General features: G+C 36.6%; 1 protein-coding gene across 3 annotated transcripts; it reads right to left on the bottom strand.

Annotated features, from left to right (window-relative positions):
- Nucleotides 1-13,344: 13,344 nt before the first annotated feature.
- SLC38A11 (solute carrier family 38 member 11) lies at nt 13,345-68,741 on the bottom strand. 3 transcript variants are annotated; one of them, XM_069471964.1, is made up of 12 exons: nt 68,673-68,711; nt 68,090-68,204; nt 66,161-66,235; nt 60,199-60,333; nt 58,845-58,910; nt 54,089-54,195; nt 51,812-51,891; nt 31,427-31,497; nt 30,574-30,735; nt 27,085-27,197; nt 24,108-24,239; nt 13,345-13,638 (listed from the first exon to the last, which is right to left on the bottom strand). In XM_069471964.1, the coding sequence occupies exons 1-12, from the start codon at nt 68,709-68,711 to the stop codon at nt 13,345-13,347; spliced, it is 1,389 nt and encodes a 462-aa protein (XP_069328065.1). The 3 variants fall into 3 exon arrangements, with proteins under 3 accessions (XP_069328065.1, XP_069328076.1, XP_069328071.1); XM_069471975.1 differs by lacking the exon at nt 66,161-66,235 and having other exon boundaries at nt 68,673-68,741; XM_069471970.1 differs by lacking the exons at nt 58,845-58,910; nt 68,090-68,204; nt 68,673-68,711 and having other exon boundaries at nt 66,161-66,221.
- Between the last annotated feature and the right edge of the window lie 3,348 nt (nt 68,742-72,089).

The raw sequence follows: 72,089 nt of genomic DNA, 5'->3' as shown, positions 1-72,089 counted from the left end.
CTTTGCCAGCAAAAGAGGAGGATGGAGACTTCTGTCTAAAATGCCATTGTCCCCCTAATAAGCAGAAATACAGAGCTTTTAAAGGACGGATTCTCAGCTTTAGGCAATTACTGTTCAACTACAGTTGATGATTCTGATCCTCCCATCTCTGCTGAAGACAATCCCCTGACCTCCACCCAGGACCTTTCTTTACCGGGTCTGGGCCCAAGCGCAAAACAAAAGACTTTAGCACAAAAGCAAAAGACTTACCCTGCCCCTCCCAACCACTGGCCTAAGGCAGGGATGCAGGTTTTAGTTCTCAAAAAACAGCGAAGGATGTTTTAAAGAGACAGAAAATATTTTTGCTCTTTTTTTCAGGCCATTGCTTTTGCTACACATGTAAGGAAATGGAAAAACATAGGTCTATTGACAGCTTCACTGTGAGTTTTTCTTTGGAAGAGAAGAGCATTTGTGTTGGAAAAAAATGCGAAGGTGCGGGCTAAAGGTTGTGTGTGTGTGTGTGTGTGTGTGTGTGTGTGTGTGTGTGGTGGGGGTGTCTCCTAGAGGCCCGGAGGTGCTGTGACCAGCTTGAGGAAGTTCAGAGGGAAATATTCGCTTGTTAATTTGGAGAAAGAGATAAAAAATGAGAGGAGTAGAAGAGGAGTTTGGGCAGTGAAGCCTGAAGACTGGCTAGAGGCCCTGCTCTGGGATGCAACCCTTCCTTGCAACTGCTCCAAACCTTCAAACAATGCATCAACCATAACACATTTATATACTGAGTGATGTAAGTGGACCTTTGTGGAAACTGCTCTAGTGTTAATGAAGTTCTCTATTTTAAATAATGAAGAGCAATCAACAGTATGTCAGATACTGTAGTATCATTTCATAGATGATATTTGAGAAAAGTAGTAGACTGTCAGAGAAGAGATTGTGTTTTGCATCTAGAGTATTGTGGAGTTTTACAGATACAGAGCAAAAGAACACTGGATTATGGCAGCAAAGAAAGTGTGAAAAAGAAAGTGAGAATTTGCAGAAATTAGGGAGTAGGCACTTACAAATGTGGAATGGGGTTTAAGATCAAGTTTAACCAGATCACCTGGGGTGCCAGGGGCCCACAACTGACATTTAGGTTACCCATATAAAATGATTTGTTGCTAGGAAACTTTCTACCTCCAGCTAACATTTTTTTAATTGCTTATTTTCTTTTTTAAAATGTCTACTTTGAAAGGTCAGGCTGTCTTCTAGAACAGGGAACATCTCCCACTGTGTTTGTACAATCAAGCAGCCCCTTCTACAAAGCCCCAGGGATTTCTAAAGCCCTATTTTTCTAAATGTTTAAACTTATTTTCCTTCCTTTGTCTATCTTACAGCTTTAAAGAAAAAACTAAATTCATTCTGAAATGCCTTGAGACATGGAGTACATAAAACCTAAGGTCATATCACTCAATTTCCAGTCTGTCTTACATCTTTCACATAGGGGAACAGTAGTTAAAAGGTGTAGTTTAGAAAAAATTTGGAAAGACTTTATAATAATGCAAAATTATTTAAGAAAAGTCAGAAATCACCCAAAGACTGCCTTTCTGGGATAAAATAATTTCTACTTTTTCTTAGAAGAAAATTTACCTTTTTCTCTCCCAGAAACTAAGAATAAAGGAACAATGCTGCTCTGTGATGGGACTTGACAATAAAAAGCCTGAATTCCTTTTTCTGGAACTGGCCTTGTCATCCTCCAGCAAAACAAAATTTTACAAGTGGTAAACACATAGCTGCTACTGTGCCTTGGAAATAAAAGTTTTCAAAGTCTTTCCGATTTCAAATTGCAAACTGAGATGTTGCCGAAGATATTTTTCTTGTATTGTTGCCTGCTTTTTTCCTAAACTACCTCTTCTTTTCAGTGCTATATCAAATTACTGAGCTGCCTGCTGAGGTTAAGCAAGGTAATAATTGTACTTAAACAATAGACACATTTTGGTTTAAGTTTTGACTCTTTGTTTCTTTCAAAATAATATTCAAAGCAGGGGCTAATATAGGTTTTCCTTCTGGTTTATAATTTAAATAAGTTAAATATATCTAAATTAGAAAAATTCGAGTCATTAAATGTTTATTGAACATCTTGCATGAGTAAGATATACAAGCATACACTGACCAAAATAAAACTAAATATGACATGGTCTTAGGTCTCCAGGAGCTTATAATTAAGAAAAATACAAGTCAATGTTTATTTAGCAATTGAAACAAGTGACAAGATATGTGCTGACTGATATGCAGTTGAGTTATTTTAAGAATATTCCAAGTAATTTCTCCGAAGGTTCTATGCAAAACAATAAACCCAATTTAATTATCTAAGACAGCCTGTTGGATGAATGACCACATCACATTAAAGTGCTACTTTATTGAATGACAATCATTATAGCTAAGAAAATCTAATAAAATCATTTGTATGTCTATTGGTAGAATTAACCATTTTCTCTTTTATACTATAAATCTCACATCAAATACCTAAGTGTTCATGACATTCCAAGGCACCATGCCATCAGCTATGAAGGATAAAAAGCTTTAAAACACAATCTCTGTCTCCAGGAACTTTTAGTCTGATTGGCCAGACAAGCTTCCCTCATATAACATAACTACAAGAAATAGAGAATTCCAAAGGAGGAAGAACTAACTTGCATTAGGGTTATCAGGGCTGGCACATACAAAAGACTAAAAGATTAACAGAATTTTATACTGGTCTAGGGTATTTAGATGAGAGAATGGCAAGAACTCAGGGGCAAAGGCAAAAGGTGCACGGAGCATTTTTAGAGTAAAGAAATACTTTTAGTTATGCTGGAATAAAGTTTCCTTCCTGCAGTCATGGGCAATAAGGCCCAAACAGTGTGTTGAGGCCATATTATGAAAGCTTTTGTAGGGAGCAAAGGCTCTTCCCCGCTAAAGTTCACTGAAAAATCACTGAATTGAGGCAGATAGATTAATAGGAGGAAAAAGATATACATTTATTTAATGTGTATACATGGGAACCCTCAGAATGAAGCTCAACTCTTCAGTGAGGTACAGATGTTTTTAAAGACTAGGGGCTTGAAAGCTGTAAAAGATGTTTTGAGAGGGAGAAAGGAAGAAGCTTGACTAGTTAGCAAAGGTGGTCTTGTTAGGTAGATGAAACCTTACAGTCAGCACCCCTCAGACAGAATAGATGGTAAAGTTTCTTTTTAGACATTTAAAGGTGTCAGACTCTCAGTTAATCTTTCCTAGATCAGGTAAGGATAGACCTGGCTATATTAATGAAAATTCTCTACAGATGTAAATTCTCCCCTATAAAAGATAGTTTTGCAGTGTTATTTCTCACTGTGAGACTAATGTCTGCCATCTCAAAATATGTCAAAGAAATATATTTTGGAGTAAAATATTTCTGATTTCCTTCACTTTGAATACAGGCTATGGGGTTTGTACTTTATCCTACAAATGAAAGAGTTTCATGGAAAGCAATTAATGTCATTAAAGCATCAATTTAATAAGATGATTCTCAAAGTGATGCAGAAATTATCTTGGAGGGAGAAGAGCCTGGAGGCATTGTAACAGAAGTAAGGGTCTGAAAACCGGCAAAATGTTTTACAAGTTGTCTCGTGAAAAACCCTCACCCCTTTTGAGGAATTAAAACCTGCATTCCTGCCTGAGGCCAGTAATCAGAGGGGCAGAAGAGTGTTCTTTGTTTTTTGTTTTAAACCACAGGAAATGGCTCAAGTGAATTGTCTGCCAAAGGGCATGAGGTCATCTTCTATGGAGATAAGGCCAACTAGGACCATCAACCATAGTTAAACAGCAATATCCTGAAGATGAAAACCCCCTTTAAAAACTCTATATTTCCACTTAAAAGGAGGACAGTGGTTCTTTAAGACAAGAGTCTGCCATCCTCCTCATTTGCCAGCAAATTAATAAACTTCTCTTTCCTTTTCTGCAAACCACTTGTCCTCATTCTTCATTCAGCCTCAGGGACAAGTACTGAACTTTTGGTAACAGAATTTGGCATCTGGGTAGGCCCATCGGTGCCCTGCTGGAAAGGCACCCCACAACTGCTGCTGTGGTTGGAAGAGGTGGGGAGCAGCCCCAGGTCAAGCCATGGTTCTTCGCCAGTAGGAGCAACATCTTTTCAGGGTGAGAGAGAAAGGGACTACCCCAGCAGCTGATGGAGCCTGTTTAGCTCCAGGGAACTCCCATCTCTCCCTCCCTGAATTAGACACAGCTCCATGAAACCTAAACCTTGCTGAGGAAAAGGAAACAGATTTGAGAAGAGTTGTGATGTCTCAGCCATTTTGGTAAATTCCTCAGCGTGCACACTAAGATCTGTGATTCTACTCATTTGGGGAAGGTTTTTGAACCTTCCAGCCCTGTGGCAGGGCATTTGTTTGTGGTACTGTTTTGGGGTGGAAGTCACCATTGAGCAGAACTAGGGAACCTAGGGAATTCATCCCCTCTTGAGTTAGAAGAATTTGGTTCTCACTTATATGGTTCTCATTTGTTTGTAGGCCTTGGCATTTGAGATTGTTTGCACTGGGAATTCCCTCTAGAGTCTAGTTGTCAACTTGGGTTTGTTGTTGTTTGTGAGTTTTGTCTTAACATGGAGGCTCCATTTCTGTTCCATCTAAAAGTCCCTTAGCGAGAATTTTGGCCGATTGGTTAATTTACAACTGTAAGTCTATATCTAAAAAGAGAGTGGTGTTATTATAATACTGCTTGGCCAATGTATGTGCTAGAGTGTGAGAATTGACTGTTGAATGGAACCTTTAATTTTTATACTATCTTATTTTGTCAAAGGTCAGGTTAGTAGGACAAGATTCCATATGTAAGATCTTTCATGCAGTTGTATAATAAAGAGGCTGCAAGGCCTCGGACAAAGTTAATGGTAAGGATAGTCAGACATCAGGTGATAAAATTGGGGAGGAATTAACCAGGTTGGATCTTCCAATCCAAACCTCATAGAACATGCTTCCCTGCTGCCAGCTCCACATTCACTGGGGAAGGTGCCATGGGCTTGGCCATACTTGAGCTCACACTCCTGGTGCCTCACTGTTCTGTCTGTCACAGTCCCCAGTGCAGTGGTCACAGAGTGCATTAACGAAGGCAGCTTTCCCCCACGGGACCTGAGACTGGCCTGGGAAGTGGTCTCATGCAGAGCCAGACCTGGGGCAACTTCTGTTGCCTGCAGCTGCTGTCACCATCTTGGTACTATGAGAAGGGCTGGGGAGGGCACCACTGGAACTAATTCTTCAGTCCCATGCCCACTGAGTTATGATTCAGGAGCAAGAATGGTCTCTCCTTCCAAGACCCAGTAGGGAACTTAATTTGGCTAGAGGGCACCCATACCTGGGGCAGGGAAATTTCCATTATGGCAATATCAGATAGGGGCTTGAATACGCAAGGACATCCAGCAGGGTACGATTGGACTTACACAAATTGGGATCCTAATGCGAATGCAGATGGTGTGAGAATAAATCATTACTGAAAGTGTGTTCTGGCATGCCTCCGGACGGGAGTGCCTAGACAGAAGAGTTTAAGCAATGTCCAAGAATTACAACAAAAAGGTAATGAAGATCCTTCTGAATTTTTGGAATGCCTCTATCAGGCATATCAGAAATATACAGATATGGATACAGAGGCCTTTGAAAATTTGTGCATAGTTAATATGACTTTTATAAGACAGAGTGCTTCAGATGTAAGGAGGAAGCTGCAGTGTATGGAAGGGGCAATTGGCAGGAATCCCTCACAGCTTGTTGATATTGCCTTTAAAGTATATAACACTAGAGAAGAACAGAGTCCAGGACTCAGATGACAAAGGAGGGGCCCTGGAGCTCCATACATCACTAGTGACTCGTACCCAATTATCCCCACAGGAGCCCTACGATTGACAATCGGGACTCTATTAGTGGACTTTTTAATTGACACAGGGGTGCCGCCACTGCCAAGCTGTATGGGCAGAAGCAGTCCAGAGGCCTCCCTGTGACTGCTGCCCTGCCCCCCCCCCCCCCCCCCCCCCGCACTAGCCATGCACAGCACTCCACAAGCCAGGCAGCGGGTGGAGGCCAGGCAGTGGCGAGGCAACTTTCAGTGAAGTGGCAGCTGAGGAACTTGTCACTGTGGGCCCAGGAGGCAGGCCCTGGAGAGCGGCTACCACCTCTCCCACTGCCACTGAATCTGGCAACCCCAACATCCTTGGTGGCCAGGCTGGGCCTGGGCTAGCAGCAGGAGTGGTGGGAGCTATTCCAGAAGTGACAGAAGCTCACCTCCAAGGGTGTTGCCAAGCTCTTGCTGGACAGCTTTCGAATACCAGGGCCTGGTGAAACACACAGGAGGCTGCCACTGTGGAGCAGTTCCTTTTGAAGTTTGGGGCTCAGCAGACTTGCACAACTTTGAGTACAATGACATCATTTGCAAGAAGAAGTAAGTTCTATTCCTTCGAGGTCTACCAAAAAGTGAGGAAGGCTGTATGGTCTGCTGGGATCCTGGGATATGTAGAAAAAATTTAAATTCCCCATACCAATGAGTATGGATTTGTGCACCACCTATGTGTCATTAATAATATTGTACAAGCGACTATGATGTCACAGTGGAATGGCAGGATCCTGAGACTAGGATGACCTCACAGCACTGCTGGACTGTGTTGCTTCAAGTGTCTAAAAAATCTCTCCTACCCTCTTTAGTGAGAGCTTAGCAAGGAACTTGCGGAACCTGCAATTGGACCAAGGGATTCTGTTATAAAGTATCACTCAAAAGGCATCGATTTGCAAACAGCGGGTTACTTACTTGGGATTCCAAATTAGCAAGAGAACCCGCAGCCTAATGTCAGACTGAGAGCAAGTCAGCTTGAATCTTGAGGTGCCCCAAAATAAAAGGCAGTTGTGTAGGTTCCTAGGAAAGGCAGGGTTCTGTTGCATCTAGATCCCAATCTTTGGACTAATAGCAAAGCCCTTCTCTGAGGGCCTTAAAGGGACAGATGTGGAGCCCCAGATCTGGACCACTGACTGTCAGAATTCCTTTGAAAAACTAAAGCAGAGTCTTATGACACCCCCTGCTTTGGGGTTGCCTGACTTGCAGAAAGAATTTAAACTATATGTTCATGAGAAAAGCAAGGAATGAGCCTTGGAGTTTTAGCACAGATGCTGGGAGACATCCCACTGCCAGTGGCATACTTGTCAAAGCCACTGGACAATATTACGAGAGGTTGGCCTCTTTGCCTCCGGGCAGTAGCAGCTACTTACGAGTTGTTATTAAAGACTGTGTCTACTCTCAATCCTTCCGTCCTGTTACTAGCCAGAGAGAATGAGCCTTTGCAGCATGATGGTTTAGAGGCTCTGGAGGCTGTCTATTCTAGCTGAAAGGATCTGTCAGATCAGCCAATGCCAGAGCCAGATTGGGATCTTTTTACCAACGGGAGCAGTTTTATGACCAATGGACAACGAAGGGCTGGATATGCGGTAGTCACGGAACACCAGGTACGGAAGTAATGGCACTGCTGCCTGATGCTGCAGCCCAGAAAGCTGAGGTGATTGCTCTAACCAGAGCTCTTGAGTTATCTGGAGGGGGAAAAAAGTAAACATTTCTAAATATGCTTTTATGGTTGTCCGTGCTCATGGTGCCATTTAGAAGGAAAGGGGGTGTTCCTGATGGCAGAGAATAAGGATATTAAGTATGTCACTTAAATAATAGCTGTTACAGGCCATGGCTGAGCTCAAGCAGGTGGCCATTATGCACTGTCCTGGTCACCAAAAAAGGGAGACATTTATGTTGCAAAAAAAAAAATCAGCCCACCAGCAAAGCTGCTAAGGAGGCCACTAAAGGTGATCTGTTCCTCCGGGTCTTGATACCTCAGCTAGATCAATAAAAAAAAAAAAAAAAAAAAAAAGAGCTAAAGACTAGAGCTTTGACACTTGGAATGGCACAGCTAAGTGGAAATAGAATTCTCATAGACTCATTCCTCTACCTGAAGCCTTGGTTCAGCCCCCTTATGAGGCACTTACATGAATGCAAACATTATGGGTGTGATGCCTTAGTGGATTTGGTGGGACCTCATTTAAGAGGACCCTGTTTGCAACAAATTATCCAACCAATAACTCGGAGCTGCCCTTTATGTGCTCAAGACAATCCAAAGACAGAAAAGTGACCTGCTGTACTGGGAACCCAACATGTGGGGACCCACCCTTTTGATGATTGGCAAATTGATTTCACTCAGATGCCTAAAACAACTGGAAACTTCAAATACTTGCTTGTATTAGTAGAGACATTTTCAGGCTTGGTAGAGGCTTATCCTACCCAAATGGAGAGAACATCTGAAGTTTCCAGAATCCTTCCGAAGGAACTCATTACGAGGTGTGGGCTCCCTTCTTCCATACAGAGTGATAATGGACCCTCCTTTATATCGGAGGAGCAAGTAAGGAAAGCTCTGCATCTAGAAGGAAAATTGCATGCATCCTGGAGACCTCATTCTATGGGAAAAAGAGGAAAATTAATCATACTTTAAAGAAAAACTATAGCAAAATTGATGTAGGAAACCCATCTAAAGTGGGATAAGGTGTTGCTGCTTGCCCTCCTTCAGATAAGGGTAGCCCCTAGAGGCAGGCTTAAGTTAAGCCCCTATGGAATAGTTTATGGGAGACCCTTCCTAGCACCCAGAGGTAAGTATGGTAATAGAACCATAAGTGAAGATAACAAAGTAAAGCAATATACCAAATACTAACCACTATGCATGAGGGAGGACAATGGTACTTTAAGAGTCTATTGTGCTCCTCATTTGCTGGCAAATTAATAATCTTCTCTCTCCTTTTCCTCAAACTGCTTGTCCTCATTCTTCATTGGGCCTCAGGGACAAGTACTGAACTTTTGGTAACAGCAGGATGATCACACGTTGGTCTGGGTGTGAGCTGGGAAGGATGGGCATCAGGAGAGAGTTGGGAATGAAGCACAGAGTAGATCTGGTTTTTGTTTGCTTGTTTTTGTTTGAATGGAGCAATTACATATTCCTATAAATGAATAATATAATAAAAATGCCAAAGCTAAATATATTGCTTATCTTCATTCTTGAGGAGTAAACATTAATAGAATAATAAAGCATCTTATAAAATACAGCCGCATGAATTCTTTATCTGCATGTTGTTCTCAAGAACATTGTTCATAATCCAGTCTTACTCACGTTCTCTATGCAATTTTCCAAGTAGGCCCTTCTTTTGAAAGTTTAATCCTTAGAAGACTTGGTGTACTTTTGAGGAACCGTTATATTTTCTCCCTTCTCATGTTGAGAGCTCTGAAGCTCAGGCGATTTTCCGTGAATGCCAGCAGGCTCCAATCCAGCCCTCAGCGTAACACACACCACAGCTGTGTTGACTTTAGGTGGTAATCTCTGTTTTCTCCTTTGTTCTGAATTCTCCTTCCCTCTCCCTCACCATTACTCTTCACTAATCTTACTGTTTTAGTTTCTTCTCTTCCCTCTGTAAGTGTCTCTAGATGATTTTTCAGTGTGACAAAGGGAACATCCATTTGATATGTGACAATTGCTCTCCCTCCTATGTCTCGAGCCTCAGTTTCTTCCCTGAGCTCCAGCATCATATTACTACATCTTGCTTGTATTTTGCCCCACCCTTCAAACAGATGGTCCCACTGAGCACTTTCTTATGTTCAAATTCCAAACTTATTCAAATATAGTCACTAAACCAACAGCATCAGCATCACCTGAGAACTTTTCAGAAATGCAAATTCTCAGATCCCACTCCAGAGTACTGAAACAGAAACTCTGGGGGTGAGGCCCCACAATCTGAGTTTTAACAAGCCGTGGAGGTGACTCTGACACAGCCTCAAGTTTAAGAACCATTGCCCTAAAGAATGACTGTGCTCTTTCTCTCCTGGTTTATGTGTCTCTGGTCCACCTGTCATATTTGCTCTATGATCCTGGAAAATTCTTTATCCACTTTTGAGAATAAGGATAAATGTTTAAAAGAGCTTATCTGATTGGTATATCTAATTAGTTATTTAATATTATCTTGCCACAGTCAGTACAGCATTTATAGGTACCCTATCTCATGGTCACTCTCTGGTCCGTGCTTGAGCCACTCTTGGATGACCTGACAACACCTGGTCCAATCAGTAGCCACCTCTACTCAAAAAACAGGCTATTACTCATTTTCTAAGCAGAGGCACAGCAGATAAACCAGAAAGAGGACTGTTCCTGTCCAATAAATGTATCTTTAATTAAGCAGATGTGTACATGACTTCAGCAGAGGGCTAGTTGGAATTTTCTTAGTTTGATGACTTAGATTTAGTCTCCTTTTAGGAAAGATAAGAGGCAACAATTATTGCCTGGCATCACTGGAAACAGTCCAAACCAAGGCAGTTTGCACGTTCTGATTTTTGAAGGTAGTTCAAGTTGGTATTGAGATTAAAGATTCCATAATAAGTGAAGTGGGCAAGGACCCAATTCATAAATTATACAAATGCCATTCAGTTTATATTCTTTTTTTTTTTTTTTGAGACAGAGTCTCACTCTGTTGCCCGGGCTAGAGTGAGTGCTGTGGCGTCAGCCTAGTTCACAGCAACCTCAAACTCCTAGGCTCAAGCAATCCTCCTGCCTCAGCCTCCCAAGTAGCTGGGACTACAGGCATGTGCCACCATGCCTGGCTAATTTTTTCTATATATATTTTAGTTGGCCAGATAATTTCTTTCTATTTTTAGTAGAGACGGGGTCTCGCTCTTGCTCAGGCTGGTCTTGAACTCCTGACCTCAAGCGATCCACCCACCTCGGCCTCCCAGAGTGCTAGGATTATAGGCATGAGCCACCCCACCTGGCCCAGTTTATATCCTTAAAGAAAATGTATTGATAGATGTTCCCATTTATGTATAAAGATAGTATTGCTGCCCACCACCATCTTTTTAAAATTTGGAAGCAGTTTATAAGTCTAAATGTAGTGACAGTTTCAAAACTTGTGTAAAATCTTCAAGTTGCTTTGTTAAGAGCAACAAGCAGCAGAGAAAGAAGGAATTTCAGTGGAAATATATTAAATTGAGACAGAACATAGACTAAGTGTGGGGGGGTAGTTCTTCCAGTTTTGCATGATGGCAAAGTAAACATACAAGTATTTTTGCAAAATAAATGTGAATTCCTAAGATTTCTTCAATTATAATTTGAAAGATGTGGCAATCCATGCAGCTATTAACAGGGTCAAATGCAGTCTTTATCTATGGCTGATTAAAAACAAACAAATAAACCAACAAAGATTCATCAGGTATTAATGCTGCACTCAGTTCCTACTGGGAGGTTTTCATCTCCTTGAAGAGTCAAGGTTAACACATCTGAAGCAATACCAAAGTACAAGATAAGAGTTGGTTAAGTGCTAAATTACGTTACCCTTGACGTGCTTCTTTTTGTACACTCTTGGAAATCTCATCTCTCATGACTTTATCTAAAAGCTATGTAGGTCAGTGTTTCTCAGTCTTGAGTAACGATGAACTGCTGCAAAAATTTCTCACGTTCCCTCAGTATGCAATGAAGCATTTTTATTATTATTTTACCTAAATGTGCCCATCTAAAAATAGTCACTAACTGCTTAACCTTATGACTCTTAACTATAAAAAACAAATTTACAAGTTAAATACAGAAAAGCTATACAATCAACAGAATGGAAATTAATTTAGTGGCACGGATGATCTTTTACTGAAAAAAAATCACCACTCCTATCCTGAGCGTGGTTCTGCCAGCAGGTTCCTTTGTGTTCAACGGGCCTTTCTCACTGTGAGTCACGCGATGACTCAGCTCTTACCACTTTATTCAAACTACCTATCCTTCATGCACTTCCTGTGGAATTTTTTTTGCCTGTAATTTGTATAAACACATTATATATGTATTAACTCTGCTTGCGATATTTTTCTCATTACTTGGCAACAATTAATATACTGTACTACAGATGGTCAGCCTGGTTGAAATACAAATGGAAAGGTGAGAAATATACTCTCGGGTGATACTTGATATAAAGAAGCTGTCCAGATGGCCCCAAATTTTCATTTGTTACTTTTTAAAGATTGCCGTAGACCTGAAGACATGAAATCCTCACTAAAAGGCATAAAGAAATCTTCATTAAAAACCGAGGGCATCTGTGGTGGGCACAGCTGTCTCCTGGATGCCCCCTAGGAGGAAGTGTGTGGGGCCCCGGCTATCAGCAGACAGCCTCCAGCTCTCAGTTCCTTCAGAGTTTGCCCAGCTGCAAAGAGCTGCTGAGCCCATGGGCTCATCCTTCCCCAGGTGTCCTCACCCAGTGACTGAGGGAGGCAGCAGTGTTAAAACCCGGGTAGTTCCTCCGAACAGGGAGAACTCTGATGGGTCACATATGCACCAGCCACCCAGTGGGGTTGGCCTAGGCTTTGTCAGCCTGCATGCAGTTCCACTTTCCCTCCCAGTCCTGCTTTCTCCCCTCTCTCCTATTACCACAAACTCCATCGCAGTGTCGGCTTCCAAAGAACCCCGTGAACAAGGGCTCCCCAAAATCTCTCTGAGGACCTCCCAGAGGAGTGAGAATGCCCCTTCTGTAGTCCTGATTCTTCTTGCAAGTTTCCAGCCTCCAAGTTCAGCTTCTGATTGTATATTCCTGATGGTACTTCAAATTCAACAGGTCCAAATCTGATGCATAACTGCCTTCTTAGGCTTTTGCCTTAGAACTGTGTGTGTGTGAGTTTTCTGCCTTATAAGGGCATTACTATTTTATTCCCAGAGCATCAAAAGTTGAGAGGTAACTTTGCCCACACGCCTTGCTCTGCACATCCAGTGTATTATCCATGCTTCTTCACATGGGGAGGTCTTTGCTCTTTTCTACAGGGATCTACTACACTCTAAACAAAGGATGCTACTGAAATTATAACGGAGAGCTTCTCTTTGCCCTTGGGATAGCTATTCTTTTTAATAGTTTTTGGTTTCCCTTGTCATTATTCCACAGATGTTAAATAAGTTTTTTTTTCTCCTAAAGGACACATCCACGAAATTGCAACCCACAATCACCTACTTGCTTTGGAGCAAAATATATTGGCTCAAATATTAAATAAAGGAGTAATGCTTTGGGGTCATGACAGCAAATGCTAAAGGCTCCACTTTTTCCTTCTTCAATTAGGATTAGTGTAGTGCAGTCATTAGAAAAAAACATTTATTTTGTCCTAGTTTAAGGTAAAATACATTCAATTTTCTTTTCTTACCTTTTATATTGCACTAAAGAGTAAAGAAAAGCAAGTCTTCATAAATGCCAAAATGATAATTTTATAATATAAATAGAGACTAAAACATGTGTAAATGTTATTATGTAGTGTAGAAGACAAAGAAAACATATATTTTCTAAAGCAGTCAACTCATCGAAAGATACTGATATTTAAAGTTGAAAGTTGCGTCGTCAGTTGAAAATGAGAATCTGAGGTATTTGTGAGGGAGAAATTGTCAGGAAAGCAGTAGAACATTTCCTGGCCATGGGTGCAGTCTTGAGGATTTATGATAGCCATGACGAATCCAAAAACCATCACCACAGCACCAATGGGAAGCATGACACAGGATATAATCTTATCTGAGTGTGTCCTCGGTTCTTCAGACAGTTTCAAATAACAAGCCGATGGAATGATAAAAATTAGGGGAGCTGCACAGAGCACACCCTGTGTGTTGAAAACAAGAAATAAGATAATGTTATCGGATGGAAGCATTCTTTGAACAGCTTTTTGAAACATTTACAAAATGTATTTTTCATTTTACATGTTAAACGTTGGATAAGGTCAGTTGAATCAAAGGAAAAGAAAAATAATTATAAGAAAGACTTGGGGCCGGGCGCGGTGGCTCACGCCTGTAATCCTAGCACTCTGGGAAGCCGAGGCGGGTGGATCGCTCGAGGTCAGGAGTTCAAGACCAGCCTGAACAAGAGTGAGACCCCGTCTTTACTAAAAATAGAAAGAAATTATATGGACAACTAAAATATATATATACAAAAAATTAGCCGGGCATGGTGGCGCATGCCTGTAGTCCTAGCTACTCGGGAGGCTGAGGCAGTAGGATCGCTTAAGCCCAGGAGTTTGAGGTTGCTGTGAGCTGGGCTGACGCCACGGCACTCACTCTAGCCTGGGCAACAGAGTGAGACTCTGTCTCAAAAAAAAAAAAAAAAAAAAAAGAAAGACTTGGAAATAGGTTTTTTTCCTTTTCCAATGGTATATTTATAAGTGAAAATAATAAAATAGTATAATAGTATATTGGACTTAAGAAAAGATGATCAGAAAATAATATAGAAAAATAAAGCAAATAGTAAGACTGACTTCTGGCTAACTCTTGAAATTTCCCATATTTTCAGTTACATCATATTTCCTTTACTCATTTAAAATTACTGTATATTTACTATGCCCTGCAAACTTGAGTGGCCTATTTGTCATTTAGGTACAATTGGGAACTTTTGGAAAATTGTGTGGGCACATACTGTCTTTCCCATTTCCTTGAGCTTGCATGGACGTAGTGCCTGTCTGTGTAAGGAACAAAACTATAACCCTAAGGGCACTGAACATGAAATAACACTTCTAAATCCTCTTTCAAACAAAACTAAACACATTAATTACCTAGAAAACTGACAGCAGAGATAAAGGATATAACTCATTCACCTTCCCCCACAGCTATGGATAAACTCTACCTAAGGGGGAATGTCAGATGGAAAATGAATGAGTACAAGAGTTGTCTGTTATGAAAATACCAAGAGTGATTGACTTCCAAGGAAGAGACTTACCTCTTTAATCTAATTCTCACTAGAAACATGGCAAATGATAAAACTGTTAAACTTTAATGCATTTTAGGTAATATATTATTCTAATTATGTTAAATGTCAATTATATTATATATTAAAAATATAACATATTAATAAAATACATTAAAATTTATGACAAATGTTATTCTCTTAAAACATAAAACATAAGATTTTTAAAAATAAATTGTATTGTGTATATTTGAGGTTTACCTGATGTCATACATATAGATAGTAAAATGGTTACTGTATTGAAGCAAATTAACATTTCTGTCATCTCACATAGTTACTTTTCTTGTAATGAGAGCAGCTAAAATCTACTTAACAAAAATCTCAAATACAATACAATTTTATTAATTATAGTCCTCATTTTGTACATTAGATTTCTAGACTCGTTCATCCTACATATCTACTACTTTGGATCCTTTGACCTGCATCTCTCCATTTCTTCCCTCTGCCCACCTCCTGTGGTAATCAGTTTTATTCTCTCTCTCTGTATATTTGACCTTTTAAAAAATATATTTCACATATAAGTGAGATTATGCAATATTTTTCTTTCTGTGTCAGGCTTATATCCTTAACATAATGTTCTCCAGGTCTATCCATGTTGTGGCAAATGGCAGAATCTCCTTTTTTAAGGCTGAATAATGATATATTATACACACACACACACACACACAAAACCCCACATTTTCTTTATCCATTCATCTAAAGATGAACCTTTGGTTTTTTCCATATCTTTACTACTGTGAATAATGCTGAAATGAACATCCAAATATCTTTATGAGGTGGTGATTTCACCTCCTTTGGGTATATATGCAGAATAGGAATTTCTGGGACATATAGTAGTTTGTTCGTTCGTTCGTTTGTTTTTTTTAAGGCAAGCATGAAAATGAGGTTTATTGAGAAGAAAAAGATAGGATTATAGGGCAAGAGCAAGACATGGGTTTGCAGAGCATCATACATACGCCAGAGATGACGACTGGATCCATTGTCACAGCAAAGGAAGAGCAAAAGGAAGGGCAAAAAGGGTAGTAGTTCTACTTTTAATTTCTTTAGGACTCTTCCTACTGTTTTCCTTAATGGCTGTACCAATCTACCTTCCCATCCTTGTCAACAACTGTTATCTCTTGTTCTTTTGATCACAGCCATCCTAAAGGATGTGAAGTGTTGTCTCCTAGTGATTTTAATTTTCCTGATGATTAATGATGTTGAAACACCTTTTCATATATTGTGGTGGCCATTTTCATGTCTTGTTGGGAGAAATGTCTATTCAAGTCCTTTGCAAATTTTTTAATTGAGTTATTTGTTTTTCTGCTATTGAGTTTAAGAGTTCTTTATAAATTTTGGATATTAATCCCTTATCAGTTAGATGGTTTGCAAATATTTTTCCCAGTCTGTAGGTTGCCTTTTCATTTTATTGATTGTTTCCTTTTCTCTGCAAAAGCTTTTTAGTTTGATATAGTCCCATTTATTTATTTTTGCTTTTGTAGTCTGAGCATTTGGTATGATATCCAAAAAATCATTGCCAGGGCTAATGTCAAGGAGCTTTTCCTCCTATGTTCTCTTCTAGGAGTTTTATAGTTTCCGGTCTTAAATTTAGATTTTTTATCCATTTTAAGTGATTTTTGTGTATGGTGTAAGATAAGGGTCCACTTTCATTCTTTTACATGTGGAAATCCAGTTTTCCCAGCACCATTTATTGAAGAGACTATCCTTTCCTCATTGTGTCTTCTTGGTACTCTTACCAAAAATTAGTTGATTGTGTATGTTTGAATTCATTTCTGAACTCTGTATTATGTTCCATTGGCCTATGTTTCTATTTTTATGCCAGTACCATACTGTTTTGATTACTATAGCTTTGTAATATAATTTTAAATCAGGAAGTGGTGATTCTTCCAACTTTGCTTTTCTTTCTCAGTATCACTTTGGCTATTTGGGTCTTTTGTAGTTCCACATGAATTTTAGGACTGTTTTTTTCTATTTCTGTGAAGAATGCCATTAGAATTTTGATGGGGAGTGGATTGAAACTGTATATTACTTTGGGTACTTTGGACATTTTGACAATATTTATTCTTCCAATCCATGTACACAGGATATCCTTCCATTTATTTATGTCTTCCATTTATTTGTGTCTTCTTCAATTTCTTTCATCAGTGTTTTATAGTTTTCGGTGTATAAATCTTTTCTCTCCTTGATTAAAATTATTTGTAAGTATTGTATTTTAATTTTCTTTGATGCTATCATAAATGGGATTGTTCTCTTGATTTCTTTTTCAGCTAGGTTGCTACTTATGTATAGAAATGCCACTGATTTTTGTATGTTGACTTTGTATCCTTTACTGAGTTAATTTATTAGTTTTAATACTTATTTTGCAGAATCTTTGGAGTTTTCTACATATAAGATCATGTCATCTGTAAATAGAGATAATTTTACTTCTTCCTTTCCAGTTTGGATGTCTTTTACTTCTTTTTCTTGTCTGGTTGCTTTTACTAGTACTTCCAGTACCACGTTGAATAGACATGGTGAGAGTGGATAACCCTGCCTTGTACTGGATCTTAGTGAAAAAACCTTTAGTTTTTCCCCATTGATTATGGTGTTAGTTGTGAGTTTTTCATAAATGGCCTTTGTCATGTTGAGAAATGTTCCCTCTATACTTAAACAGTTAGAATCTTTGTCAAGAAAGGATGCTGAACTTTGTCAAATGTTTTTTCTGCCTCAAGTGAGACACTCATGTGGTTTTTTATCTTCCTTTCTGTTAATGTGATATATTATAAATGTTATACTCTTAAATCATAAGATGCAAGTTTTTTAAACAGTCAATAACAAATGTGAAAAAATAACAAATGTGATATTGGTTTATAAATAAATGTAATTTTTCTACAAATATATTTTACTATATATTAAAATTTATGTAAATTTATAAGTATACATAAAAGAAGAAAGAATAGTATAATGAAACCCTATGCAACAATAACCTATGGTTTAAGCTTTTTGACATATTATTTTGGTATATTTTCCCCAGGGAAAATCACAGCAAAATAAATTTGAATTATGTAAAATAACAAACTATACTTTAAAAATACCTTTAAAATAACTATTTTTTAATATCACTAGTTAATAAAATTACTGTTTGTTTTACACTAAGCACCATTTACACACTGGAAATATTACAAATATGATTCTAGTAATATAACTATTTTCTATTTTTACAGAAACAAAAAGGTCCAGAGAAATAGAAGTTAAGGGTAACATGAAATCAGACTAGCCAGGCAGTATTTAAAAATTTGGGAAAGAATAGTAGGGACCACACTACATGGAAAATATTTCCACAGTAAGATATATAAGAATGAGAAAATAATAAGAGGTACCAAAAGTGCATTGTAATGTAACATATATGGACAATATACTTTTGCCATTTATTGCACCTGAATACAAATGCATATGTACAAAGGTACACAATAAATAAAAGATTAGTTGTCATGTGGCTGGAATTAAATGAATTATGGATTCCACAGACTCTATCATGATACTTGGAATTGACAATGCTTTTTAAGTTATGGAAAATACTGTAGAACTCATTCTGTATTTATAACAAAAAAGTATTACCCTTTGTTTTCTTTGAAATAAGAATTTATGTAGTCCACTTGCTCAAGGCTTCTTGGGCGTGGCTCCAGGTAAAAAGTAAAAAATTTAAAAAAATAAATAAAAGAAAAAGAAAAAAACAATTTATGAAAACAACAAAAGTAACTCAAACACAAATATATGTATACTTTGTGTGTGTGTGTGTGTGTGTGTGTGTGTGTGTTTAGTCTCATCTCTTTGTTAGGACAAACACATGAGGCCAACACATCTGGAACTACAGATAGTGAAGGTGTTATCAGGATGAAAACTGCCCCAGCTGAGGCTAAGAAGCTGTCATCAGTCAGCCTTTTGGTCCTCTTCCAAATCTAACTTGCTCAGCAGTGCAAAGCAATGGGTGTTCTGTTTATGTTATAATTCTTAAGAGTTGAGAAAGTAGCAATTAGAGGGAAAACTATATAGTTCATATTTGTACTAGAAGTCCAGTTGAGTATCTTGTTTAGATACCAGTTACTTTCTCGATATTTAAAAGCTCAGTTTTACTAGAGGTTGTTGCTAAAAGTCAAGATCATCAGGAAAATGATAGTGCAATTCTATCTGATATATTCCGTATAAATTAGTCCAGCTTATTTGATCTATTTAATGTAGACTTGCTTGAGGGTACACAACTGGCTTTGGAATAATTTTTGAAATTATTGAAAAATAATTTTTGAAATTGCTTGACAGGATGTAAAACCATAACTGCTTATTAAAAAGACAATAAAATATAGTCTCATTTATAAAGGCAGGAAAGCACTAATCATTGATAATAGCACTTTTGATGCCAGGGCATTTTGCAGTTTGTAGTAGAGAAAGAATAGAGCGTGTTGAAGATTTTTACTGGCAATACAGGTTGGAAAAGTGACTGAATTCTTCTACTTGAATAGAAAGCTCTTAAATGATGCAAGGAGGCTGAAAACTAAATAAGAGAATACTTACACATCTTTTAAATTTCCACTTTGTAATTAATTTGGAGCCATGAATTTCATTTTTATACTCTAAAGAGAAACTCTCTCAAGCTCAGGAGATCTTTGGCAGCTTGGATTGTGGCTAGCTCACCCTGATGGTTGTATTTCTCCATCTGGGCTTTTGCTGGTTGTTTGGCCTGCTTTCTTCCTTCCACTGTAAGCTGCACACAATGCTTGTTGGGCTGGTTATGCTAGCCACAGGTACCAGCTGCTTCATTTTTTTTTTTTTTTTCAAACACTGCTGCAAGTAGAAACCCATGGGGCCCAGTTAATGCAGATGCCTCTTTCTCTAACAGCAACATTATTGTCAAAGTGCCAAATTCTTACTACTAAAAATGGTACTTATTTTTGTTTTATTTGCTTCTAAAATGAATTCTTTAAAACTAAGGGTGCATCTGCTTTGGAAAAATATTTCATTATTGTCTACTGTCATGAAAACAACAAAATAAGAGGCAAGTTCTACATGTTTTTTTTTTTTTTATTGACTAACTAACATAAACCCAAATCATTTTAGCCTATCTTATTTAGTTATACCAAATGACAATATTTCCCTAACTTTGCAAGATCTGATTCTAATGCACATCTCATCTGTGAAGGTCATTGGTCTACTTAGTGATGATTCAGAAGCCACAATAAAAAAGAACTCCTAAAGTACTACAATTATTGTCTGAGATAAAAGCTATTAACTAAATTCCTAAAATACTGAAATTATTAACTAACATGAAAGTTATTAACTAAAAATTATTGAGACAAAAAAGTTTGAGTTCCATTTTATTTCATTTCTTGGTATTTATTTTAACCCATTGTGAAAGTTTATCTACGTGTATCATGGATTACTCTTAACCTTACTTACAGATAAACTCAATGCATAGATTTTTAGCTTAAAAAATGGATCAACCTGGGGAATGGTCACGCTTGAAGTTCTGACTGGGGGGGATGTGGGAGGAGATGGGTGCATACCTATGTGATGAGTGCGATGAGCACTGTCTGGGGAATGGGCACACTTGAAGCTCAGACTCGGGGGGATGGGGGGGCACGGGCAATATATGTAACCTGAACTTTTGTACCCCCATAATAAGCTGAAATAAAAAAAAATACTTTTCACATCCACCTTTTTATTTATTTTATCTGCATTCATAAATCGTAATGTAGAATAAAACTTTTACCAACAACAACAAAAAAAATGGATCGAGAAATGAGCATAATTATTTTACATAATTTAAACCCTTACGTTTAGGAAATCTCAGAGTAGTATAATGATTAAGAATGTGGGCTTTAGGGTCCAAATCCCTATGTTCAAACCTTGATTTTTCTACTCATAACTAGTATAACCTCAGACTATTTAATCACTCTGTGCCTCAGTTTCTTTATCTGTAAAGTTAGTATGTATAAAGGGAAATAATGCATGCCAAGTACTTGGCACAGGTTAAGTACTCAATACTCGTTAGGTCACATTATCACTATGAATTGGAACACAATATGCTTTAGTTACTTCTAATTTGTTACATAATCCACATGTGTTAGTTATTGACATAAATGATGCTTGATTTGGCTCTATTAAGCATGGTAAGTGTCCACATAAAAAGGAGCTGAGTAGAGGCCTCAATATGTTTTTGTGCATACCAGAAGACTTTTATTGATTAGGAAAACACGTATTTTCAGGTGGTCTGACAGAGAATGGAGACCTGAGATTTATTAATTCTTACAAAGTACTTTAAAAGTAGTGTAATTGTCTTGGGTTATTAGATCATAACAGACAACTTAGCACATTTCTTTAATTGTTTTTCCATGAATGTTTAAATTTAAGGATCTAGAATCATGTTTTAAATTTTTAAAATACTCTACCATAGACAGCTCAGAACTTGACTTTGTAATAGATGCTTACAAAGTATTCTTCTCTGATTGTAATACTAGAATTCTGTCCTAACCACAAAAAGTTTTCAGTGTAAGTATAATAGAAAATAGTTCATGTGATTGTATGCTTACAATTTTGTTTTCCATTGTCATGGAGATTAGCAATTAACTTTACAGAAAGTAATGGTTAAGTTTACAAAAAATGTATCATTCCTGAAAAATGAGCAGTATGTATGTGCTTGGTTAACTTAAAGGGAATAAAAAATTTGTTAGGCTATCAAGATGTAGTGAATCAGGCAGATGATGAACATTTTTTCTTTCATAACAAAATCCTACAATATTAAAAGCAAACAAACTTATGGACTCAAATGAGAAATTTCATAAAGCAAGAAAAAAACAGGGCCAGAAATCATTATGTTGATCATCTCCATAGCATAAGTGAAAAATTACTACTGTCAACACCAACACTTTTTGTAACACTTAATTTCCTGGCACTACATTAAAGAACATCTCTTATGTCCAGGAATGTTTATTGACAGAAAAAGGTCCTGAACTGTTATCCCGAGGGACAATCAACCAGGCAGTAATTGGAGCACTGTGTTCTTAGCTCTGTACTAGATATCGTCGAGATTGGGGAAGGTGGTTAAATACTCTTGTCTTCAAATAGCTTACAATTTGGTAGGTAAGGCAATCTTATGGACAGCTCAAACGGTACATGATATGAAATAATACACAAATCAATTTAGTGCATTCACTAGCAGTGATCCATTTACACAAATAAAGGTTAGTACATGAAATGATTTCAAATGGTCCTATTGGCCTTTGGTTTGTGCAAAATTTGGAAGAAGGTAAAAGTTACCTTTGACATTTGTTCACCTCTCCTATGAGCTTTCTTTCCATTGTGGTGGAATAGATAATTCCATAGTCCTCTGAGGTTTTGGAAAGCTAACTACTTCCCACTTTCCATTTACGAGAAAATTCCCAATAGTATGTCCCTGACTGAATCTCCTACTGCCTTTATCTGGAATGTCAAATCAAAATGGCATCTGGAGGAAATAGTGACTTGGGCACTGACAATAACACCTTGATGCCTGCCTCAATTCTCAACAAAATGAGTAAATGATGATTCAGAATCCCACCTGTAAAAGTCTGCCCTCCTTCTAGTGCATAATTAAGAAATGCTAAGTGGTGAGCGAGTCTGATTAGATATTCTGTAAGGACTGTATTGATAGAAGGGGAAACTTAAGGGGTAGATCCACTTCCATTCTCGTCTCACCAAATGGCACCATCATCCTAGTTCCACAGAACAGAACCACGGAGGTTTTTGTTTGTTTGTTTTTTGGTACTTTGACTACAAAGCCTAGATCTGAATCAAGGAGTCATTCTTTTTTTTTTTTTGAGACAGAGTCTCACTCTTGCCCGGGCTAGAGTGTCGTGGCATCAACTTAGCTCACAGCAACCTCAAACTCCTGGGCTCAAGCAATCCTACTGCCTCAGCCTCCCAAGTAGCTGGGACTATAGGCATGCGCCACCATGCTCAGCTAATTTTTTCTATATATTTTTAGTTGTCCAGCTAATTTCTTTCTGTTTTTAGTAGAGATGGGGTCTCTCTCTTGCTCAGGATGGTCTTGAACTCCTAACCTCGAGCAATCCTCCTGCCTCAGCCTCCCAGAGTGCTAGGATTACAGGAGTGAGCTACCGCGCCCAGCCAGGAGACATTCTTAATGTGTCCCTCTATTTCCTCATTTTCCCAATTGAATCTGTCACCAAATTGGATCAATCTTGTCTTAAAAATGTATTCTGGGAGCCCATTCACTTCCCTCTGTCTTATTTGTCACCTGTTTAGCAGTTGAACCTTTATGTTTATTTGTGAGAAAGCATAGATCCTTTCTGACTTCCTTCTATCATTAAATTCTATTGTGTGGTACATAGCAATTACTCAGTTAAATGTATGATCAATGCATAAATGAGTTAAAAGTTGCACTAGACCTTGAAGTCTTGTAGATTTGGACAGAAATGAAAGGAAAATAAACACAATAGGAAATAAAAAACAGATAAGCAAAGGATAGTATTAAAAATTGATATGGCTTATTCAGCAATGGAGTTTTTACTTACTTGTTTAAAAAAAGTGGAGGTTTTTAAGTAGGATGCTAATAAAATGAAAGAACTTTTTTGCTTCAATGTAATAGTTGAAGCAAAATAAGCCAGGATTAATTTTTAGATGTGATATGATGAGGACTTAGATTTAGGTGGCGGCAGTACAGGTTCCAAAATAAAGGTCTGGAGAGAGAAAAAAATATTTAAAGAAGAAGAAATTGGGCCCTAGTAAGTGGATGTGCAATATGGATATAACTCTATTTCTTCCATATTTTTCATGAATCTCAGTAGACATATTTTTACTCAGCAAAGAAAATTCCAGATTCACTTACTTTATAGTTATTTTTAGTAATATCTATGTATTATAGTAAATAAGATATGCAAAAGTGCTCTAAAGCAGGGTTTCTCAACCTCAGCACTATCGACATTTTGGATCAGATCATTCTTTGTTGTGGGGAGCCTGTCCTGTGCTGTGGGATGTTCAGCAGTATCCCTGGCCTCTATCCCCTGGGTGCCAGTAGCACACCTACCCAGTTGTGACAACCAAAAATGTCTGCAGACATTGTCAAATGCCTCTTGGGAAAGGAAGAGCAAAACTGCCCCCATTTGAGAACCACTGATTTAGAAATATATAGTCTTATAAAGTACACATATCATCATTACAAGTATTTACTCTTGTATTACAAGCACATTTTCATTCCACTTCAGAAAGTGACACTTGTGTTAAGAAAAAGACATCTTATGTTAAATATAAACATTATTTTTTAAAGCGAATTTTAGAATGGAGTAAATCTTTACATGTACTTACATTGAGTTCCAAAACTATTCCAAGGCAGTCAATCAGCAATGACACAAGCATGGCTATAGTAATGATAACCACCGTTATAACCACATGGAAAACTGATGAAAGATTTCCACCAAAAAACACATTGGCAATTACCTGCCAAATAAACAGATTATTTTGAAAGGGACTCAGGATTATTTGAGAATGTTTCATAAAAGCATTTAGGACTGTATAAAATACTACCAGTAAGGCAATTAATCAAATCTCAAGTCACTAGGAATGTTCTACTTTTTATCAATAACAGGTATTCTTTGTTGCACCATTAGTGAATTACATTACAGACTCATAGTATGGCATACCAGTGTTTGAATACATACATTTCTCAAGTATAAGAGACCTTGGAAATTTACCTTATTCTTTTTCCTTGAGTCCAACAAGGTTACTATTATTACAAAACAAAGTAGACACTGTTTAGATTATTTGAATGGCCTCTAAGGAAGTGTTTACCCCATTTCCTGTAATAATACTGAATGTGTAATATCCTTTACTAACAGGAAATTAATTCTTTATAAACTAAATCCTATTTGTTACAATTTAGGTCCACTTCATATTGCCTTTCCTCAAAAAAATGAAGAAGAGTTCATCATTATTTTCTATTAATACTCAGATCAAGAAATCAATCAACAGTTAACAACTTAATGTGTCCCATACTATGATATAGTTTACAAAGATAAAATGTCTAGGAGATGATTCTTATTCTCAGAATGAATAATTGGAGATATAAAACCAATCTAAAAAAACAAATAAGACATCAAAATTTATGACAGGACCAAAAAGATCAAAGAGGGTTTAGAACTAAAAGGAGCTTTAGGTATTCAGACCTTTCTCCTTTAGAGTAATCTCCTCCACGGCACTCCTGAAATGTGCTTGACCTACCTTGGTTTGAGGTGGGGCTTGACACATGAGTAGCACTTGGAGCAGAATTATAGGCTGAGGGAACAGTGTGCAAAAGAGCAAAGAGGTAAGAACACGAACGATACCTACGGAGGAGGAGGAGGAGGCAGTCTGAATAGGGTGGTGGCCCTGTGCAAGGGACAGTGAGACATGAGTTGGAAATGACAGCAGAGGGTCAGATGCTGGCAGATCATAAAGAAGGCAGCTCTCCAAGCTTTGCTGCCTAGGTATGAAACATTCCCCATAGATCAGATACTGCCATGACTCTGCTAATACATTAAAGGTTATACTAATAACTTTTACTGCTTACAATTTGTAATGTCTTTCCAAGTATCAGCTTATTTAAAATCCATTCTTATAGATGCCTCTATGATATAATTGTGAGAGTGAAAAATCACTTAATGAGGTAGGCAAGTGAGAGATGTTTATTAATAGTAGATAGCCTTTTTGGCACCCTTGTATATGGCTCGCTAATTTACCTATGAATAGAAATAGTTTCCATTACGTTCAGGTCAACTGTATATTTGTGTGTGTGTGTGTGTGTGTGTGTGTGTAGAAAGAAGACAAAGAGAAAGAAGTGATTGGGAAAGGCATATACAGCATTCTCTGACAAGTATTTGCTACTGTGGCAGAGATCTTGATTTTATTCTGTCTTCCTGTCACGGCAGCTAGAAAGGAAATTCAAGTTTCAAGTACTAAAGACAGAAGTTGTGCAGGTGAAGTGACTCAGACCGTCCACAGGCAGTTTACCAGAAACCACATGAGAATGTACCATTTGTTCTTGTTGATCTAAGACCAGATTTGAACCTAACGTACTGGGCAGAAACTATAATACCATTTCCTGCATCTAACAGTAGTTAGCACTGGCTCTTAAATGTTGAAAAAAATCTTCATAAAGTAACCTTAATTCAGTCTACTTCTCCCTTATAGTCAAGATAGAGAACTGGCCTGTGAATTGTACCTTTCTAAGTGAGAAGTGCTAATTGTGTGAAGGACATGCCCAGTGCTGAACATTTCCCTCTTCCATTTTCCTGAGCAGTTCCTCATCCCTGGCGCTGGCTGAAGGTAAGCACTGGCCTGCCTCAAGAAGCCTGCCAATTCCTTAGTGTATTTAAAGCTCTGTAGACATTTCACTTCACACATTACACCCATTCACATGGTGTGCTGTGTAAACAGCCTCTTCGAATAGATCCTAAGACTAAGCCCTTTTCAGTGTGATTCCTGAAAGAACTGCTGTGAAGGAGGATCATGTTGTACTGCGAACTGGGCCAGTGGGTATTTAGCTGACAGCAGAAGGGATTCCTGACAAGCTATGTTATCCAATTGTGCACTAAAAGAATTAATTTGCTTTCAGCTAATCTTTCTCCACAAATCCACATGGTCTATATAACATGATTTAGAGCTGACTTTTAAATGAAATATATTTAGATATAAATAACATACTATATATTTAAATTACCTGTATTATTTTTGTTATATAAAAACATAAATAAATATATTTATGTAAATACGTAAATAAAATATATCTGTAAAACTGAAGGCTTAAGTTCAATATTGGTTCTCCATGGAATATAAGATACTTCAGTTTTCCAGAAACAACAAAATCAATTCAAATCTGATCTGTGGTGTCCTTAGTACATGTTGACTTATAGAACATCTCAGCAAAAAGACAGTTTTGTAAAACATGTTCTGAACCTTGATCCTTAGTTTCTTTATGAGAATGCTATTTAAAAAAAACCCCAACAACCTTAGTTTGGCTGTTATTAAAGGCTCACATTCACTGTGGAATGCAGTTGTATAAATATTTGTGCTTATGGTAATCTAAACCAAACTAACAAACTTAATTTTCAAATCCAACTTTTGAAAAATTATCTCGTAAACATCTGAATATAAATTCATCTTTAAACTCTGAAAAAGAAAATTTTATAAATGATACCACTTGTTATGTACTTGGGAATTTGCCAAATTGAATTATTTATAAATCTTCCTAAATAAAATGTAATAGAGAGATCACCTGGATAAAGTGTTGAGAAGGAGCTGTACTCACCTCTCTAGTCACAAAGCATTCCATTGGATACGTCAACAGGACAGTGACGCCATAACAAAACCTCCCAAATGTTACCAGGTTATCACTTCTGCAATAATTTTCAAATAAGTCTCCTAGAAAATAATATAAAATAAGTTTATTTACTAGATACTGTATATTTGAGATAACTAATAAATGAAATATTAGATATTTGCTATAGTCATGCATCACCTAAGGGACCCCATAGAAGACTGTGGTCCCATAAGATTGTAATGTCTGTATTTTTACTGTATGTTTTCTATGTTTAGATATATTTAGATACACAAATACTTACCATTGTGTTCCAATTGCCTACACTACTAGCACTGTGACATACTGTACAGGTTTGTTACCTATGAGCAATAGGTTATACCATGCAGCCTAGGTGTGTAGTAGGCTATACCACCTAGGTTTGTGTAAGTACACTCCATGATGTTCACAGAAGGATGAAATGGCCTAATGATGCATTCTTCAGAATGTGTCCCTGTCATTAAGCAACAAATGACTGTACATAAGTGAATCTCCATAAACTTCATTTCCTTTAACTAAAAGAACAACAGATTGCCAGGCTAAATGTAAATTTTTGCATTCAATAATGATGTAATTATTCATTGATTTTAAACCAGTACGTGTTCCACTTCAAGATAAATCCATCACTAATAGTTTTTTTCTCTTATTCTCATTGTTTGTTTTTGGCAGGTTTACCTCAAATTTGTATCAACTTCTGAAAAATACTTTATCCATTGTCTTCTTACATCAGAATCAACTCCCTAAATTCTTGTGCATTGGCTTTGTAAACTTGCTTCTGGTCTTTGTTTCTGGTGAGTAAATGACTTCATTATTTAAAAAAAAAAAGTCTGTTAAAATAAACAAATTTCCTTTTGAAATGCTATTCTTAGATCAAGAACAATTCTGAAAGGAAGAGTAGACCAGTACATCTGGGGAGCTGAATTTCCTGTATATCATGCTATAGGGTTTGATCACAAACTTGGGGCCACTGCAAGGAATGCCAAGCATATATTGTTTTTCACATCATCTGATGAGCCCAAGTGTAAATGCACTGATTCAAAACTCTGAAAATATGGTTATTTTCCAGAAAGAACATTAAATTTAATTAGTTTCAAACTTAATGATGGATCATATAAACCTTAAAACAATTCTTATCTGGAGACTATATTTTCTTAGCTATCTATGAAGAAATACAGGGATGTAACTGGGCAAAGAACTCATGTCAGCAAAAAAACATTTACCAACGCTGAAACAGAGTATTTGGGCCTGTTTATTTCCTGAATATAATATGCTTACATTTTAAAATTGTGGTCACCTTTTTAAAACTAAACCGAATCAAAATTAGATTAAAATCACCCACTACTACACTGTTTAAAAAGAAAAAAACAAAATCATAATACTTCTGTACTTTTTTCCATTAAAATGCTAACTACCCTAAATGACCTGCTTCCTCCCAGGATTTACTTTAAGTGACTTTCCCTTCCCCCCATCAACTGGAACAAATGTACATTACTTTACAATGTCCCTTTCGGGCAGAAGGAGATTAAACCACAAAGCAAAGGTGGCAGAGACCTGCTTCAAGGTTGATTGAAAACATTCCAGCACTCTGAGAAAAAAGGACGGAAGCTCCCTGTTCACTAACCTCTGCTAAGAAATGGGCCCTACATCTTTTCAGAAGTCACTGGGAATGTCAAGAAGAATCCAGAGTTCCCTCTGCCTCACAAGCTGAAATTTGTCTACTGAAAGGGATAAGAAAAGAAACATGCAGTTTGCACAAATAAGACCAGATTTGCCTAAGGAGAAATGTTCTAGAGAAACAATGCCAGCTTATTCCAGCTTAAATCTAAGTGTACTTTAGGGAATTATAGCTCAGGGAAAACAACAACAACAACAACAATATCAACACCTGTCAGCTTTGTTATATAAGATTTAATTACATCCGAGCAATCACCACTGATAAAAACACCAGGAAGGTGGAACTAACAAGAAAGATTTATGTCATACAGAGAAGGCATTTAAAAACCAAGGTCCTGTATGGACTGGAGCCCCTGAGACATTCGTTTTTATAAACAATGTAGCAATAGTGATACATGGTAATGTTTTGGAATACAATTCTTATCAGGACTTTCGAGGTTACTTTATTACTGCACTCTAATGGCACACGCATGCGTTATATTTTTGACTGCATTGGAATTATATTAATCATTATTTTTGAAGCCATTTTTACTTCCTGAGAAATATCTGCCTACAATCATAGTGACTGGTAACCTCTGTTCAAAACAAGGCAGGCATTCTCCCGAGAGCACCCCAGTGTCTTCAGAAAACTAAGCTAAGAGGAGTTGAAGGCTAAGGAACAGCTTTTAGTGGGCGATGCTTGACCAAAATGGGAGCGGTAGAAAGAAAATGGAAAAAATACTGGACTTAGGAGTCAGAAGACTTGTTTTCTAGTTTGTCATCAGCCAGCACGGGCAAGTTGCTTCACCTCTTTGTGTTTTAATCAGGGGTAAAACTAGTTATTCCACTTCCCTTCAAAGGGTTGTTTGAAGGTCAATGAGATCATAGACCTGCAGGAGCTATGAAGTACATGAATCACAGCATTCAGCCTACTGTCAGACTGCTCTGAATATTACACTACACAGATGATTGAATGTAAGGGGCAAAGGAAGTCGAAGAGATGACTACTTAGTTGTTGGGCCTGGGTGAACATAAGAAAAAAGAAGTAATTTTGAAGGGAGGGGGGGAAAGGGCTGGTTTTATGGAAAAGATGATGAGTTGTGATTAAGGTAAGAATGGGACAGTTGAATAGAAATGTCCTGCAGGCATCAGGCTAGAGATGAAAAGAAAGGTCTGGGTTAGAACTAAAACAATGAAAGTGTCTGGAGAATTTGTTGAGAGAAAAGCAAGCCACATGCCTGAACCAGTTATCTGGGTGGGGTGGGGTGGGGGTGGAGTGGGGGATTAGAGAGGGCAAAGAGAGAGAAAAGAAAGAAAAAAATTATTAACAGAGGTAAAGAATAACAATGATAATATAGTAGTGCTTATTCCTCTAAGGGAAGAAAATTTGAGCAAAGAAAGGAAGTTCAGTTTTGTTAAGGGATTCAGAGAGATTCAGGAGAATCAGAACCAAGAAGGTTATTAGTTTTTGGAGACTGGGAGGCCACTGGTACCTTTGAAAGTGAAGCTGCAGGGGAGTAGTATGGAGGAAAGCCAGGATTCACATGCTTGGAAGGGAAAGCATGGAAGGAGAGAGTATGGACTACAGAACTAAGTTTGGCAGCTTAAGAAGGAAAAAAATAGGGAACACGGACAGCAGAAAGTCAGCAGTGTAGAGGAGAGAATGAGTGGAAGAGACTGATCCTTTGAAATAGAACACTGGGCATACTTATGATGAGAACACTGGGTACACTTGTACCAATCCACATGAACACCAAAATATAACATGACTGAATCTCTCATTTTTACCTTGGGTGAAGCCAGTAAATGTCAGGTATCCACATGTAGCAAAGAGTATACAGATAAACATGGAAACCACGATGGATATATGGATGATGCGGGACCACTTAGCTACGGTGGGTTCTTCTAAAGAACTGTAAACTAAGAAGGAGTTATGGTGGCAAATAAATGCTGCAATCCAAAAACAAAACAAAACAAGCATTATTAAAGCAAGCACCAAGGTTTTCTTTTTTAGTTCTGAAAATTCAGAGATGTGTGCTACTTACTGTAGATGCCAATGAATGGAAGTTTAAATATATTAATTTACTAAATATGTCAGAAAATAATTTTTCTGATAGCTCTGGAAATGAGAAAGTTCATTCACATTTACACTTACATGGTCTCTTCATGTCACTTTTGATATAAACCAGGCCAGTTCAAACTTCTCTCCCATTTTGCTTTTGCTAATGGTTCTTTCCATCTTAAGGAAAATCTAAACATCACCATAATTTTTAGTCCATGGCTTCCTTTGCCATCTGGGACATAATAGTTTTAGACATCTGGCCAATTTATACTATAATACTTTGTGTACAAGGGTTTGAAGAAGTTCCTAACACTTGCTAGATTTCCAAGTTAAGAAACAAGATGACTATAATGAGTTTTCTGCATAAGAAATAGATTTCTCCAAATTGAATCAAATTTTAGTGATGAGTGAGAAAAGTTTGAGCCTAATTTTATATTGGCACAAACTAGATCATATGCTGCTAATAGGAAGTCTAAAACTTAGGACATCTGCTATCCAGACATAAATATGAAACACATCACTTTTTCATAGAACAAATGACTCCATATTGAGAAAAGGCCTCTGAAACCATGTACTCACCAAAAGACATAACCCCAACAGCCTGAATGGCATTAGGCTTTGCAAATACCCAGGCATCATCTGTTTTTGGTCTAGAAGAGAAATCAGTTAATTTGATAAAATTAAACAAATTCAAGCATAGCAGAAAAAAAGAAGTGTTGTCACAAATATAAATTGAGTCTCTTTAAGCCAGAAATTAATAAGGAGGCCCCATTAACCTTATTTAATCATGAGTAAGTTTCCCAGGAACACCAGTGTTATCTCTTAACCCCAGTCCTCTAAATGCATACCAAATAGTTGGGCAGATTCCATTTTTACATATGTAAAATATCCATTAACAATTTTGTGAATTTATTTTTTCATCAATTTAAGAATAAGCATTTATTATGCACTCACCAGTTGAGATAGTCATTGAGGAAGATACAAAAATTAATAATGCCCAATTCTGCCCTATACTTTCCTCTTACTTATTTTTCCAGGCTCAACCTACCCTAGGGAAATTTAGTCAGCACTACAGTTTATCGAGGGAGGTGGACATGAAATAATATTTAATACTAATTGAGGCTGTACTAATTATGTTCTGGGAACTCTGCTGTGTTATCTCAATTAATTTTCACGACAACACGTAAGTATTATTACCACCATTAAACACATGAGGAAAGTCAAGCTGTGGATGATGACATAACTTGCCAAGTTTATACACATAATCAATGAAGAAGTTAAGATTTATCTTCTTGGTCTGTTTATTCCTATATCTCTTCCATGCTGAACCATCTGTCAATGGCCTCAAATTCCCACCTGTGGATACACTTCTCAAAGGAGTTTTGGAAATACATACACTTTAAATAGCGTGAAGCAGCTTATATGCTAGTGTAATTAAAAAATTAGATATCGGTTGGGATTGGTCTACCTGGTTAACACACCCTGAGTAATGATGAAGAGCATAGGCTCCAAGGTCAGATAGATTGTGGTGTTCAGGCCTCTTCCATTTATTAGCTGTGTGATCTAAGGCAAGGAACTGAACCTCTCTGGGCTTCAATTTCTATATCCATAAAATGGGGATAATAGTTGTACCTCATCTATTGAGTTATTGTGTAGATTAAATGAGATAAAATATGTAAAACTTCTAGAAGAGAATTTATCACACAGTATATGCTCAATAAATGGTCATTAGTTTTATTATCATTGTGTATTAATATTATTATTATCTACTGTTATTTGATAAAAGGTAACAAAAACTCTAAACGTATGGCCAACTTTCTTGGAAAAGAAAGGCTTGAGTGAGACCCAAAGGAATGTATGAAGAGGGGAACAGGGCAAGAGTTCTAGAAAGAGCATGAAGCCACTGCACTGGGGTGTTTTAAATAAAAAAGAAGATTCCAAAGATTAAAACTCACCTATTTCATACGTTTGTTATTCATTCTCTATGTAAAGAATACACACAAATCCTTTTAGTTTTGTCAAAGTTTGTGGGATTTATGCATTATATCATCTTTCCTTCCATATGTGAAATGCGCAGTTATAGACACAAAGAACTTTACAGAAAGGCTAGCCAGCAAGGGAGGCCACAAAGTGTTTCATGACTTGCTCCAATTCCCAGCTTTTGGAGTGGGAGCTGCTGCCACCTGCTGCCTCCACAGCAGTCTAATTGCAGTCAGCATTAAAAGACAGTAGCATACCTGTTAAATTCCAACATTAGTGTGGAAAAATATATATTTTGTACATGATTCTTAGAAAATGATTTAGAATGAGCAGCACTAACAGTTGTAGAAACTTGAAAATTCTCTAACTTTGTAATGTTTTAAATGATATGCTTTCCCTGGTAAGGTTTTCTCATGTGAAAAATATTCACTTTCCCCCTTCAGTACAGATTGTGATGGTGTCCTCGTTTTTAAATCTTATATTAGTAATGAAAATGTAGGAGTTTGATTTTCATATTTTTCCTTCCATGTAATTTTTTTCCCCCTTGGTCCATATGGTTCCTTGAGTATATTCCTGGAGTGTGAAACAATACCTAGAGATAATTTTGGATTTTCTCTGTTCATCTTAATGATGAAGATTTTATAAGATTGAAAGTGCCAAAAAAAGATGTTACAGATAGGAAAATGCATATGTCCAAATCTAAGGAAAAACAAGGAAACATATTGAGTATGGCTTTCCAATCATTTATAAAATAGCCTAGGATTGAGTTCCAGAAACAACCAGTTGCGCAGGAAAAAAAGAGAGAGAAAGTTCTTTGGTATATTTTATAAGACTGTTGAGACCGTGATACCAAACCTGGATGAAAAATAGAAGCTATAGACCTTCTGACTCTAAACTATAAATGCTGAAATATAAAATGAAATATTACCAAGTGCTGTCAAGCTATTTATAGGATTAAAAATCATCTCTAAGAAGGTTTTTCCAATAAATGAAAGGGTACTTTAATAACAAAATATGAACAAATGTTAATGTAATCAATATCTACAGCAGATATAACATATCTGTTATGTTATATCTTTTATATTAGTAAATATTAATGCAATTTAGCATATTAACAGATTAATGAAGAAAAAAGCTAATGACCATTTCAAAATATATAGAAAAGCATACAATTCAGTATTTATTTTGACAAAATGCTAAGCAAACTAATAATAAAGCAGAGCTTCCTTAACCTGATAAGTAATGTCTATGAAAACCTATAGCAAATGAGATATTTAAAAGTGAAAGTTAGAAATATTACAATTAAAGGATGAAACCAGATAAGACATTCAATATCATTGTTTCCAGAATATATTATTGAAATTCCTAGCTAATTCAATAAAATAAGTAATGACATGTGTAATCACTGGAAAGTGGTAAATTATTTGTACAAAATATAATAACGTATATAGAAAATCCAGAAAAACCTACTCACAAGCTATTGGAATTAGTAAGAGTATTCAGCAAGATTACCAAATACAAGTTCAATACACAAAAAATCAATTAGGTTGAGGTGCACAAGTAACAACCAATTAAAATGTTTTTTTTTAAATCTCAGGGACAACAAAAACACTAAATCTTGTAAAAGATGTGGATGATCTTAATGTCACGTTATAATTTTATTGAAAGACACAAATGAATGGAGAAATATACCATATCCATATACATGAATGGTAAGAAGACTCAATATCATGTAGACATCAGTTACCTCCAAATTAATATCTAAATTCAAAGAATAAAATATGACGTTGAAGGAGAAAAGAATTTTAAAAACTGAAATAAACAAAACTATAAAGTTAACTACTATAATAGATAAACAGTAAAAATAATGGAAGATAAATATAAAACATCTGTATATTAAAATAATCCATATACAAAGTTAAAAATATAAAGATAAGCTAAAAACTGGAAGATTGAAATAGGTCATGCATACACAGTTGCCGGTTGGTATGTGGAAGAGATTGGTTCCAGCGTGCCCATCAGATACCAAAATTCATGGATGTTCAATCTCTGATACAAAAATGGTATATTTGCATGTAACCTAAGCACATCCTTCCATATACTTTCAATTATCTCTAGATTACTTATAATACCTAGTACAATGTAAATGCTATATAAATCATTGTTATACTGTATTTTTTATTTGTATTATTGTTTATTGGATTTTTATTTTTTGTTTATTTTTTTGAATATTTTTGATCCACGGTGGGTTGCGTCTATGGATGCAGAACCTGTGAATATGGAGCACTAACTGTAATTTAAAAAGGGTATCCAGTGCTTATAATAGTCTACCCTTATCAACAGGGGATATCCACAGTCGATGCCTAAGCAATGGGTAGTGCCAATCTGATTGCGGTCAATCGAAACATGTCTCTTTTCAGGTCTTCCACCCACAAATTTAGTGCCTTTTCTGGCTTTAACTAAACAGTTACCACACACTGTGGCCATAACTTTTGCAGTTTGAGGTGCAACAGCAAAACTTGCTCAAATTTCTTTTTCCTTCTTCACAATTTCATGGATGAAATGAGTGGACAAAGGGTTCATTCACATTGCCAGGGGTGGGATGGATTGAGATGGAGCAAGATTTCATCATGCTACTCAGAACAGCATGCAACTTAAAACTTATGAATTGTTAATTTCTGGAATTGTCCACTTAATATTTTTGGACTGTGGTTGACTGTCGGTAAATAAAGCTACAGAAAGTGAAACTGCAGATAAGGGGAAAACTACTACTGTATTAAACACTCTTGCAAATCAATAAGAGAAATATAATCCAATGAGCAATGGATAACAACAGTCAATTGATAGAAAAGGAAATGAGAATGGCTAACAAATATGCAACAGTTGCTCACCCTCTTTAGTAATTAGAGAAATTAAAATGAAATCCACACAAAGAGCACTTCACACCTAATCTAACAACACCCATGTTGATAAATTGCTGGGAAAGAAAACTTGAAATCATTATCAAGGCAAGTGGAATTTGGCAATACCTAGTAAAGCTGAAGGTCATCAAAGCTTATAAATAAACAAATAGGCTAAAGAAGTGCATATGTGCACAAGGAGAAATGTATAATGTTCACTGCTGTTTTGTTTATATTAACCAAACACTGGAAACAACCTCAATGTCCAGCAATAGAATGGATAAATAAATCAATAAGTAACATGTGATACAATCATAAAATTGTGTGCTATAGAGCAATTGAATGTTAAATGTTAAAATGTATCAAAATGGAAATATGTGGAATAAAATATTGAGGAAAAACAATAAGTTATAGAATGGAATGTAGCTTTCTTTGCCATAGTAATCATTATGTATCTATATTACAAACATATTGATCAATATTACATATTGTTGCCAATACATAAATTCAAAAGTATAAAAGCATGAAAAGGAATGACTCAAACCAATTTAAGCGTAATAGTTACCTCTGAGGAGAAGGAAGTGAATCAACTTTAAATATGATAGTCTATTGCTGGTCAAGATTGGAAGAAAACATAAACAACTATTTCAAAAATATCTAGTCCAATTTCCTGCTTCTTGAACTCTATATAATTATACAGTATTTTCTGCATAAAACGTCTCTGAATGTAAACCTAATTTTTTTTTTTTTTTTTGAGACAGAGTGTCGCTTTGTTGCCCTGGCTAGAGTGAGTGCCGTGGCGTCAGCCTAGCTCACAGCAACCTCAAACTCCTGAGCTCAAGCGATCCTCCTGTCTCAGCCTCCCGAGTAGCTGGGACTACAGGCATGTGCCACCATGCCCGGCTAATTTTTTGTATATATATATTTTAGTTGGCCAGATAATTTCTTTCTATTTTTAGTAGAGGTGGGGTCTCGCTCTTGCTCAGGCTGGTCTCGAACTCCTGACCTTGAGCGATCCACCTGCCTCGGCCTCCCAGAGTGCTAGGATTACAGGCGTGAGCCACCGCGCCTGGCCTAAACCTAATTTTTAATCTTGAATTTCCATAAATATTCTGTAACTGAAACTAGATTCTTCTTGCTTTCTAGTCACTTATTCAATTGATTCATCTTTCCAAAAATATTTGTTTCCCACTATATGAAAATCACTGTTATAATCACTAGGGATATTGCAGAGAAAAAGACAATAAAAAGATGTCAACCATTTTACTATATATTCAATATCATAATCTAGAAAAGCCCAGTACAACAGTACTTTCTGTGATGACAGAAATGTTCTATATTTGTGCTGTACAATATGGTAGCTACTAGCCAATTTGAAATCATGGCTAGTATGATTGAGAAATTAATTTTTGTTGTTTTGACAGAATCTCACTCTTTTGCCCGGGCTAGAGTGCAGTGGCATGATCATAGCTCACTGCAACCTCAAACTCCTGGGCTCAAGCAATCTTCCTGCCTCAGCCCCCCCGAGTAGCTGGGACTGCAGGCATGAGCCAGCACACCCAGATAATTTTTGTATTTTTTGTAGAGACAGGGGCTTGCTATTGCCCAGGCAGGTCTCAAACTTCTGGCCTCAAATGATCCTCCCACCTCAGCCTCCCAAAGTGCAGAGATTATAGGCATGAGCCACTGTACCTGGTCTCAGGAATTAATTTTTAATTTAGTTTAATTTTATCTAATTTGAATTCAAATAGCCATGAGTGGTTAGTAGCTACTGTATTTATTAGACAACACAGATATAGAAGGAGACATGTAGGTAATTTTACTTTGAGGAAACTCAATAATATTCTAATGGCCTAAAGGAGTTAAACAATTACCTAAAGAGGTTAAAATTTTTTTCCGTAGTGTAGTTTATGCCCTAAGTTTCAGTCTACTATTTACCACTTGAACTTTCTGAGTGGCAAATAGAAGAATGGAGGAGTTGGTTATAATGGTAAGAAAGAAGTATACTTGTTAACTTGTAAATATGAATATTTGAAAATTTGCCAAAAAAAAAAAGCAAAAAGACAACAAACTGAGAGAAACAAATTAAAATTGTCATTATGAATAGAGTCATATGGGAAAAGACATAGTACCTAGTGGTCATATTTAAAAACTATACATATGAATCAAATAAATCAGATTTTTATTATAAGCTGATTAAATCATGGGATGAATGCTTTATTTTTTAAAAAGTGAAAATAAGCTATCTGTTAACAAGGAATATCTTTCCGATAATTATTCAAATTCAAATATATTAATTAACATACAACTTTACAGGACTAATCCACAAGACTATTTCTTTTGTACAAAACATGGTGAGTTTTCTTCAGAAGAAATGCAAAAATGAGAAATACTATCTAATTTATTTTTGGTTTAGAGTCTTCTGTTGAACTTTATTTCCCTGAAGAACTGAAACCAACTGTATTTAATGAGTGTGTGTGTGTAGAGCTAACGGGAGCCAACAGTGCTGAAATGAGCTCACTGGAGTCAATATCTCTCTCAAGTGTTAACGTTACCTGCTAGTAAGTGGAACAGATCTTTACTTCCATTTGGCTCCCACCTGCTTCTTTCATTTAATGTGATTATCTGCTGCCTAAAACCCAAACAATGGCTAATATCATCAATGAAAGATAATTGAACAATAATGAACTTAATTTTCATTGTGATGGACATTTTTTTTCATGACTAAGAAACACTATGGTTGTGGTCCCCAAACGCTGGGCCACGGATCTGTACTGGTCCATGGCCTGCTAGGGACCAGGCTGCAGGTCCAGGCTTCCCTGTCTATGGAAAAAATGGCTTCCATGAAACTTAGGAAGGGTGGGGAGGGGGCCACACAGCAGGAGGTGAGCAGTGGGTGAGTAAGCAAAGCTTCAGCTGTATTTACAGCTGCTCCCCATCACTTACATCACCGCCTGAGCTCTGCTCCTTCCCCTCCCCACATCCCCCTTACTCGGGGAAAATTGTCTTCCATGAAACTGGTCCCTGGTACCTAAAAGGTTGGGGACTGCTGCTATATGGAATACAGCATGCTATATGGAATACAGCATGCTATATGGAATAAAAATACGGACTTTGGGGTCAGAAAGACTTGGATTTAAATCATAACTTTATTGTTTACTAGCAGGGTGACTGAAAAGATTACTTAGTGAAACAAGTCTCAGATTTCTCTTCTATAGAACAGAGATAATATTTATAATTCTATTTTACATATCTGACATAGGGTTAAAAGAGAAATGAATAAGAGTGCGATACATAGTAGACAATCGATGTTAGACCCCTTTTCCTCTTCCTCTGTTTCCTTATGTTATCGCTAAAGTAACAACACATGTCTTAATCTGGGTGTAAGAACCTGTGAGTACATGAAGTGCAAGCTCCTTCATGCTATTACTCTTTTCAAGAAAGAAGGGACCTGGACAAGGCAAGATATCTTATTTAAAATAAACGGATCAGGGCTGCTGGGAGGGTGGTAGAGTAGAAAGCACCAGGAAGCTGAGGGCAAGCTCACCCAACCCAGCCATGCCCAGCCTCGCTCCTCAACCTGCCACTGCTGTGATGCAGAATAAGGACTCACCTGAAGTTCCAGGGCCCCACCCACCACCTGAGGCATTTGAGTACTTCTCCTGAGGGACTAGAGCAGGTTACAGGACCCAAAAACAACATTGCAGGTTGTTCCTTCCAGCAAGTGCCACCTACTGACAGGGAGGTCAATTTGGACACTCTTTACAGCATTTACTGACTCAATCCTACAGGGTGTGTTTGATTCTCACCCACAAGCACCAGCTACTATCTCAGAGAATAAATTGGGTGTGCCACTACAACTTACACTGTTAAGAAGACCATAGGGCTGGGGAAAAAGAAAGGATTTCAAAGACCTCCATCCTCCCTCATCAAATAGTCAGGGAATCTGCCCACTCACATAGCTCATCACTGCTACAGCCTATAAACAACTAGCAACTGAGAAAACCACCAAACCAAAGATATCTACAACCAAGGCATCCAGCCAGAACCTAGATCACCATCAAAGCACCCACAAACAAAGCCAAAGGTTCTCACCTAACATATGCTACAAACACGCCCATCCAAGTGTGGGGAGGGGAAAAAGCCCCATCTGAACAAAAATCCAAAAATAAGAAGCAACAGCTGCCCCAGATGAGAAGGAATCGGTGAAAGAACTCTAAGTATGAAGACTCAGAGTGAAAGGCCACCCTCAAAAGGGAACACCAGCTCTCTAGCAATGAATACCAACCAAAATCAGAATATTGATATGACAGGTAAAGAATTTCAAATATGGATTATAAATAAAATCAACAAAACGCAAGATAAAATGGAAAACCAACACAAAGAAACCACAAAAAAAATTCAGGAAATACATGAAAAATTCACTGAAGAAATCGAATTATTAAAAAAAAATCAAATAGAACTTCTGGAAATGAAAAATTCATTCAAGGAAATACAAAACACAGTGGAAAATCTTAAAAACAGACTAGACCAGGCAGAAGAAAGAATCACTGTTGGTTGGAATGTAAAATGGTACAGCAGCTGTGGGAAACATTATGGAAGTTCCTCCAAAATTAAAAATAGAATTAGTATATGATCAGCAATCCCACTTCTAACTATACACCCAAAAGAATTGAAAGTTGGATCTCAAAGTGATATTTGTACACTCATATTCACGGCAGCATTATTCAAGGGAGCTAAAATGTGGAAGCAACCTAAGTGTCCATTGACAAATGATTGGATAAGCAAAATGTGATATATACATACAAAAGAATATTACTCAGCCTCAAAAACAAAGCAATTCTAACATGTGCTACAACGTGGATCAACCTTGAGGACATTATGTCAAGCAAAATAAACCAGTCACAAAACGGTGAACACTGTAAGATTTCACTCTTATGAGGTGCTTAGAGCAGTCAAAATCCTAGAGGCAAAAAGGAGAATGGTGGTTGACAGGGGTTGGGGAAGGAGAAAATGGGCAGTTACGGTTGAATGGGTATAGAGTTTCTGTTTTACAATATGAAAAGAATTCTGGAGAGAATTGGTGGTGTTGGTTGCATGACATTATGAATGTATTTAATACTACCAAACTGTACACTTAAAAATAATTAATCTGATATATTTTATGTGATGTGTATTTTGCCACCATAAAAAAATGGAAAACATAAATGAATGGTTAATCTTGATAACAGACATACGCGCAACCAAATGGGTAGCCTATGGTTGATAATGATGAAACAGAAGAAATGGTTCATTTCTACTTTGTGTATTCACAGTAAATATTAAGTATTTTATCCTATACATCAATTTTCTGTAAAAGTGAGTCTGCCAAATTGGTGCAACTTCCAGTGCATAAAACCATTTAAGGCTATCTTAGGGTATTTGGAGCTGCTCACTTCTCTCCAAGGTTTATACTTTGGCCCAAACATCCTTCTCCCCAGCTAAGCGGTAGTTCTGTGTTGATATAATAAATGTTGCTACAGTGGTATGAAGACTATCAATGGAAGATAATTAAAGATAATTAAATAAAAGAGGGCTCTCATTAAATCTTAAGATACTTCCAAAATAGAAAGAGAGGCAAATTTTCTGATTATTTAATCACTGGATAACATCTATTAGACTCATTATTTGAAAAAAGAGAAATATAAAATTAACCTTTTACATTTTTAAAGCTCCTATCTATATACAGGCATATGCAAATTAAAGGTTATTCTTATAACTTGTTTGTTATATAAATTTTCAATTATACAAGGGGTTTTATTCTGTTAGTAGTATAAAGACAAAATTCCATCCCTTTGTACTTAACCATAGGTAAAAATTATGAAAGATTATATTTTATCATTGACATAGACAAAATGTTAAGTATAGTGACATTTAAGTTCATTTCTTGAACACCTAGTACTACCTTCTTGTAGAGAGCCAGAGGCTACCTACTTGATGAGGGAACTTAGAGTTCTACTTTCAGGAATTATTTAGAGGTCTGCATTTTGTTTTCATAAGGGTAAGTGGCCTCATACATATTATAAAATCTTTTTTTTGTTTTTTGTTTTTTTTTGAGACAGAGTCTCACTCTGTCACCCGTGCTAGAGTACCGTGGTATCAGCCTAGCTCACGTCAACCTCAAACTCCTGAGCTCAAGCGATCCTCCAGCCTCAGCCTCCCGAATAGCTGGGACTACAGGCACTCGTCACCATGCCCAGTTAATTTTTTTTTTGTTTCTATTTTTAGTTGGCTGGCTAATCTTTTCTATTTTTAGTAGAGACAGGGTCTCACTCTTGCTCAGGCTGGTCTCCAACTCCTGCCCTCAAGCGATCCTCCCACCTTGGCGTCCCTGATTGCTAGGGTTACAAGAATGAGCCACCATACCTGGCCCACATTATAAAATCTTGAAAGGGGTATATGTGTATTTAATCTTGAGAAGCAATGAAAAATTAATTTCCTGTGATTTTTACCAGATAAAACTTTTACTGAATGCATAAATAGGCACAAGTAATCAATTCCCAATTAGGATGCTAAGTAAAGAAATAACCAGCAAAACAAGATGAAATCTTATTTTAGTCATTGCCTGTCACAGATATCTTCTTCCAGAGCTTTTAGTTAGGGGCTTATATAGATGGCACTCGCTGTTCCTTTCTTTCCTAATCTCATGATCAATTATAGAGTAACAGTGGTTGTAAACTAAGGTAGACAAGGGAACAAGATAATTCAGTAGCTGGATAAATTTTTAGAGAGAATTATCTAACCATCCTCCTTCAGTAGACTAAGTCTGCTATCCTTTATGGCATAGTGTAAGCCCCTCGACAGAATGAAATAACTTCCCTAAGGCAGAAAATATATTTTAAATAAAATGCTTGAATTTTTCCTTAAATCCTCATGCAAATTAATAATCAAAAGTTAAACTTGGACAGCCAATTAAAACATGGGTAGATGTGCCACATAAGTTTATCTTTTCTCTCTCCTGGGACCTCATTAAAATGCTACTAACGGAATTTAAAAGGAGGATTAAGTTCATGGGGGAAAGGATAGTGGCAAAAGAGACATCAGTGGAGAAGACTTTTTATGAAAAGGAAAGAGAATGCTCATGTGGTGACTGTTGAGAATGGAAGACGCTGTAACCACATAGGGGCAAAACTCCTGTGTGTGCAGGACTTAGAGACACCAGCAAGCTACTGAGGGTGCTCCCCCCAAAGGGAAAAGTCAAGAAAAGTGAAAGATCTGGTATTCTGGAGAGAGGGTACCCAATACATGAAAAGAAGTAAAAGGAAATCCTAGGATGATGGTGGAAAAGCAAACTGAGAAATCAACCTGAAATCAATCTCTGGGAAAAATAATAAAACTGACAGATTATATGCTTGAGCATTTGGAAAATGAGTAACAAAAATGATCAAATTCAAAAGGTAAACTGAGCATTCAGCTAAAAATGGTTAAAAACAAAACCAAAACCAAGTGGGAACTGCAGTAAAAAAAAAAAAAAAAGGAAAAGTGTATAGGAAGAAAAACATAAGTATTTAATTTTAAGAGCTGTGGTATATCTCCATGTATTATAATACATGAGGAAAGGTAACTTGAGAAAGCAAAATCCTCATCTACTGTAAGAGAATACAAGCGAGAATCCAGAAGGAGCAGTTACAAGCCTATTACCTAGAAATAAAGATGTGAATACCAGAAGATAAGGCTTAAAGGGTTGTAACAGGAAAGGATTTGGTACGAGGCTGCTCTGTTGCATCAAAAGCTTTTGTAATATTTTATCTTATAAAAATAAGTGAATGTATTCATTTTGAGAAAAATAAATACATTGAATAAATGCAAATAAAAACAATATCGGAAAGAAGCGGCATCCTTTATGATGCCCTACAAAGCTTCAAAAGACCATGGCAACATAATGAAGACTATCATAAAATTTAGACCATTTTAACAGCAATGACTCAAGTTTTTAAAAATATTTTAATACTAGCAAAAATAGGGACTGGCTTATAGCAGTTTGCAGCCTTAGCATGGCAAATACTTTTAAAAGAATGATTATTTCCCTTACCCTGAAAAATCTAAACAGATGCTTACTTAGTTAAATTCTTTTAAGAAACCTTTTGTGTTCTAGGGGGAGGTGGAGAGATTTGGGGGAGTTAAATTCATTTTGCAAAATAGCCTCAGTTTTAATACTTCGATTCAGGTAGTTAACAAATAACAGCTGAGTAGCAGTAAGGCAAAGGTGTAGGAAGCAAGTCCTATCAAATATGACTTCAGTCTTCACAGACTGATGAAAATGAGCTTTAGGGTGGTTGCTTTTGATCCTCAGAACGTTTTAGATCTCTGAATCAGAGGATCAAACAACATCACATTTCTCTATGGTACCTGCCCAAAATCTTTTGGCTAAACAGGCACTTTCCAATATACAAGCCTGGTAGAGCCTGCATGTTTGTTGTACAAGCCTTATGAATTAACCTCTTTTGCCAGACACATCTGGGAGGTAAGTGCTCTGGATGACACAAAACAAAGAATTCATGTTTCCTGTCACACCACAAGCTACTAACGAGGGGCAGATTTGACCACTTCCCCTAGCTCCAGCATCAGCTGATAGCTCTCTGCCACTTCCTTGCTCCCAGCTCACTTGCATTCTGATTCTATTCTATAGACAACTGTGGTTCACATGAACGTATAAAGCTGCTTGGGGAAATTCTTCTCGGAAATCACTCTAAAGATCGAAATCGATCCATTTTTTTAAAATGCAAATTTTTTAAAAAGCTGATTTCTAGTTCAAATTTACATATGCTGATTGTCAAAACATAATTTTGTCAAAATATAATTTTGTTTTTTTTATATGAATCATATAAAAAGCTAGCATAGCTTGGCAAACATCACAAATACGTCCTTTTTGCCATCTGGGACATCAACCTCTTTTGCTTCTTAATCTTTCTCCTATCATTATTTTTTTCACTATTGTCTCCAATTCCTCTGTTAACTCTTTAAAAATTGGTGTTAACTTTGTTTAACTCTTGGTATTAACTGTGTTTAACTCTGTGGGTTTGGATTGAAAGGGCAGAGTATGGGTGAGAGGGGGCAGCATTTCACTTTTTAAATATAATATCATGTGAGTTCATATTAAAAATAAATATAATTTCAGATGTAAGCTCCAGATACTATTTTCAACTGGGGTTCCACTTGAGTTGTGTCATTCTTCACCTTTTACACTGTCCCTGTATAGTCTTTTTTTTTTTTTTTTTCTGATACAGAGTCTCACTCTGTTGCCCGGGCTAGAGTGAGTGCTGTGGCGTCAGCCTAGCTCACAGCAACCTCAAACTCCTGAGCTCAAGGGATCCTCCTGTCTCAGCCTCCCGAGTAGTTGGGACTACAGGCATGCACCACCATGCCCGGCTAATTTTTTCTATATATATTTTTAGCTGTCCATATAATTTTTTTCTATTTTTAGTAGAGACGGGGGTCTCGCTCTTGCTCAGGCTGGGCTTGAACTCCTGACCTCAAGCGATCCTCCCGCCTCAGCCTCCTAGAGTTCTAGGATTACAGGCGTGAGCCACCGCGCCCGTTCCCTGTATAGTCTTGTCCACACCAGACTGTCCCTAAACTCTAGACTTGCATTTCCAAAACTATGAGTGACTTCTACTCCTTCTCCCCTGACCTTCAAGGGTTACACAAAATCAAGATACTAAAATACTATTAATAAAAACTTCCTGTATTTTTCCCAGATCAACTTCCTCTCCTAATCTTGGTAAATATAATAACTTAAAAGAAGGTAGGGCCCTTTAGGTCTCCACAGCACCCTGCTCATAATTCTATTAAAGTCTATCGAGGTAATCTTTTATGTGTTTATTTGTGAGTCCCCACCCTCAATAAGCTGTAAGAGACCTTCAAAACGGGAGTGTGCTATATTGGTCTTCACAGCCTCAGAAGAGAGACTGACCCAGTAGACATTTAATAAATGCTAAACGACTGGACAGACTCCATTTTCTCCCTGTTGGCAGTGAGTTCTGGACTATCTACCCATCTAGTTGTCCCAGCTGGAAACCTTGGCATCACCCTAGGTAATCTGTGCTCCCATAGTCCCCTCATTCAATCAGTCACTAAGTCCCACTGATTTTACCAGCTTCAATTTACTTGAATTTTTCCTCCTTTTGGTTTATATCATTCCAGTTGCCTTTTGCCTGGATGCTTGATATTGACAGCCTCCTTCCAGGTCTTTATATTCCCATCTGTCTTTGCCTCTGCTGCAAGAGGAGTCCAATTAAAATGCAGACTTGATCTGGACACTCTCCTACTTAAGAACTTTCAATGCCCCATCAGCTAAAGAACAAATCCAAGTCTCTTACCATTGCACATAAAGTTTTCCTTTCATCTTGATCTCTGCCGAACTTTCTAGGCTCATTTCCTTTTATATGCTAGCAAAACTTTCAGCTGAGAAACACCAAAACTCTGGTTACTTCCTAACCACAGAAGCTATATAGCTTGCAGTGACTGGGTAGTGGGGCTCAGTGGGCGCTATGGTTTGAATGTTTGTGTTTCCTCTAAAATTTAAGTTGAGGCTTAATCCCCAGTGCAACGGTATTCAGAGGTGGGGCCTTTAGGAGGTGATCAGGCCATGGGGCCAGATGGGATTAGCACCTTTATCTGTACTTTGCATCATGCAGTGGCTGCTCCTCCTGCTCCTGGCATCGTTGCCTTGATTTCCTTTGGGATCAACCTTTCCCCCACTCTAAGTCCACGTGCTTTCATTGAGTTGACCCTGCCCTAAGCTCCAAGTGTGGGCATGTAACCTAAAGATGAGCAACTCAGGCTGGGCACGGTGGCTCATGCCTATAATCCTAGCACTTTGGAAGGCCGAAGTGGAAGAATTGCTTGAGGCAAGGAGTTCAAAAGCAGCTTGAGCAAGAGTGAGACCCCCATCTCTACTAAAAATGGAAAAGTTAGCTGGGGGTGATGGTGTAGGCCTGTAGTCCCAGCTACTCCGGAGGCTGAGGCAGGGGGATGGCTTGAGCCCAGGATTTTGAGGTTGCTGTGAGCTATGATGGTGCCACTGAACTCTAGCCAGGGAGACAGAGAGATACTCTGTCTCAAAAAAAAAAAAAAAAAAAAAAGATGAGCAACTCAACACAGGCCATGATGATAGGGTCTGGGCATGGGTCCATATTAGAGCCAATCAGAACTCATTCTGGGAGTGAGGTTACAGGTACCATAAAAGAGAAGGCTCTTGGTCTTTTTAAGGACTTAGATTTGAATCCATTTAGGTTGAGACTATGGATGCCATCTTGTCACAGTCAAAGAGAAAGCCTTCCAGAAACTACAGCCAAAACAAGAAGCAGAGCCAAGAGATGCAAAAAGAGAAACTATGTCTGGTTTCATTAATTGAACTCCTAAATCCAACCATACCTAATAATAGAGCTAACCTTGAACTTTACAGTTAATAAATTTTCTTTTGCTTTAACCAGTTAAAGTTCTATAGTTGCTGTCATTTGCAACAAAAAGGACAAAAATTTATATATCATCCAAAAATTCAGTGGCGAATATTTGTCAGAACTAATCATTCCCTTCCTCAAATATTACTCTTCCTCTGTCTTTACCCAGTTTTTTTCCAATCATTTCTCTAATCCCCCATAGTTCTTCTTTATGTGTAGCATTAAATTGTAAAATTTCAAGGTTAGACTGAATGAGGGTTAAGAAAACTAATGTGTATTGAGAACCTTGGGGAAGACTTTTATATGCATAAATGCCCGTTGAAAGTATAGATACACTTTCTGTAATTATGTTTAGAATACCACACTATTAATTAAGATGCTGTAAAAGAGATGTCATATGAAGGGAAAATAGTTGTAAATTTGGACTGCATATTATCATTTCCATTCTGAATGTAAAAATTGAATATTAATGAAGCATTGAATGAAGGTTTTCACAGCTATAATGCCTCCGATTCCAGTTAGAAAAAAATGAAATAAAAGGGAGAACTGTGTTATTGCATTTTTATACTAGCACACTTTCTGGAAAGCAATTAAATTGCCTTGACACCTAGTTTTTAGAAAGCAAAAGGTTAGAAAATACAATAAAACTGAACATAATTTCCAAAAAGCAGCGAAAGTCATTGGACGGTGAGATATTTGAAATCATATCAGAAAGCAGAATTTATGGCCCTATGAGTTATGGAAAAGGAAATTGAATTGTGTTTTATTTTTAAAACACAACCACTAAAAAGGTGTTTCCATAGTAACAAGGTCAATACCAGTAGCCATTACAGACCTTCCCCTTTTCTGATAGTGGTTTTAAAAAACCTTTTTCAAATTCCATTTTAAAAGTCCCATGAAAAAACTGCAGCTTTTCTGATCATTCATCTGGACCAAAAATGAAGAAAACCACACATGGAGTATTGAATCTCTCATGTTTTATGGATTATAAGCCTACGTGGCTGTCATATTTTCAGTGATTAGCCTGATTGTAAATCAGGACAGACAGCAGTTGTTTGCGATAGTATTCAAACAGAAATAAAAGGTGGCACAGTATTAAAAAACATACTTCATTAACATGTAAATATTGAAAGAGTTATGTAAATAATCCCTGTTATTAGAAAAATTTCAAAGGCTCAGATAAAATATGGTATCCCTACTAGAGGAAGGTCAGACAGACATAGGCCACATTTTGTTTACAACAGAAATAAATAGCTCTTTGGCCATAAAACCAGTTCATTGAGTCCCACCAGGAAGTGGAAAGTGGACTCCCCTTCCTCTTTCCTCTGTATCAGGGTACAATGCTTATGTGATAGTCATCTGTATACTTTTATCTTCTTCACGAAACTGTGAGCCCCTCGGGACCAGAGACATTTTATTTCTCTTTGTAGTCATGATAGTATCTCATATGACATTTTGTATGTAAAAAAATACTGAAAAAATAAGTGGAGAATGAATCATGAAAAATGATCACATAACTGTAACTAAAATAACACAAAATCTCTGGTTTAATTTTAGAAACAAAGTGTCTAAAATGCATTAAAAATGTGTACTTGTGATTTTAATCTCTTTGAACCAAGAGACTCTAGATCGTTGTTCATAGGCTCGCCCACTGTTAAATAATGAATCCAATTGCCTGGCTCTAGACCAATTTGGTCACAATCTCTGCAGGTGGGGACCTGGCATCAATATTTTTTTAAAGCTACTCAGACAATTTTAATGTGAAGCCAGTGTTGAAAATCATTGCTTTACACGATTCTCTCATGGTGCAACTAAGGATTTATTTATTTACCTCCTACCTTAGCTACTTTTTTTTTTCTCAATATTGCCTCATAATGCTATATTTACCATATCTATAAGACCTTTTATTATAACCTGATGGTTTGTTGCCTAGAATCATTTTTCGTAATAAAAAGTTTCCATTAAAATAGTTCAGTCTTATACAATTAAAAATTTTAGTCAAAATTGTTATTTATTGTATTCTGCTCAATACACTCAGTAGCTTTTTGTTGCTATGAATTCGGCTTTTGAAAACCATAGCTGAATACAGTGCCAACATAATAGACACTAAATAAATATCAGTAGAATTGAACATATGCTTTTGTGCCTTTGTATGTACCTTTCCCCGGGCTTGTAATGCCTTTTACCTTCCTATCTGGAAAAATTCCAATTCATCCTTTAAAATACCCAGATCATATTTTTCTTCCTCCAGGAAGCCCTCACTGATCAGGACAGACCATTATGCATGCTCTTCTTTGGTACTGCCTCTGCCCCCTTACGTGCTTCTATTTTGCACTTGTCACTTTATACTGTCATTTCTTGTCTTCTTTTTTTGTTTTAAAATAAGACCCTTTTTCCACACTTGAATGTGAGCAACTCACAGCAGGTGTTACCTTATGCCTTTCTCTGCTCTTTTTCTCTCAGAGCACAGCACAATAGCTGAAAACAATAAGCACTCAGTAAGTGTTTATTAAATGAAAGAATAAATGGCCATATTGAAGCGAACCAGGTTCATTTCAAAACCACTAATGCTATAGATTAAATTGTGTCCCCTCCAAATTCATGGGTTGGAGCCCTAACTCTTTTTTTTTTTTTTTCTTTGAGACAGAGTCTCTCACTCTGTTGCCCAGGCTAGAGTGCCGTGGCGTCAGCCTAGCTCACAGCAACCTCAAACTCCTGGGCTCAAGTGATCCTCCTGCCTCAGCCTCCCAAGTAGCTGGGACTACAGGCATGAGTCATCATGCCTGGCTAATTTTTTCTATTTTTAATAGAGATGGGGTCTCTCTCTTGCTCATGCTGGTCTCCAACTCTTGACCTCAAGCGATCCTCCTGCCTTGGCCTCTCAGAGTGCTAGGATTACAGGCATGAGCCACCACTCCCAGCCTGAAGCCTAACTCTTAATGTGATAGTATTTGGAGATGAGGCCTTAGGATTAGATGAGGGTGGGGCCCTCATATTGGGATTAGCACCCTTATAGGAAAAGATAGCAGAGATCTTGCTGTCTCTCTGCCATGTGAGGACACAGCAGAAAGACTACCCTCTACAAGCCAGGGTAATGCTCTCACCAAAGCCCGACCATGGTGGCACCATGGTCCCTGACTTCCACCCTCCAGAACTACGAGAAAATAAATTTCTGTTGTTTAGCCACTCAGTTTATGGTGTTTTCTTATGGCAGCCTGAGCTGACCAATACAACTATGAGTCAGGATTAAGTTATCTGAAGAGAAACATTAATATAAACATTACAAATATTTATGCTTTCTCTAATTTAAATCCTTTAAAAAAAATAGGGGTTTTGGCCAGGTGCAATGGCTCAGGCCTCTAATCCTAGCACCTTGGGGGGGAGGGGCGAGGTGATAGGATTCTTTGAGGCCAGGAGTTCCAGACCCGCCTGAGCAAGAGTGAGATCCCATCTCTACAAAAAATAAAAAAAAAGTTAGCTGGGTGTGGTGGCGTGCACCTGTAATCCCAGCTACTTGGAAGCTTGAGGCAGGAGGATCGCTTGAGCCCAGGTGCTTGAGGTTGCAGTGAGCTGTGATGATGCCACCACATTCTAGCCCAAGTGACAAAGTGAGACCCTGTCTCAAAAAAAAAAAAGGGGAGAGGGCAGTTATTTTTTTAAAGAAAAGGCTGTATCAAGTACAGTTAGACTAGATATTTCATACTTTCTTCCAAAAAACTGGAGGCATTCTTTCTTTTGGTATTTTCCTGATAAACTGAGAAGTCTATCAGAAGCAAGTACAGTTGAAAATGAAGGAATTTTGCAGAGGAACAATTAGTCAATAGGAAAACATAAATTACATTGGGAACTACATTATCAATTAGAGCTCTCCACCAGGTTTCCTTTTTGCTTTTACTCACAGATACCGTTCATTGAAGACCCAGTATTCCCTCCATTGTGCTAGACATTATGTCTTAAATTAACTTTACTTTGTCTTGTTTAGCATAGAAAAATATTTAAGGTATCATGGAAACTCTCTGACATTTTACTTATTTATTCAGTAAATAAGTATTTATTGTACATTGTGGCAAGCATAAAGCTGTGTAGTTTAGATTAACAGTATACACAGTTTTGAATTTCATGGATGAGTAACATTTTTTAAATAGAGGGAACCAGTATCAATCTGTCAACATTTTACTTGGCCAAATAATATTAAAAACAAATAAATACCACTATCAGTTATCACCATTAGTTCACAAATGGCAGAGCTTTTAACATAAAATAATTAAAGAATATGATCTCAGATGAGAATTAAGAGTGGTTTTCAAAGCAGCTATATTTAGTTCAATTAGATTAAAAACACCCACCATGTCCTTTATTCTTCCCATTTCAGTATAGACTGGTAAAACTTGTTCCTTCCCCCCCCCCATTCAAAATCCCTTTTTTATTCTACTTGGGTTGGCCATTAAAATAAATAAAACTAGTTTAATCTCATCAGCCTTCCAGTGTCCTATTGAAAAATGCATGTTTACTTACCTGCATTTCCTCTTATTTGTCAAATACTAAAGATAAATGACATTTATACAACTTTATATATAGTATGTCATATATAAATATGTATGTGAAGGCCATAAATCAAAGACAAATATAACAATAAAACTTACACGTATGGACCCAATGAAACCATCCTTGTTATTACAATTCCAAGAATCAGAGCTGTCAAAACTGTAGAAATAAGGGAGATCTGCAAAAGAAAATGTAAAGATATTGTCAGTTTAGGATAGTGATTATTTCATTTAAAATATTAGGCCTTTCTCTTTTTTTACTTTGGTAAACTTAATGCGTAGGTTTTTCTATCCAATTCTTTACTAGTTTATTCACTAGATTGGTGTTGATAATCTCAGGCATGTGACTTCTTTTCAGATCATAGTCTTGGTTCTCTCCTCACTCCACTCCCCAAATAGCTGAGCAAGTGTCACATGTGACTATTGTTAAAATCTTACAACATGGCTTTAGACATTTTTAGTGGCTTCCTACATACTATACAATATTGGTGACTTTACATTATGAAAGTAAAAATGAAATTATCCTTTCTTTATTCTTCAGACCCTATGTTAGTGTTGACTTGTGTTTTTTCCCCCCCGTCTATAATTACTTCTTCTACTTGTCTTTATCTTACTTTCTTCCTTCCAACACAACACACATACATTCCCCCTCCCGATATTATTTTTAGGGAGGTGCCTCTGCTTTTTGCTGTCTGCTTTCTAACTCTGTTAGTCTATTTTTCCTACGTGCTTTTGCCTTTTGGTCTATGTCTCTAGGTCTGTTTTGCTTTTTTCTCTCTGTTATGTCAGTGTTTCAATGAGTTAAAATATGCCTAGTCTGCGTGTGCATGTGCTCCATGTACTCATTATGTTATGTCTATGTTTCTAGTCTTAATTTTTTAATGACTAAGCATATTTTGGATTTTTTTTCCTCTGAGTAAGAAAAAAGTAAATATAAAATTGCTCTCATTTCATGTGATTCTGATTAACCTTGTTTTCTGAGTTATTCATTTTTAATTAGAAAGGTGTTTCTACTATGAATCTGCTGATTTGAGAAACAGAGATTAATTAACATGTCCAAGGTCACATAGCTAGAAAGTGGCAGAAAGGGAACTCAAATGCAAAAAGTCTGACTGTAACAGGGCTCCTAACTACTCTGCTTTGCTCATTGGGATATTTATTTAGATATTTCAATATGACACTTTAAAGGGACTTCTAGTGAAAAAATGTTCAAGTATTACTAAGATGCTAGAGTATTTATTAGTACCTTTCTTTTCATGAATGCCTTGCTGTCTGCACTCAGAAGATAACATTAATGTCTACATTGAACATGTGAAATGAAAAATAGTATAATCATCTTAGATAACTCACAAAAAGCACCTTTTGGTACAGTTTTGTTTATTTCTGGGTGACTATTAGGGACAGAGGATGTGGTGGTCAGAATACTTTGAAATATCGTCTCCACCTTCAGCTCTACCTGGAAGGAGGGACTTCATAACTGAATGCATAACATCAAACATCACAGTGAGAAGTAAAATTCAGTCAACTGTTGGAGTTTTCAAGATAAAATATAAAAATATTATATGAATAACTCTTCTTAAAAAAAATTTTTTTTGTCAGAATGCTTGGCATCATGTAGACATAGCACCAAAATATTTTGGGAAAAATACAAACATTTCTTGAGAGAGTGCAAATGAGCTTATGTAGTGAGCTGAATAATTACTTGAGTGCTTTCTTTAGAAAGAGTTCAGTATTCTCTTTAGTAATAAGAATCATAAATATGGGCCAAATTCTCAAAAATTGATCAATCAACACATTGACATTTAAATTCAGTGAATGAAAACCAGGCAAATGGACATTGCAATTTACAAATAAAAGTATGTTAAGCCATTGAAGAGATTCATGCTTGCTTCTTAGTTTAATTTTAAATTGTTTAAACTACCTGCAAAAAAAATTGAACACTTATCCAATACAAGAGACTTGCTTTAAGTATAGTTCTTCATATTTTCTAAATGTAAAGTGTGCTGTCTGTACTAATTGGCTGAAGGGCACACTTACAACTTCCACTAAAACTGTGCAAAAGCAAATTATATAACCAAAACTCATGTATCCCCATAAAATTCTGAAATAAAAAAAATTTTTTTTTAAATGTGCTGACATCAGTTAGGGTATCTACTTTAGAAAAGAAAAAGAAAGAACATATTTAGTTCACACTCATCAAATATTTAACCACCAGTTCCTAGAAACAAGCTAATGATTCAACCACAGTTTACTCTACCATAATCATAAGTAAACTAAAAGAAACTAAAGATGAGTACTGTAACTAAGAGCTTTGCCAAATATAACAATGCAGGTTACCAGGTGCATTTCTGTGCTTATTTAAAATGTAAAAATTACCTTTCCAAGTTTTGCTATATCTCGGTACAAGGATAAAGGCAGAGTAAAGGTAATCGTGGAAATCATAATTATGAAGTGGCGACCAACAAACAAGTTTTCAGGATCAACTAAAACACAATAAATATTATTAAACTTATATAGGTATAAGTAATACATTAGTGGCACAACTAAATAGCCAAGAATTTAATTATAAAAATTACTTAAACATAAATACTACCTCAACAATAATGATTTTGGTTAACAAACTCTATAAAACTATGTAAAAATAGAAATAAATCACAAAAATGTAAATGCAAAATAACTTAAGGTTTAACCTATCTTTCAAATGATGTTATAATATTTTACATTAAAATTATTTTAATAGCCTCCTAATCAGTTCCCATGCTTCTGCCTTCTTTGTCCCCTTAGAGTATATTCTTAACCCACAAACTACAGAAATCTTTTTCAAACATAAAAAACATTATGCTATTTCCTGTCCAAAACCTTATGACAGTAAAACACTTCAAGTAGAAAGAAAGTAAGCTACATGAGGACAGTACATTTTCTAAGGTGTTTTTTTTTAACTTCTGTGTATCAGTAGACTTGAGAAGTAATACCTGAACAAAATTTCAAAACTCAAGGTTTAGATAAAAATATTTAATATATTTCTAATACTTTTGTCAAGAAAGAAGTAAATGGTAGAAGCAATTTTTTAGATATGGCAGAAGTCATAGGGGAGCTGCTGCAACTGGTATACACTGCAGATTCTTGGCTATCATAATGAGCAACTACAAACAGAAAAAATACTTTTATTTTTATTTCTATTCTTAAAATAAATTTCATATACATATATATACATACATATACATATATATAATCAAATAGAAACAGAAGTTTTAAACATAAGATGAAACACAAGGATTTATGTATTTTAAAAGCTGTGCTACAAAAAAACTATTAGAACTGATAAAATAAATTCAGTAAAGTTGCAGGATACAAAATCAACATACAAAAATTAGTAGCATTTTTATATGCCAACATCAACAAGAAAGTAATCCCATTTACAATAGCTACAAATAAAATAAAATACCTGGGAATAAACTTAACCAAAGAAGTGAAAGATCTTTACAATGAAAATTATAAAACACTGACAAAAGAAATTGAAGAGGACACAAAAAAAGAGAAAGATACTCCATGCTCCTGGATTGGAAAACTCAATATTGTTAAAATATCCCCATACTACCCAAAGCAATCTATAGATCCAATGTAATTCCCATCAAATACCAATGACATTCTTCCAGAAATAGAAAAAGTAATCCTAAAATTTATATGGAACCACAAAACACTCAGAATAGCCAAAGCCATCCTGAGCAAAAAGAACAACACCATAGGGATCACATCACTTAACCTCAAATTGCACCACAGAGCTGTAGTAACCAAAACAGCATGGTGCTTCCATAAAAAGAGACACACAGACCAACAGAACAGAATAGAGAATCCAAAAATAAATCCACACATCTATGGTGAACTTATCTTCTACAAAGGTGCCAAGAACATACAGTGGGGAAAGGACAGTCTCTTCAATAAATGATGCTGGGAAAACTGTATTTCCATATGCAGAAGAATGAAACTAGACTCTTATCTCTCACAATATACAAAAATCAAATCAAAATGGATTAAAGATGTCAATCTGAGACCTGAAACTATGAAACTACTAAAAGAAAACATTGGAGAAACTCTTCAGGACACTAGTCTGGGCAATGATTTCTTGATTAAAACCCCCAAAGCATAGGTAAGCAAAGCAAAATTATACAAATGGGATCACATCAAGCTAAAAAGCTTCCTTTTTTTTTGAGACAGAGTCTCACTCTGTTGCCTAGGCTAGAGTGCCATGGCATCAGCCTAGCTCACAGCAACCTCAAACTCCTGGGCTCGAGTAATCCTCCTGCCTCAGCCTCCCTAGTAGCTGGGACTACAGGCATGCACCACCATGCTCGGCTAATTTTTTCTGTATTTTCCTATATTTTTAGTTGTCCATATAATTTCTTTGTATTTTTAGTAGAGACAGGGTCTCGCTCTTGCTCAGGCTGGTAAAAAGCTTCTTTCTGCACAGCAAAGGAAACAACCAAGGAAGGGAAGCGACAACCCACAGAATGGGAGAAAATATTTGCAAATTACCCATCTGACAAGGGATTAATAGCTAGAATATATCAGGAGCTCCAACAACTCAATAGGAAAAAAAATCAAATAATCTGATTGAAAAATGGGCAAAGGATAGGAATAGACATTTCTCAAAACAAGAGACATATAAATGGCCAACAGGTATATGAAAAAATGCTCAACATCACTGGTTATCAGAGAAATACAAATTAAAACTACAGTAAGATATCATCTCACCTCAGTTAAAAAGGCTTTTTTACCTAAAAGACAGGCAATAACGGATGCTGATAAGGATATGTGTTTCTTGCTATTAATATATGACCTATCTTTTAAAAAGTATTTCTTGATGATTATAAAATCAATAACCAGGAAAGAGTTTTCAAGGGAACCTTTAGCTTCATCTATAATATTTTATTTTTATAAAGAGTATAGATTCAGGCTGGGCGTGGTGGCTCACGCCTGTAATCCTAGCACTTTGGGAGGCCGAGGTGGGAGGATCGCTTTAGCTCAGGAGTTCAAGACCAGCCTGAGCAAGAACAAGACCCTGTCTCTACTAAAAATAGAAAAAATTAGCCTGGCATGGTGGCGCATGCCTGTAGTCCCAGCTACTCAGGAGGCTGAGGCAGGAGGATCACTTGAGCCCAGGAATTTGAGGTCGCAATGAGCTATGATGATGCCACTGCACTCTAATCAGGGTGACAGAGCAAGACTCTGTCTCAAAAAAAAAAAAGATAATCACAGTTTATGTGTGAATATATTTATTTATTATTTTTCTTATATATGCAAATAGAGAATTTACATAATGTAGATCATATTGTATTATAGTAATATATTCTGTCCATTTTCCCTTAGCATTCTATTCACTCACATGATCTCAGTTTGTGCAATCATGATTTAGAGGTTGGGGGCAGGACAGAAGCTACAGACAGCTCAAGGTGTAACAATAACAACAGCTAACGGTATTGGGTAAGCCTGCTATGTGGTAGGCACTGTCTGTTCATACAACAGTTCTATGAGGCAGGTGATATTCTAATTCCTAACTTAGAGATGAGGAGACTGGAACTCAGAGAGGGCAACTAACCTTTTCAAGGTCACACAACTACTAAGTAGTGGGTCTGTGATTTGATAGCCAAGTTTCCTGGATCTCAGCTTCCACTAAACCCTGTGAGAGGAATAGTTGCAATTTCCAGTTCTAGGTTTTGTTTCATTTTGTTTTGTATGTCTCTAGAATGAGTGATTCAAGCACTAAGGGGAAAGGTGTTTTTCTGATCAACTATAGTAACAACTATAGAGTTAGGTCTCAATGAAATGGAATCACGTAGCTTGGATAAAAAGCTCTTCAAAGAAAAAAGATTCATGATCTCTGAATTATTCTAATAAGGACGACATGGTGAAAAGTTGAACAAGGAGTGAGGTTGTGGCACATGTTGTAAAGGTCTGCCTGAGAATGTTCATAGCAGCTTTTTTGTAATCACCCCAAATTGGAAACAACACAAATGTCCCTCAGCTGGGTGACAGATGTACTATTGTATATCCATAAAATGGAATGCTTCTCAGCAATATTTTTTTTTTCAAAAAAGAGCAAACTACTGATATACCTAAAGACATAGATGAATCCCAAATTCACCTTTCAAAGTAAAAGAAGCCAGAATTGAAAAAGCTACATGTATGACGACATTTACCTGACATTCTGGAAAAAGCAAAACTATGGGGTGCGGAATCTGATCAGTGGTTTCCGGAGGCTGAAGATAAGGGAAGGTTTGACTACAAAGGGAAATGGGGAAAATTGGGGGGAGTGATGGAATTGTTTTGTATTTTGATTGTGCCTGGAGTTATATGACTATATGCATTTGTCAAAACTCACAGAATAGGCTGGGCGCGGTGGCTCACGCCTGTAATCCTAGCACTCTGAGAGGCCGAGGCGGGTGGATCGCTCGAGGTCAGGAGTTTGAGACCAGCCTGAGCAAGAGCAAGACCTCCGTCTCTACTAAAAATAGAAAGAAATTATATGGCCAACTAAAAATCTATATAGAAAAAATGAGCCGGACATAATAGTGCATGCCTGTAGTCCCAGCTACTCGGGAGGCTGAGGCGGTAGGATCGCTTAAGCCCAGGAGTCTGAGGTTGCTGTGAGCTAAGCTGACGCCACGGCACTCACTCTAGCCTGGTCAACAAAGCGAGACTCTGTCTCAAAAAAAAAAAAAAAAAACCTCAAGAATATACATTTAAAAAGGTTAATTTTACTGTATTAAATTATACCTTAATACAAATAATGTAGAAAACACCTTGCTTAAGAAATGTAGTATACATAGTACATTAGAATATGTCACTACAGAGAGCTGGTGATATAATACATTAAGACATTTAAAATATAAAGTATTCTAAGTATATAAATAGTAATAATATTTTTTGAAACAGCTGAATAAGAACTAAATTATTTATAAAAGTAAATAAAAACTTTGAGATCACAATGGATCATGGGAATTGTGAGATATCTGAAGTAATTCAACTCCTCCACTTTCAAACATTTTATTCATAAATTATTATGAGCCATATTACCTATAAATAACTTTATAAAATAAATATATTTAAATCCTCAAAAAAAATTTTGACTTACCGCCTGGGATTCTTTGAAAAACTTTGCCCAAAGTATCTCCAGCTATTATGTTGTAACTTATCATGGCTAAAAACATAATTAAAATAATACAGTCACCAAAAAGCCATCACATGTTTTATCCTGAATATTTTAAAAGTGATTCATTATTGCTTTCAAAATACGGCCATAATCCTACTACTTTCAAATATACATTATGATTACCAATTTGCACAGCCTTAAAAATAACTAGGCAACAGATTTACAGCAGAGTATCAATTGTATTACAATAAGGTCTTCACTTTACATATTGATTCATCTCAGAACACCTTAAATAGCGAGTTTTGATAGTCATATAAAATGCAATTTATTTTGTTGTTAAAATTCAGTTTCCAAACACTTTTTTAGAAACACATGTACCACTTAAAGTGAGGAATAATAATAGAAAATTTTGAAGTCACCAAAATATCCCCTTAATTGGAAAAGTAAGACTTTTTTGGGAAATACATTCTTAGCTTTTTGTGGAGACATGGAATTAGTGGTTTGAACAATAACTTCTGTAGTACTGACTTAAAAAATGAAGTCGATTTGGCCACTGGTGAATAGTAACATTTTATTTATTTAAGAATTGCTAGGTGGCCAGGTGCAGTGGCTCATGCCTATAATCTCAGCATTTTGGGAGGCCAAGGCAGGAGGATCCCTTTAGGCCTGGAGTTCCAGATCAGCCTGGCTGACATAGTAAGACCCTGTCTCTACAAAAAAATAGAAAAATGAGCTGGACAGGTGGCATGCACTCCTGTGGTCCTAGCTATTAAGGAGGCTGAGGCAGGCTGTGAGCCTAGGAGTGCAAGGCTGCAGTGAGCCATGATCAGGCCACTGCAGTCTCTCCAACCTGGGGGAGAGAGTAAGACCCTGTCTCAAAAGATAAAAAAAAAGAAAGAAAAGAAAAAAAAAATTAAGTGGACTATATTTTCAACATTATGGTAAAAACTTTAAATAGTATACTGATCTAGTACATGGCTTCCACAAATCCTTAGGGTAAAAAAAAATATATGTATTAAGCCTTAGAAGAAATCTGTTATTTCTCTGATCTACTTTTAATCCCAGATCATTCTATTTTTTACCAGATAAGGAAAACCCAAACATTAACTCAATGAACATAACCCTGATTTTATTTAAAAGAAATACTCAGAAAATAAATCAAAAGGATCAGAAAATAAGGAAAAAAATGGTTAAAGAAATAAACATTTAATTTGGAAGATATTTCAACTGCTAATATTATTTCATGGCTATTTAATAACCATTAAAACTATTTTATTCAGAAATAACTATATATTTATGCCAATACTTACAATATGCATCTTCACAATCATCTTACCTATAAAAGGATACAAAAACTGAAGAACTGAGAGGAGGAGATACCCTGGAAATCCAAAGGTTTTATTGACCAAAGACTGGTAGGTATCTGTTCCAGAGAGGGCCCCTCCTTTAATCAATAAAACAAGGGAAAAATCTGCAGCAAAAATAACAAACAAATGTCAATTCCATTTAATACAAAGATTTTTCATGTTTTGACTTAATTACCACTGAGTAAAAGGGAAATTTTAAAGGAATGTTTAATTTAATACTACAGTATTACCATGACAAGCCTTTCTTATCATACAACGTTAACTTTCATGAAACTGTAACATTTCCAGTTATTTATTTTTCAATCAAGAGGCAAATATACTTAAAATATCCATGTAAAGAAATAGACAGAAGAGAAAACACAGGCCAGAGACAAAGTGCCAATGTTCCATCTTACTTTCCTGACCTAATCAATGCAGCAACTGTTATCAGCTTGGAACTCACTTGTCCACAGAATACATTTATAGGTAATCAAATATTTCAAAGGTATTTGATGTGTGAAAGCTGAGAATGAAAAATGCTGTAAGGATTTAGAAAATAATAGATTTAGGAGAATCAGAGTATTTGTTTTATAACAAAATAAAATTAATTAACTTTATTTTATAGTTATGTTTAAGAGAGCACGCTAAGAATGTTTTTGGTTGAAATTTACATTTTAGGAATTTCAGTTCCAATTTAGAATTGAAGTTCAAGATAAAAGTATGCATAAATTATATAATTAAAAGTTAATCTCTCTCTTTTTTCATTTAACTCAATGGTTTTTTTTTTTTTTTTTTTTTGGAAAGACACTGCAGTTGCTTTGGATGCACAGCTATGTGCAAAGTGTGCTGCTTGCTCTTTTTTCTCTCTCTCATGCTTCCAACATAGTGATTTCTTTTTATCCTTTAAGAAATTTGGAAAGGCATTAAAATACAAATCTTTGAAATATAAATTTCACCTTGTTTCCCTTCCACATCAGTGAAACTTCTTTCAGCAACTTTATCAATGATCTCCACGTTGATAAATCCAATTGACACTTTCTTTCTTTCTTTCTTTTTTTTTTTTTTTTTTTTTTGGCTGTTTACCACTCCCATTTTTCTCAACTGTCCTCCCTTGGCCTTTACAACATCACTTTCTCTTGGTTTTCCTCCTTTCTACCTTTTTGGTCATTTACAGTCAATTTTTCACCAGTGTCTTTTACTGTGCTTAAACCCTGGATTCTTGGACTATTTTTTCAGTCTTCCAGATGTCCCACTATGATCTCATTCATGCCTGTGTTTTCAATTTTCATACAGATGTTAGTAACCCCTAAATTTGTGTTTCTAGCTCAGATCTCTTCAAAACTCCAGACTTCTACAACTAGCTGCATAATAAATATTTCACCTCAGACATTTCGCAGGCATCTCAATTTAAAAATGTCTAAATACTAATTTGTGTATTTGACCTATAACTTGATTCTTCCTCCATATTGGTTCCATCTGTGAATAGTATCAAGGAAAACTTGAGAATTGCCCTAGACTTCTCATTATCTCATTACTTTCTATATTCCTTTGGTAACCAAGTCCATTAACTATGTACTGTTAAGTATTGAAATGTATTTCCTAATTTCTGATCTCTAACTTGCTTTATTTGACCCTGATAATTTCTTGTCTGGATTACTGCAATAACTCCTAACAGTTATTCCATTCAGAAATCTGGCCTTCCACCAAGACACTTTTGACATCACCTCTCTACCAAGACATTCTGAACATTTCTCCTCCACCAGGTGGATCTGACCATAAATCACCACAAATCAAATCATGTTTTCTGCTTAAAATCCTCCAGGGAGAGGTCTACTAAAAGCTTTGGATTAAAATAAACTCATTTTCATGAAGGAGAAAAAATTATTTATTAGCTGTGTGATCTGGGGCGAGAGACTTGACTTTTCTGAGCTCATCTTTAAGAAAGGCAATGCACCATCTTTGAAGAATGGTGTGCAAATTATGGTGTTTAAGTGTCTACCACAATGCCTGGTGTGTTATAGAGGCTAAATGAATGAGAAGTTATGCTATTTTTACTTATTTTTGACAAGCTGCATGTGGTGGAAAAAGAATAATATTTGGACTCTGGTAATAACGAAAGCAACCACAAAATACTAGCAAATGTTTTCACAACACTTTTTGGCATGCCATGTCTTTCCCCAAATGCATTACATATATTAACTTGTGTAATATTCACAATAACCCAAGGTAGGTGCTATTGTAATATTATGCCCATTTAACAGATGAGAAAAGTGAGGCACAGAAGGTTGAGTAAATCAATCTCCACAGAGCCAGTAATGGAAGGATCAGGACTCAGGCCCTAGTAGTCTAGCCCCAGAATCCATGCACTTATTCAAAATCCACCAGTACCTGCAGACTTTGTGTAAGCCATTTTAACCTAGGAAAGTCTCAATTTTCTCCTCCATAAAAGAAAAACATGAGTACAACCTAATGAAGTCAGAAAGATTTAATATCATGGCTGCATTATGCTTAGCATCTAGCTCAGGGAATGGTAATGATTATCATTACATGAAAGCCTTCGTATCTGCCTTTGCAAACCTCTCTAACTTCCCCTTTCTCCACTTGCAAACATCAACCCTACACTTTAGCCAGCCTGAATCACTCGTTCATTTCCTCTTTGCATTTCCACATTTCCACATTTCCATCTGCTTAGGGTACCCTTCTGTTTTTTCTGCTAACTCACATTTTTTCATAAACACTCAGTGGAGGTGTCTCCTCTTCTCCATTACATTCCTGCTCCTTTGAGGCTGAGTTAAATGCCAGTGTCCCTGTCATAATGCACATATTTTTATTATGGTAGTTTTCATGCAGTATTATAATTTTGTGTTTATTGTCTGTCTGAAACTTTATATTGTGAGCTTCATAAAGGCAGGGATAATGTTCTTCATTGTTATGTCTGGTACACTGGTGATGCGTATATATTTGTCAAATGAATCAGTGGTCAATATGGAGGTTTGCTAGATGTCTATCTACCTGATTCTAATTTAATGCGACAAGTGGCCTAATAAATAGATTTTACAATATTCTGCAAACACAAAGGACATAGCAATTAATTTGACTTCCTTTGCTTAAAATTGAGAATTGCTTCAGAGGAGTTGGATACTGCTTTGAAGGATGCACAGAATTTCACCAGGTAGAGAAGAAAAGGAATATCAAGGAGAAGATATCAACAGGAAGATGTTGTGAAAGCATATTCTACCTGGGGGAATGGAATAGTCCATAATGGCTAAAGATAAGATCTGCATGTGACAGTGTTGATGACAGGGTGAGAGAGAGGTTAGAGTAATTGGAGATGAGGCTAAAAATGCAGACCGTGGCCAAACTATGAAGAAATATGATTGTAATAATTTTTCTTGTTGTAATCATAGAGTATCATAATTTTTTTGATTAGAGGAGTTATGGAGATGAGGCCAAGGTTTTATAAAGCTAACTTGTCCCAATATTGAGGACAGATGAGAAAGTAGACAGATGCTAGAGGCAGGAAAAACAAACAGCAACTTATTTGCCAAGGAAGAGAACCAATGACAACTTGTGTCACAGAAAGGAAGCAACCAGTTTCATAGATGCTGTGAAGGTTTGGTGAAGAATTGTATGCCTAAAATGAGAACACTCAGCATTTAATAAAAGTTCAAATTGTACTGTTTAAAGTTAACAATGTGTTAAGAATTTAGTCAATAATAAATGTAAATATTTTCATCTGCTTATATAAAATATAGGTGGCAAGTATATTCCCTTAAAAGTATTAGTAATCTCAAATATCAACAACTATAACATTTTGATCTCCCTTTAAATATATTATATGCAAATTTTTAAATAATCCATGAATGAATCGATGTTATTTAACAGGAGAATTTTCTTTAAAGCCATTTTTATGCTTGTATTGGTTTTCCTCCTACCTTTTTGGCCATTTATAGTCAATTTTTCACCAGTAAAAAAATCATTTTACTCTGATCAACAAATATAAAAATCTCAAAGCAAATCAAAATTATTTGTTGTAAATATTTATAATCCTTTTTGCTCCCCCAAATTAATACTCTATCCTACATGTAGATTTAGCTCTAAATGAATCAGCCTATACATTTTTTTGCTTTTGTGTGGTCATCTTTATATATCAAAATTATTTATGCATTTGGGTCATGCAAGTAAATTAATGAGTCATTTCCACTGATTAGTAAATTTGTACTATGTGACTTTGCAAAGGACTGCTCATAGTTATTGTTATAGGTTTATCTATATGCACTCGTCAAAAAAGTTACTCACATTATGATTTATTTATGTATAATATTATTTGGCTTTAGTAAACTGTTCATTCTCTTCAAGTTCTGAATTCTCAGATGATATATATATTTTAATTTTTTCTATTTATTGGTTTACAATGTGTGTAAATGTTTACAACACGCTTAAATAAGCCATGGTGATTATGTCTGGGTGGAAGTTAATGATTTGTCAGTGCTGATTGACTGGGAAACAGGAAATTAAAAGACGACAAGTGTAAATCCTTTGAATGGGATTTTTGGGTAATAAATGCTCTAATAAATAGAATGCAGCTTTTTAAACATCAGTAACTCTTAATAAGCACAAAGTTATGGATCCCATGCACTAAGTTATGGTTCTTAAGCTCCAAATTAAGAGCTGTGGAAACTAGAAGCAGCTTAGGTCTAGAGGGTGGGGGTGCTGGAAGGAAGGAAGGGAGGAAAGGAGTTCAAGGCCTCCGTAGCTTTGAATCTGATATCCATCACATGCTTTACAGTCTCTTCCTCAGCCTGAGGAAAAATAGCAGAGTTATAGGCTGGTCTTGGAAGCCTGAGATTTTATGAAGCATGGCATCTTGGTCAGGGTCTCCAGAAGCAGAGCTGAGGCAGAGATTCTTAGGCAAGGGATTTATGGATGGAGTGCTCTCGGGAGAAGGGGAGTGAGAGGCTAGGACAGGGGAAACAGCTCAGCAAGTACTGCCGTGGTGGACTCTAGAGCTCCAGCTGCCCCACACAGTGGTCCCTGGTGAAGGCAAGGAGTTCAGCCTTTGGCTTCCTATCAGTCAGGCACTGGCTGAAGCCTATGGGGAAATGGGGGCTGGGGGTCATCACCTCAGGGGAAGGCAGCTCCCTAGAGGCCCAGGCTGACACTCCAGAGCAGGGTGCACCTGAGGTGTTTTGCACTAGCTGATAAAGGGCACTGGGCCACCACAGCAGCAACCCTGGCAGTGGGTGTCTATCTGTGATCACTGTCTCTTTCACAGTGGTCCTAAGGCAGAGGAAAGATGTTGTGTTTGTCATAAGGGGAGCTGGTGGGATGACAGGGCAGGCATGAGGACAGCAGGAGGAGGAGATGATTATGAGTTGAAAAGCCCATATTGAGATGAAAGAGTGGCAAAAGGTGAGTATGAATGAACGGGGTCCATGAAGAGAAGGAAGCAGAAGAGAAGATGTGCTGCAGAAACTCTTCGTTGCTGCCTTTAAAGAGAGTGGCAGGCAGGGAGCACAGCCAGGCACTAGCGAGGCAGGTAGGGGTGGCGAACCAGCCACCTGCACAAACACAGCTGAAAAAAGTTGTTCATTCACATGCACCTGCCCATGCAGCCCTGCTGTCTGCACTTTCAGAGCACATCCTCTCTTAGCCTTCACCAATTTTTAAAATGACTCCCCCATCTGCCACTTTCTGCATGAAGTGAAAAAAGGCACATGAAAAGGATTTAGGCTTTGTAATATATAATGCTCTTCTACTTTTTCTAATCTGTTTAAAGGATTAGTAAGAAAAGTAAATCTCTTCAGACATAAATGCTTAAATTCTTTAGAATTCTTTGATGCACTTTTTAATTAACTAGGCAAATCTACTGCAGGGTATATGTGGGTGTGTGTGTAAAGCAGTCATTGCAAAATTTAAGTTGTGGGAATAAGAACTTATATAGTATTTTACCTGAAATATATGAAACCCAGAATAAAAGCAATATTCCCAAAGGAAACCCAGCTTGCTTCATTGAATAAGGCAATCCTGGAAAAAAACAAAATGCCCCACCCCTCACATTAATATGACTGCTAGAATACAGAAGTTTCCCCCCAATTTCTGCATGTCATAGGTAAATTTACAATGACATATTTGTTAAGTTGTGCATAGAACAGTATAAAAATTAAATGTTAGCATATTAGTACTTATTTCAGAATAAAATGTTGTTAAGTTAGGGACAGGTCAAGAAAGCAAGTTTATGAGGTGAAGGAATAAGAAAGCAACAAATAAAAAATAGATGCCAGTTCACACAAATAATGCATACTTCAGGGTAAGGGTGACATATGCTCTAGAATATGTGGAGAGTAATGACTCCAAATCCTTCCTCACGTGCTGGCCAGGAGAGCAGAGGTGATCGTAAGGAGCATAGAGGGTTATGGAATATTAAGAAAGACAGACTCTGGAATCAAAAGGGGGCAATCATGCAGGAAAAAGGAGAGAAAAATGAGAAGACAAAAGTATTTCATATAAAGCTCAAGGAATATATGAAATTATTTTTTATGATATTGGGGAATGGACCATTTTAGATTATGGATAATAAAATACTTAAAACAAATATAGTTAAAATATTTCACCCCAGAATTTTTCTTCTCTGAAAAATTTTGCCTTTAAACCAAAACCAAAAAAAACACAAAACAACAACAACAACAACAAAAAACCATGCTGCTGAACATAATTAAGTGGTAATTTTGAATGTTGCTGACATGGATCAGCTTAAAGTGCTCACAACAGGAATTAGCTCTAGAATTCTTGCAAGTAGAGCTGCCCACACCATGGCATGTGGATGCATAATTTTAAACAAGTCTTTACCTCTGCTTGCTTCAGCTGTACCTCAGGTAGCTCCATTTCATGTATTATTTGAAAAATAATGTCTGTATATGGAAAAATGTAAAAATCAAGCAGCATATCTGTTTGTGTAGAGAAAAGTAACTCAATCCAGATAAACGTTCACTTTTCACAAGATGATGACAGAGACTAACATGTCAAAACTTTGTAGTAAAATGTTATATTCTCAATCAACATTAAAGTTGGCAGGATTGTGTTTGGTCTTTGCCTTTTCTGAAATGGAATGTTTCTAAATAACAAAAAGAATAATCATCACTGAAAAACAAAACCCCTGCTTTTTGTGCTTTAATATAATGCACATTTAATTTTTTTTCCAGAATTTTTCCCTTGCCTCTAATAAATTGGTATAATGTGAGCCGTTCAATTCTTTTAATTTGAATTGTTTGGCTATTTTGTTAAAAAATCATATGCATTTTCAATGAACAAATTTATGTTATTGACCAAATAATATTTTAAAATAATATATCATAATAAGTTTGTACAGTAAAATTTAACATTGTATAGTTAGAAAATATTGCATGAATTTTTTTTTTACAAGATGGATATATTTTCACATTAAACTTTTGCAACTCCAATTTTACAAATATCTTGAGGATTTATACTTCTAGAAGGTCATAAAAAGATGATTCAAATAACGGTGGCCACTTTAGTAAGAGGAAAACAGTAAATTAAGTAACACTAACAATTGACCACACAGTCTATGAAAAAAGATTTCGCATCATCCATACGCTGCTCCACCCTAATCTACTGCATGTGGAGGATGCACTCAACTGTAGAAAGTGTATGAATTACAACCTTATCTTCAGCATAAAAGAGATGGATGCTTATTGTTATATTGGGGGAAAGAAGGAAAGCTTTTATGGAAGAAAATTATCAATTTTCTCATTTAAGATTTTTTTCCCTTTAAAATTAATCAATGAACTGTAGCAGCAATATGAGTCTAAATTTCGCCTTTTCACTTAAAATTAAAAACAAAATAAAACACAAGACACTTACCTATTATACCAGATCCTATAATCGAGTTGACAACATTAAAAACAGCAGCAGACTGACAAGTTTTCCTTTTATACTCATGTTCAGAAACGAGGGTTTCTCTGTCATTTAGATCTCTCTATTTTAATAGAGAAAATGTTAATTAAACAAATATTTTCTAGTTCAAAACATTAGAAAAGTGGCAGAAAAATAGGCAATGCAGGATACTAACACGATATTAGTAATAAGTAATGTCAATAGTGATAATAAAATAATGCTGAGATTATAAGGAATAACAATAATAGCTAGACATTCAACAGAGTTTTGTAAGCAAACTCCATCCTAAAATATTCCAGTTACAGCTGCTCTAATTGCTGCGTGGGACCCCAGATTGCAGGATCTGTTAGGAACTCAAAGATGTGATTTTGTGAAATTAAAGAGTTATACTGAAAAGTGCCTACCACGGCAAAGGGGAGTCAGATTAAAGTAAAACTTTTTCTCTCAGAAACTCCGTGGTGCTAAACCAAGACTCCAGGTAAAGAAAGGCAGCTGACCTGTTGTAAGGTGAATTAACTGGCTTCAGAGCCTGCCCCGGTCGCCAGTTTACCTGCGGCGGGATGACAAGCTGCTGGCCCTGGTAGCCCATGGCTGCGCGGTGGTCCTGAGCAGGTGGCAGGTTCTGGGGCCGGGCACCCGGCTCTCACCTGGCCGGCTTCCTCCTCGGCCACCTCGCACACACCCCGCGCGTCCAGGCAGCTGGAGGCAGCCGGCTCCGTCAGAGCCCCTGGCCCCCCTGGCGAGCCAGGCGGGCTGCAGACCCAATATCTCTGGGCTGTCGCAGCCTGGGGCAGTTTCCCACCGGAGTTTGTCCAGCCCAACGTACTGTTCCTCCGGATGCCGAGATACTGCAGGAGGTTTCTGATCTGGGCAGCCCTCTCTCCTCCTACCCCGCCTTTTTGCCCCCTCCCTCCCCCCACCCCGGGAACACAAAGAACTACTCTTCTCCAAAGCTGCGAAGTACAATTTGTTCCACCCACAGTGCCCTACCCAGATCCTACAAAGAGTTACGATGGACTCCTTTTAGTCCGTCCGTGAGTTGGCGCTGCTCTTTCGTCTGCCCAGGTAAGAACGCGGCAGCACCCTTGCTCCTACAGAGCATCTCTTCTCCTCCTCCCTACACCTCTTCTATGGCAGCGATGAGAGATGAAAATTTAGGACTTTCATTTTAAATGGAAATTGGAGGACTCATAAGAAAACAAACAAACAAACAAACAAACAAAAAATCCAAAAACCCAAAAAACTTTCCTAGGGTTTTAGCAAACTTGATTCCTCAGCATGCTTTGGTCAAATGCTTCCCGGTAACTTTTCAGAAAAGGAGACTTAGAGAAAAGGAAGACAGATTGATACTGGATTCCGGAAATGAACCTTAGAAACGGGAAGAGGAGTACAAGGGGTTGGGGAAGAGAAGGCACCTAGAGTATCTGAGCTAGAAAGAATCTTAAATGACCATCTATTCACCTCTCTAATATTACAGATGATGAAACTGAGGCCCAGAGAGTATTCAATCACCAAGAGACAGAATTCCTAAGAGAACAGTTTCACGGGCAATAAGAGTGGTAATATGGCATTATACATATCAAATTCAGCCCTCCCTCAGTATCTGCAGGGGATTGGTTCTGGGACCCCTGCAGATACCAAAATCCATGGACGCTCAAGTTTCTCATATAAAATGGCATATTTGCATATAACCTACACACATCTTCCAATACACTTTTAATCATCTCTAGATTATTATTACTTAATACAATGTAAATACTATTAAATAGGTGTTACTCTGTATTTTTAAGGAAATAATGAAAAAGAAATGAAGGAAAAAAGTCTGTACATATTCAGTGCATACTCAACCATCGTGGGCCTAGCACCATTTTCAATCCAGGGTTGGTTGATTTTGTGGATGTAGAACTGGGTATACGGAGGCCAACTGTACCTGATTAAAGAGCTTCTGTTTCATAAACATTTCCTTAAAATTATGAAAAATTTTAAAAACTGTGGGAAAACTAAAGGGTTGTAAAATAAAGTTTATATACTCTCCACCATCAAATTGAGAAATGTTAACATTTTGTCATATTTTCTTCAAATTGTAAAAATAAATATTTCATGTCACAATAGAAACCCCTTTGTCCTCCTCCATTTCTTTTTTTCTTCCCTTTATCCCTAGAATCATCCAATTCATGAAGTTAGTGTGTTTCTTTTTTACCCATGATTTATATTTTAATTCATTCACTTGTAGCCGAAAGCAATGTATAACAGTGACTTGTGTTTTCAAGATTTACAAAAATGGCTCTATATTTCACAAGTTATTTTTCCACTGGCATTTTTTTTTTTTTTTTTTTTGTAGTAAAGATGGGGTCTCACTATGTTGCCTAAACTGGTCTTGACTTCCTGGCCTCAAGCGATCCTCCCAGCTCAGCCTCCAAAGTGCTGGGGTTACAGGGGTGAGCTACCACACCTGGCCACCACTGGCATTTTTGTTTGTTTCAAGATGTATGATGTTAGATATATGCAGATGCAGTTTATTCATTCTGTCTAACACAGTTCAGTCAGCCATAGCCCTACTGAAAGATATTAAGGTTGTTTCTCACTTTTACACTCTTCTAGAGCAAATACGTGACTTTATCTAGAGGTAGAACTGTGAGGTAGCAGGCCATGCACATTTCCAACTTCACTAAATATTTCTAAATCACTCTGCAAATTGATAATATGAATTATACTTCTACCAGCAGAGGTGGAGTCCTGTTTTTCTGCATTATCAGTAACAACAGGACTTAATTTCTTTTTTAAAGTTTTTTTTTGTTCTAGGTGGCTTTTAAAATGGCATTATTAAAATGTATAATTATTGTATAAATTTGCATTATCCTAATCTAGATTGAGGTGGATAATCTTTTCACATATTAATTATTTGTATTGTCCTCTTTGTGAATTACATTTTATATCCTTTGGTCATTTATTTGGTTGTTAGTCTTTTTTTTATTGATCTGTGAGAGTTATTTATATATTTGGGATGCCAACCCTATGTCAGTTATATATTTTGTACATATCTTCTCCCAGCTTCTCTCTTTTAAAATTGTGGGTTTTTTTTATTTTTATTTTGTGAAATTTAAAATTTTTATATACTCAAAATTAGTAACCCTAATCCTGATACAAGTACATTAAAAGAAGGAAAAAGTATAACCTTATTTCACTAAAAAATAATATATGAAAAAATACCAAAGAAAATATTTGCAAATTGAATTTAGTGTGTATGAAAAGTTAACAATATTGTGACCAAATTGAGTATGCCCCAAGTATGAAAGGATGTCTTAATTAACAAAAAAGTCTATAAACATAATTTCCAACACTACCAGATTATGAGAAAACCATGTTATTATTTCACTAGATGCAGAAAAAAATACTTGATAATATTGAATTTTTGATTTAAAAAAACTTTGTAAATTAAAAGTAGAACACAAATTCCTTAAACTGATAAACTATAGCAAAATATCTTCATTATGGGGAAACTGGATGCATTCCCATTTAATCAGAAATGAAATAAAAATATCAATGATCATGACTTTTATTTAACATGATATTGGAATTCCTAGCCTAAAGCAGTAAAAAATAAAAGAGAAATTAGAAGTCTGAGGATTAGAAAAGTGGGAATAAAACTGTCATTACTTTCAGATGATAAGATTGTTTATATAGAAAAATCCAAAAGAATCTAAGAGAAAAAATTAGAAATAATAAGAGAGTTTAAGGAGCTGAGTAATAGAAGATTAGACTAAAAATATATTTCTTTACAGCAACAACAAACAACTAGATATTATGATTAAAAAGAATATAATAGTGTCAGAGAATATCAAATACTTAGACATAACACCAACCAAAGAGAAAGATATATATAATCTCTTCAGAGAAAATTAAAATAATCAAGAGACATTAAAGAAGTCCTAAGAAATGAAGAGATATACCGTATTCATGGGTAAGA

The sequence above is a fragment of the Eulemur rufifrons genome, chromosome 1, assembly GCF_041146395.1.
Source record: "Eulemur rufifrons isolate Redbay chromosome 1, OSU_ERuf_1, whole genome shotgun sequence".
Classification (NCBI taxonomy): Eukaryota; Metazoa; Chordata; class Mammalia; order Primates; family Lemuridae; genus Eulemur; species Eulemur rufifrons.
Note: the sequence above shows the minus strand (reverse complement) of the source record. Positions and strands in the feature narration are given on the sequence as shown.

What these genes read in the sequence shown, in the direction of transcription:
- SLC38A11 (XM_069471964.1), bottom strand. Translation starts at nt 68,711, where the DNA reads ATGGGCTACCAGGGCCAGCAGCTTGTCATCCCGCCGCAG. An exon ending in AGCTTGTCATCCCGCCGCAG is followed by an intron (nt 68,205 to 68,672) that starts GTAAACTGGCGA and finishes CTATTAAAATAG; the next exon opens with AGAGATCTAAATGACAGAGA. An exon ending in GTTTCATTGGGTCCATACGT is followed by an intron (nt 31,498 to 51,811) that starts GTAAGTTTTATT and finishes TTTCTCTTCTAG; the next exon opens with ACCAAAAACAGATGATGCCT.